This window comes from Neltuma alba, unplaced genomic scaffold (assembly GCF_004799145.2).
Source record: "Neltuma alba isolate B1F8T4 unplaced genomic scaffold, ASM479914v2 tig00011392_pilon, whole genome shotgun sequence".
NCBI lineage: Eukaryota > Viridiplantae > Streptophyta > Magnoliopsida > Fabales > Fabaceae > Neltuma > Neltuma alba.
In genome coordinates, this window is record NW_021636083.1 from 54,074 (window position 1) to 126,162 (window position 72,089).

A 72,089-nucleotide genomic window follows, 5' to 3' on the forward strand; every position below is an offset into this window, starting at 1 on the left:
TCATATACACACAAACATCCAAAATTTGAAGTTCAGCATTTATTTATCAATGGCCTGTGCATTGTGTGTGTGTATTTTCCCCCCTCAAAGTTTGTGCATTGTATATATGATTCACCGAAAACATTTCAGTAATTGTATCACTTTTCACTCTTTCTTTTGTTTTTATTCCTTTTTCTTTTTTCATAAATTTTTTCCTTTTTCTAATTTTTAGATTCATCCATACTCTTCTGGCCAGTTTTTCTTTGTTGACCTTCCACCAATCAGAAATTTAGAATTAAATTCATTTATACAAAAGAAATGCATATTAAGTGCATATATTTGACTAACACGTTACTACTCCGTCCCTTAATAAGTTCCTTTTAATTGAATTGCGTAGTTTTAAAAAAAATTAAAATTAGTTAAGAGTAATTAATATGTAGTAAATGTAATTTTTTTTCAAATACACCCTTATATCTAAATGGTAGATATGAGAGAGTAATAATGAGATAAATAAAGAAAGACAATGTATTAAACTAGGACTAATATAGGTAATAATGCATTAAATGTTCAAACAAATTAAAAAAAAATCTTATAAAAAGAAACAAACCTATTCAAAAAAATTAGATATTATAATAAGGGATGGAGGGAGTATATTGGATAGGATTCAAGCACTAAAATGTGTATTTATGACTCATAAATGGTGTGGTCAAAACTTTTGTATCTTTTCTAGAAGATTATACTCCTCCAATCCTAAATATAAGACCCTTATACACACTAGTATAAGGGTCTTATATTTAGGACTAGATGAGTATTTATTATTTTTATTTTCTATTTCAAATCGAAGTGATATTATTGTCTTAATCCTCCTTAACGAATAATGCACAAAAGCAATTAACATTGCTTTTAAGAAATGCCAACTTTTATAATACATTGCTTTTACTAATAACATTACTTTTGCAATGTACTAACAATTATTAACGATAGTTTAATTTATAATCTTTTTTATAAATAACTCGTAATCCAATGCTTACGACAATTAAAAAAATGCACATTCCCGCGACATTTTTTTGGAACATTAACCAGAACATAAGAAGGATAACGAATTAAGCAATAATAATGTAATAGTATATTCATTGAACCGCTAAATTCTCTATTTAACTAACAAATCACTTCACCATTCAAGCTAGTAATTCTAGAATGATTTTATAGCCTGTTTTTAATGCTAAAACATGTTTGATTTGAAAATTTAATTTAAAAATAAAAAAATACACTTTGAATAAAATAACAAAAAGTGAAAACCACACTAGAAAATAATGCAAAAGAAAATTTTAAAAGTAAATGAGAAAGAATGATAAGAAAATCAAACTATTTGCTTGAGAAAGTAATTAAGGGGAAAAAAACAATGGTAATTAGACTTGAAAAAATGGGCGTTTTGTAGTCTGACATCTAAGAACGCAATCCCTAATGCCAAGCCTAGTTTGGGTGAGATCATATAATTAAAAACTTGGCTTATAAATAGCCTGCCATTGCTATAGTATATAGTCATGCGCCCAAGACAACAGAAGGAATAAATCGAAGAAATTGAGGGAGAGAGATAGGCGCTGAAGTGAAGAGAGGGTTAATGAAATAAAGTGTTAGGTAAAGAGAGGCTCCTTGGTGATTTGTAGAGAGACAAAAGTTAGTGGGATTTGGAAAAATTTCCAACATCACTATCCATTTTGGGAGTTTTTCTTCTTTGCTGAGTCTCAATTTTTGTGCATGGTTATTTGATTGCTCATTGATTTTTATCAAACTTTTTCTATACCTGTCGTGATTTCTTCAAATTCGAAATCGGGCCGGGACAAATAGAGGGAAGATATGCAGAATTGTTGGGAATGCAAATGATGTGTTATCCTTTTCATGGATATTTTATTGAGGCTAGAAACCCTAAAATTCAATTATTTTGAAATTGATTTTATCATTTAATTGATATTTTTACGTGTTGGGTGTTTAACTCTCTGTTCATTTCTTAGATGTGTTTCTTGGGCCAATGTGAGAGATCTGATTTGAGGAGCTCTCTTTTTTAGTGTTACCTTTTGTCCTAATTATAAAATCTCATTTGTAAGCTATAAACGAGATCTTATAAGTAGGACTGGAGGTGGTATTCTATCACTGAATTTTTCACTCAATTCTATGTTGAATTATTGTGTGGTATAACATTGCCTCTAAACCATATTTTAAAGCATTATATCGAATGCATACAAACCTTTTTCTACAAATTCAAGTCAAACTAAGAGTCTAGTGAAAAATTCAAAATACACTTTGCTCTAAATTAAATTGAAAAATTCTAATTAACAACGATTCTGTGGAATTTCTTTTCTTTGATATGACCAAAAATTTGTGTTTGTATGATATAAGCAAAGCTATATTGATATTATTCAAATGACTGATTTCAATTAAGATAATTAAGATTGTTTTTTCCCCTTCTAAAACTGTATTAACGATCACAAGGTATTGTAGGGTCTGATCATGCTTCAAGCTTAATTTGATGTGAAAAACAGGTGTGCATTTATGATATTCATTCAATGATGGAGCACTCAAGAAACCAGTGCAACAGGAAAGAGGGAGAACCAATTATGTTGAATGATTCAAGTTTGCTTTCCCACCAACTTGGGAGGGACCTTTCAATCAATTGTTTGGTTCGATGCTCAAGATTTGATTATGCAACACTCGCCTTGTTGAATCGGGATTTTCACTCCCTTGTTAAGAGTGGACTATTATATCGTCTAAGGAGAAAGGAAAATATTGTAGATTATTGGGTTTACTACTCATGTAGCCGCCTTGAATGGGAGGCCTTTGACCCAAATGGTGGCCACTGGATGAAGTTGCCCAACATACCTTCAAATGATGAATGCTTTAATTTGAGAGTTTAGATAAGGAGTCATTGGCTGTTGGCATACAGCTTCTTGTTTTTGGAAGGGATGTAATGTCTCCTTTCATCTACAAGTACAACATTTTAACAAACATTTGGTCCTCAGGCATGTCAATGAATACTCCTAGGTGTCTCTTTGCCTCTGCCAGCCACCATGAAGTTGCTTTTATAGCCGGGGGCTGTGATCCACTTGGGAATATCTTAAGCTCAGCCGAGCTTTATAACTCAGAAACAGCAAAATTTGAGATTCTTCCAAGTATGAATAAAGCCAGGAAGTTGTGTTCTGGTTTTTTCATGGACTGGAAGCTTTATGTAATTGGTGGGATTGGTGAAGGCGACATGATGCAACATACCTGTGGGGAGGAGTTTGACCCAATCACAAAAACATGGAAGCTAATACCTGATATGCTGCCAAGGCGAATTGATGGAGTTGTGAATTTAACAGCCCCTCCTAACAAGGCACCTCCTTTAGTTGCTGTTGCAAACAACATATTATATGCTGCAGATTATGGAGAACAAGTGGTAAGAAGATATGAGAAAGAACAAAGGCTTTTCACGGCGGTTAATAGTGGCTTTTCACGGTGGTTTTGAAGGCGAAGTTGATAAAGGCGACGTTGAAGGTAAAGAAAACACGGCGGTTTGAAACTGCCATTGAAAGTTGATTTTCCACAGCGGTTTTCTATTTAACCGCCGTGGAAACTCCATTTTCCATGGCGGTTTTATATTTGACCGCCGTGGAAAATCCGTTTTCCACGGCAGTTAAAAAAAATCGACGTTGAAATTTGACTTTCAATGGCGGTTTTTTTATAAACCGCCGTGGAATATACTTTTAATGGCGGTTATATATATAACCGCCGTTAAAAATACATATTTTTTTTTTAAAATTCTGCTTGATTTTTATTTTTACCACCCTACAGTTTACAGTTCCAAATAAATGTAGGCAGTGCAGATCACGCAGAACAAGATCAATTAGCTAGTTAATATATATACAGCATTGAAATTTCTTTTACACAATTCGAAAATAGGGAAACTGGCCAATATAATAGAACTAAGTGGTTAATTAAGACCAAGAAACACGTATTGGCTAGGTCCAACAATTCTGAAATAGAAGTAATTACTTCTCTGTACAATGGAAATCATGAACATGTACATATAAGAGGGAACCAAGAGAAAACATCTAACAATGAATTTTTTGAGAAATAACCTATCTATTTGAAAGCTAAATTTCAATAGTTTCTACCAATGTTGTTGACAAAGTGTCCCTCATCAAGTTGATGTCATCCATGAGATATGGCGCAGTATTTTGAAATATCTGTTAATCAAAAATAACATAGTAAACTTAGTCAAAAATGTGAAATGAATTGAAGAACGTCATGCAACCTAACTCATCTTTACCTCGTCTGATTTCTCAGTCGTTCCTGTCTCAATTATGTCATTTATGTAGCAGATGACATAATATCCACACTCAACATGTCCTTGTTGACTACGGTACTAAAAAAATAAGATATAAAATTAAATATTAGACATTATTGATTATAAACATTAACTTTAATTCATCCAAAAATGTTTAAAAGTTAGTTCAAAATAACATATACCTTTGGAAGAATCCATGTTGGTGCTTGTCTATTTTGTTTAATCGCCACAACATTAAAAGTATAAAAAGCCCTATCAACATTATAAGAGAAAATGATATTAGAGCATGCTTGTATAAACTTCACAAGTAATAAATATATAAATAAAAACTAACGTGTCGATGACATCTTTGGTTTCTTCGGATGGACTTCCACAGAGTGAATCGAACCAGTAAACTTTGTTCTCAAAAGGGGCACAAACAATTAGAGTCCAATAATAACTACAAAAGGCAAACCATGTTAATTATAACCCGACACATACAACTTGTATATCTCAAATACAATAATACACTTACCCTTCCATGTAAGGTGCAAAATATATTAGCTTTCTGGTCTGAGTCATTGTGGTCATAATGTAGATTGACCTTGCTTCCACAGTATTAAATTCTTTCTGCACCCTTTGAGGACACATAAAGCCATATGTTCCTTCAAGTCCTCCGTTTCGACAGATTTGATTAAAGTGCCTGTTGTTCAAGTAAAAAACATTAGGACATGCATGAAGTATAATATGTAATAAGAAAATGATATTGTAACTTACAAAATAGCGAGCTGCATGAAGGCTATATCAAGCTCCTCAAAGTTGAGGAACTAAACGAGGTCCCTCTTGTCAATGGTGAAGTCGTATGTTATATCTGAACCCACAACCCCCAATGGCATCTTGAAAGTCATAGGCTTATCCATGTTTGGCACCATGGAATGAGGAACCTCCAAACTGGAATACATAAGCGCAACATCACCAGGAAGAGGCAAGAGTACAGGATCAGATGATGCGCTCGTTGTGCCCTTCTTGGCTGTCGCCTTCTTCACCATTGGCTTTGCAATAAGTCTCTTTGGCCACAAAATGAAATTTCCTTTAGCTTGGGCCAAGAGTCGAATCTCATCAGTAGGATTGGGCACTGGTGTACCCTCCTGACCACGAACAATCCTCTCCACTGTCACCCTTGCTTGATTGCTCAGAATTTTGTTGCCGTGAATCGTTGTGCCCATGAATGCTCGACCACTAGCAACATGAACAGGTGAATTTTCATAATCCACATAGAGAGAACACGGCATCCAATTGTCTTCGACAGGGTCAGGGCTAGGGTCAGGGTCAGACACTGTCAGTGGCTATGTCTGATTATTACTGTCATTTCCGCTTTTTATCACAGGTGAACCCTGAAACATAATATGAAATTAGTTAAGAAACATTAAATAAATTTAAATGGATCAAATGAATCTTTAAAAGATTTAAAAAGATGTGTGATTATTACCTGGGAAGGTTCAGATACTCGGGACATCTGGAATCCGCTCGTACCCATCATCATCAGAGTCTGTTGAAACTTGGCATCGAATTCGTCACGTATCTTTTGCATCTCTGCCATGTGTTGTTGACTTAGTTCACCTCGAACTCTCTCTGTTTCTTCCTGTAGTCGTTGGTCGAGCTCCTCTTTAGATACCATGTTAGCGGAGGATGATCTAGTGCTTCTTCGTGAAGCAGAGCCAAAAAATTCTTTAATACCAATCCCTTTAGGGGTCCCTCGGACTCTTCCGGGATGGTCAGCCTTTCCAATAGCAGTGGCCAAGATATCCATCCGTCCTTGAGGGATGAATGTACCTTGAGATAATTGCTCCTCAAGTGTATCCTATATCATTAAAGCAACAAATTCAATTTAAGATAATTGAAAAAAACAATTAATGAAGCATAATTCTTAAATATTACTTACAATCCTCTCAGCAACAGCAGCAGACTGTGGAGTAATGTATTGACCCTTTTTAATCCTCGCCGCCTTCCATTTTTCTTGGTGAGAAGGACGCTCAATAGGTGGTATGTAGCTAGTAGGATCTGAAGCAGCAGCCATCTGTGCATTCTTTAGCCGTTCCTCCATCATACTTCTTTCCAACCCACCATACCCTGCACGAGACATGGTATGTGGGTATACATTCTGCTCAGATATTTGTTTGTTCTTCTGACTCAATGCCTATGACAATGAAACCAAATCGACAAAATTAGTTTAGTTAAATAAAATATGACCTGATTAAAAATTAAGTTTGAAGAAACCAAACCTGAAATGCAGGGTCTTCACGTTGCTTCACAAAACTCTCCCATGCCTCTTCACTAATAAATGAATATCGTTCCTTAGGATGCTCACCCTTTCTTTTTTCATGAATATAATGTTTTGTAAGCATGGCCTTGAAATCCCTCCACCGTTCATCAAGATGCACCCCAGGTATAAAGGTGTCTCTGCATCACTATACAAAGTTTCAAAGGTGGAAGAGAACTGTATAGAGGATTCAGACCTTATATCACGAAACATATCCGAAATTCTATCACTAAAGTCTTCATTCACAACCTTCTCATTTACAGACAGTGTAGTCTTTCTAATTTCTCCATGCCATATCCAATTTGTATACCTTAAATTTATCCCATCACAGATAAGATGCTCTTTTATCTCAGAAATACTCCGTCGACTATTGTTTAAACATTTGACACAAGGACAATAAAACAATCCATCTCTTTTACTAGGGGCATTTCTCTGAGCAAACTCAAGAAACTTTTCAACCCCATCCTTATATTCCTTGCTAATTCTCTTAGCTTTCATCCAACTACGATCCATTGTTCTACAGGTTATTTAAACAACACTTTACTATCAATCAAAATTCATAACGAAGAAAAAAAACACAAAATAACAAACAGATTATTTATTATTAAATTCTTATATTTATTACAAAAAAATTACCAAAAATTCGAAATAAATATCAAAAAATTATAAAAAAATTTAAAAACTTCACAACTAATCAACTCCAAACATTTAAACATGTTTCTAATACAGTATATAAGAAGGAATTAAGGTTTTCTCACATCCAATGCCCACCAATCAACACCAATCAACGGTTCAACCACATAAAAAATACAAAATGAACAATACAAGCCAACCACAATGTAAAACTAACAAACCCATTTCATATATAACAGATTTTCATGGCCAAAACATTCAACAAACCAAGAAAAATTGAAAAGAATGAAAGAAGAGGATACTCACAGAGCAGAGAAGCTTCAAACGCGAAGTGAGGGCAGCGGCGGACGACGGCGGACGGCGGCAACGCACCACAAACTCAATGCAGAAGTTTCAACGGTCGGATAGTGGGGGGTATGACCGGTTTTCGGTGGTGGGACAGAGGGGACCACGGCTGAGCAAGAACGATGCGAAATGAGAGGCGTTCGAACCACGGCGGACGGTGGCAAGACACCACAAGCTCAATGGAGGAGTTTAAACGGTGGGATAGTGGCGGGAATGGCCAGTAATGGCAATTTTTTGGTGGTGGGGTAGAGGGGGACCACGGCGCACTGAACAAATGAGAAAGAAAGTGACCGAAATTGAAGCGGAGAAAGGTAAAGAGAACACACTTTCCACGGCGGTTTTTAAGAAAACCGCAGTGGAAAGTGTTTTTAACGGTGGTTATTTAAATAACCTCCGTTAAAAACTCTTTCCACGGTGGTTTTCTTAAAAACCGTCGTGGAAAATGTAGGCCCTCTTTAACTTATTTACAAAAATGCCACCGCATTTTTTTTCACGTCGTTTTTCTGCTTAACCGCCGTTATTTTGCGACGTTAAAAGTCTTTTTTCTAGTAGTGTGATTGATTATGGGACGAGTACAAGCATTTTGGGAGAATTCCATCCTAAAAGTTAGGTATTGGAATTGACAGGCCGAAGGCCTTATGAGGCCCTTTTTGAAGAAAACCCAACTAATGTGGGGACTCGTAACAAAATCATTATCATTCTGTGATATAATATTTTGCTCCAAGGCATCCAAAACTTATATGCAGGCAATATACCCTAGTTTTGATCCATCCATGTCTTTTATCAGCTTAACTCTTTTTGTTTGCATATTTATGAACTCATCATTACGACTAAGCTACTGTTCATCATTGTATCGAGACATTCATGGATGACGATTACTGAATATTGAACAACAATCAAACATTTTCAACTAAAAGAAGGATCTTTAACTATAAAAGGCCAATAAGAAAGAGTTTGAGATGAATACCAGTAATTGGATTTGATTTTAGTATGAATAATAATTAGTGCACTTAATAAGCATAGACTTGTATGCATACTTCGAAATGAGACGAGAAAAATTGTTCAAACGCATGTGTGTTTGCGACCGTAAAAAAGGGAAAATCGCATTGCGATATATTTGTCATGGAATTTCAGATAGATTTGTCATGGATTTTCGACACATTTAGGCCTTTGTGATTTGACTCTATGTAGATTGGTCTGTCACGAATGTTGTGGTTGCAAAGTAAAATCTGGCACGTTTTTATAATTAATTTTTGTCTATCACAGCTAATTTAATAGCAACACAGATGGTATAATGGGTTATAAATTTGGATCTTCATTCAATTCTCGTTACAGCGTGTGCTTATCCTGCGGTGAAATCTCAACAATCCAAAATTTGATCTAAATGGTATGAATTTAATTTTTAATTTGCAATTTGAGTGATAAAAGAAAGCAAATAAGTTGGGCCAGTTTGTTCAAAATTAAGAAAAAGGTGATTTTGATTGATTAAATAAGTGGGAGTACGTAGTTGAAAGTTGTCATTTGGCCCAAAAAAATTAATCTACTTCTGACTTATTTTAATTAACTAATCAACCAAAATTATTTTTTAACTTAAAAAGAAATTTTCGTAAGCTTAAAAATTAGAAATAATTAGTCAGCTTAATAAACATAGACTCGTATATATACATTGAAATGAGGAAAAAAATTTGAATACACAAAAATACATGTGGCTACATAATTTTATCCTAATATTTTTAGTGATACAATCTTATCCATAATTTTTTAAAAACAATTTTACCTCTTAGTAATAAAATTGTAACAAAAAATTAGGGATAAAATTGCACTTTTACTCATATATATATATATTGACTATAAAAAGAAAAAGAAAATTCGGGAAACATTCGCAATAGAATTTGAGACAGATTTTTTATGGATTTGTGAGGCATTGAGGCCTTCACAATAGAGTTTGCATGGATTGGTTTATCATGACGTTCTGGTCAAGGGAAAAAAAAAAACTTATCCTGACGTGGTTAAAATAAGGAAAACTTAATCTTCAGTGTCTTAAGTATAATTCAGTTCCAAAACTTTTGATTAGTTTAAAACTTAGTTCCTGAAATATAGATCGTTTATGTTTTTTTATCCTTTATATTAGTAACTCATTTCCAGTCAGCATTGAGTCATCCTAATTGGCCAAAAAATTATGACTCAGCATCCGCATCACATCATGAGTCAGCAGGAAAACAAAATCGAATGAGCTTCAATCGAATAAGTCATCCTAATTTGAGGCGGCTTGTTCCTCTCTGTTCTGCAATATGGTCGAGCAAAGCAGAGAAGGGAGAGAACATGGGAAAGAGAATGGCAGAGATGAAGGAACGAGGGGAGTCGGGAGTTAAAGAAAGAGACAACTTTTCGGATTTTAAACCAAGGATTTGGGGCTTCTTGTTTTCTCAAAATAACTCGTTAAATTGGATCACAATTCAGGTGTGGACTTGTTTGCTCACATAATATATGTTTAATATGGATCGATATGAGTCAGGAAGTCATGAAATTGCAGATCGAACAATTTTGATCGTAGATGGGGGGTATTGAAATCTATGCATTTTAGACCTTATTTCTTCTCAATAATCAATGCTTATTGCTATATTAGACCTTTAGAACACTGCGTAAATGACACTATTTTCACAGACCAAAGCTTCAAATTGTCTGAAGGGGGGGGGGGAAAGAACCATTGCTTCTGTGCATGTTTTGGGGCCAAATTCCTTTGATTGAATCATTAAATCAAACCATACCTAAAGGACTGTTTGGGAAAAAAATTTCGGCCCTCATATGGCCTTGAGATTGCATTTCACGAGCTTTTGGAAATCACCAATGGCGGATTCCATCCATTGTCTACGTGACCTCAAGAAGAAGCAAGCGACTACGATCCCGAACTGCTTCCCCTCCCCCGGGGGATGCTGAGTGATAATGTTTTTTGCCTACTAGGATGACTCAGTACGAACTTGGAAATGAATTATTGATGATAAAAGATGAAAATATAAATCATCAAAGTTCAGGACTGAGTTTGAAACGAATTGAAATTTGAATGATTAAATTTTAATTGAGTCAAAACTTTAAAAACTAAGTCATACTGAGTCATATTCAAGAGACTGAGCTTTCAATGAGTTAAAAGTAGAAGGATTGAAAAATTAATTTTTTTCTTAAAATAAATATAAATAGTCAACGGACTTGTAGTAATTTGTTTATGCTTGATGAAATAAATTCAGTACTTCCATAAGCTTACCAAATATACTTTAGAAATCGCTTCTACTTTCATTTCTATAAACAAACCTCTATACTACCAAATAGGGCATACGATACATCTCCATAAATACACCCAAAAAAAAAAAGGCAGAGTAAAAGCTATAAATGCTAATAAAATAAAAGCCATACAATCAGAATAAATATATACGATAAAATTAATGATAATCTTGCACAAATGAGCAGTTTGCTAACCTCACAGAACTAGGGTGGAAGTTAACATTTCCATACATTACACAGACACAAGCATGACTACAAAATAATTTATACATTACATGCAAATTTGCGCAGAAATTTCATTCTCAGGTATATTGCTGTTACTGGGAATTAAGAAGGGTATGTTGCTGTTACTGGGAATTAAGAAGTAATTATATGTTCTTCTAGTCCTAAATATAAGACCCATTTTGTAGCATAATTTATATTATAAAATGGGTCTTATATTTAGGATCGAAGGAGTAATACAAACAAATTGAAAGGGGGCCTATAATTGAAGTTAATGATCTATCTAACAGAAGACAAGTGAGCTAATGACCCCCACCATTAGTGTCACACATAGGCTTGACTGTAATATTTTACCAGCCTGAGACTCCAATCCTGCAATCAGCAAACAAACTCCAGTAATGATTATAATCCGTAGAAAATGATACGTCTTAAACAAACTAGTGTCGGTCCCATAATTACATGGAGGCAAAGGAATGAAATTTACTGTTCATAATTTATGAATAGTGTGCCCTATTAGAATTTTTATTTATAGTTAATACCATCTTTAGTCCCTGAAATTTAATCTCTTTTTTGTTTTGATCCTGAAATTTGAGATCAATGGTTTTGAGCTATGAAATTTGATCTTATATTGGTTCACTTAAAGATTTTAAGTTATTGGAACAGTGGTTTGAGTCCCTAAAACAAGGTTTCAAGGACTAAAACCATTTGTTTCAAATTTCAGGAAGTGAACCCTTTCATTTATATATAGATTTTGTCATCCATTCATTGCGGATAAAAAAAATTATTCTTAACAAATCTGAGTTTCATCCATATACATACTAAATGATCAGAGTTTCTTCAACATAATGATTCGATTTGAATTTAAAATAATTCGTCGGGCAGTATGGTCCATTCATTCATGTACTCTACCAACTAAATTCAGTGGGAAGAAATCAAACTGTCCAAATAATTTTTTAAAAAAAAAACGAAGTAATTGTTTTAAACTCTAGGCTTTCCAGTAATATGTGCCTAACCCAAATTGATCATATATGACCAGAATTTCTTCGGGAGCAGATTATGAAGTCTCACAAATCAATCACTTTAGGCTTCTCATTTTTTGATAAATTGCAACGCGTACATTTCTTAGAAAATGCTTCCTGATCTTTCCCAAGCAAGCAGAACGCTGGGCTTCTTCGAAAAGCCCACCTATAGTTTCTTCTTTCTTTTTCCCCTCAATAGTGCATTTGCCTTTAGAAGATTCAGAAACTCGAACTTCAAAACAAAAACTACGTTTGCAGAGGAAAAAAACAGATCTTAAGATGCTCTAAATAGAAGCAATCACTGACACCCGCTACTCTGTCTAGCACAGTTATATGACTACTCTAATATCAATCCAACTAGCATTGAACACCTTTAATTTTAGGAAGAGAAAATAATATGTAAAGGTTCAAAACTCAAACCAACACTAATTGAGGATACAATTCTTCTCAATGGCTGCGTTTGCTAAGGTTACCACTTGAGCTTCTTAAAGCTCCGGCCTGTCTTGATGTTACATATGTATTTTTCATCTAGAAGTAGTAATAAATTTAAACTATACATATAGGATTAAAGATACTCCCTCCGTTCCTTATTATAAGAGACATTTGATGCTTATGGCATGTTCCTATATATAAGAGACACTTAAAAGTTGTCTCTACTTTTTTGTATTGATTTCCTATTTTACCCCTATTTATTGTCTCCAACTCATATTCTCTCTCCCTCCCACTTCTCTTTCTTTTAATAATTTAATTGTTTTTCTCATACTCTCTCTCCATATTAATGAGGGCATTGTTGGAAAAAACATTATACTTTTTACACATTAATGTCCTCAACTAATTTTAACTGTATTTTTGATCAACGTAATTTGGTTATTGTCTCTTATAATAAGGAACGAGTAACGCTGTAACTTCATTGAATAAGAGTGATAATTTTAGAAGCACTAATGGAAACTTAATACTATGGTCCTCAAAAGAGATTTCGATTTTTGAGATTCTTAACCATCATTGATCCAAGTTATGGAAGTTTTAACTGTCATGTTCTCTCATGGAATACCATGGATGGAGCTATCTATCCATGATTGGAAGGGTAAATAAGCAGAGCACATGACTACTAATAGGAGGAAAGCAAACAGAGTCATATCCTTTCACAAATATGGTGTTTGCTTCCCCAAGGTTTGGTCCAAGGTGACAGAGGGAGACAGGCATGATGGAGCCAGATGGATCTGGATAAGTGCCGCATGCACTTCATGAGCTGATATGCATGCCGCATACCAGATTGATAAAATAAAAAGTGCATCAAATCCAGATCCCAGACAGATGAATCCATAGCTAAAATAACATACCCCAAGAAAACTTTCATATTGAAAACACCCCTGATATGCATGAAGCATGCAGGCCATATCGGATTTAAGAATTCATTTCAGAATATCTCATAAACAAAAAATGAAAAAATATTGAAAAACAATAGGACAAAACAGAAAATCAGCCCACCTTGGTTTGGTCATCATTAAAAGACAGACGTACTCATAACGGGAGTGTTATATTTATTTCACTCCCATGTCTCTCATGGTATTGAAAAACTGAGTACTATTTTCGTCAGTATGTCAGAGAAATACGTGATTCTTGTCTAAATTTGGAGATTAAATTCAACCAAGATCTACAACTAAATGGCATGTTTTTGACCGAATCTAAGAGCATACCTAAAATGAACTCTCGTCACACGTGTATACTATTTCTCAATGAATGCAACGAATAACTTCTTTTAGTTCTTAGCTATCCCACAGATTATATATTTGTCTATTCTTGGGTATTTTAGAAAGCAAAAAAATAGAAGGAAACTCTCTGAATTCTCATGATATTTTATGCATATGAAAGAAGGGATTAAATAGAAAAGTCATAAGACCTGTAAGAGATTAGACCTGTAATGATCAGATCTTCAGAAGAAAGTCATTACTAGGCATAAAGCCTTCAATGGAACTTAAGATCTTTGTTACCAAACTCCAACTATAAGAACAATTATTTCCCAAAACAAGGGACTGAGGCCAAGCAATCACGTAGAAAAGGAAATAAAAGAACATAAGCCAATTAATTTACTTACTTGAATATACTGGGATACTCTGCTGATTCCTGAAAAAGTTTTCTGGATCCACTGCTGTCTTAATCTTCACCAGCCTCTCAAAATTGTTATGGAAGTACTTGACCCCATAAACCTTCCCTTCTTCATAGCTATTCTTATCAAAATTGTTGATGCCAATATCAAGGTCCCTGTAATTAATGAATGCCCTCCTTGGATTCTTAGACACAAATGGTGTCATGTAACTATATAGTCGTCTAATCTGAGTTGTGTAATACTTTTCTGCTTCATCTCCAGGCTCATACCAGTTTATTGAATACTGAATTTTGTACAGATTCCCTACACGATGAGGAAAAGGCGTCGCATCAGATGAAATCTCATTCATTTTTCCTCCATAGGGATTGAAAACAAACCCTGTTTTTCCCAATTCAATCATCTTCTTCCATATATATTCCAACCCACCTCTGGGAATTGGGGTCTGCACATAATCAGATTTTCTTTTGAGGAACCATGCTGAGTCAGGATTTCTATCAAGCAGTTTATCCACTTTGGTGTCATTATCGAATCCAAACCACCATATCATTGAATCAGTCCAACTCATCTCAAGACAATCTTGCTTCTTCAAACCCAATACAGGAAATTCCTTCTCCAACAGCTTGACAAGTTCATCAGCCCTCCCAAGAAATGAAGCCAGAACTGAAGCTCTGATGGTTTTCGTTTTAGAAGAGTCAGATTTCACAGTCACAGGCTGCAAGAGCAATCTCATGAAAAGCCTATCATCCGTATGAGGAGCAACTTGCTGCCATTGAAAAACAAGACCAGTGGCATTCTCTTCCAAAGTCCTTTGAATCCTGAGAACCGTAACAATTTCTGACACCTGAACCAACTTAACTGTGTATGACAGAATAACTCCAAAACTTGCTCCTCCACTGCCTCTTATAGCCCAAAAAAGATCCTCCCCCATTGATTTTCTGTTAAGAATTCTACCACTAACATCAACAATTTGAGCATCAATAATATGATCAACAGAAAGCCCATATTTTCTCAGCATATTGCCGTACCCTCCTCCACTGAGATGACCACCAACACCTACAGTTGGACAAAGCCCAGAAGGAAACCCATGAACTTTACTTTTCTCCCAAATCTTATAGTACACTTCACCAAGCGTAGCACCAGCTTGAATCACCGCAATTTCATTCTGTATATCCACAGTGACACTTCGAAGATTGGAAAGGTCAATGAGGATGAAGGGTTCATCAGAGGTGTAAGAAATCCCTTCGAAGTCATGGCCACCACTCCTGATTCTGAGTCGAATCGAGTTGTTTTTGGCGCAAATTACTGCAGCCTGAACATGGGATTCTTGCGAAGGGTTCAAAATAATGGAGGGTTTAGGAGTAGAGGAGGCATTGAACCTAGCATTACGAATGTAGGCTCGAAGAAGAGAGGCGTAGGAGGGAGTGTTTTCGGTTTGAGCGAACAATATTTTTGATGATGCTTGGCCTTTAAATGGGGAATCACTGTGGTTCGTCAGGCAATGAACAAAAGCGTCATCAGTTGCGTCTTTTGATTCTTCCGAAGAGACTGCCAGTAATAAGCCATTGGGACTGAAACTGAGGCTGATAACAAGGAGAAGATGACCATAGGTGGTAAAATCAGGTTTTGCCATTGATTGTGTGGTTCATGTTTGAAAAATGCAATATTAAAATTGCATAAAATATATGGAATTTAAGAGAAGGAAGATGCGCAGCACAAGTCATTCTGGATTCCTTCCATCAGATAATAAATGATATGATAACAGAGTAGAAGATTCTGGTTTAAAGAAAAAAAAAAAAAAGTAGAAGATGGCTGAATTTTCTAGTGAGCCGTTGTTAATTAGCGGTGACGGAAACAAATTTTTTTAATCAGACTCTGTATAATGTGATTTATATTTGGATTAGACTTTGTAAAAAGGTCAGTTTGAGAAATTAAAACTTGTTTAAATGATAAATAAAAAATAAGTTTAGATGTAAAATAACTTAAAGGACATGAATTTTATTAAGTAATACATATATAATATTATATATATAATGTGACCATTTTAAAAGAAGTATTAAAAATAAAAAAGTTTAATTTATTATTAGAAAGAAATTAAAAATTATTAAAATACTCAATTAAATATATTTAATGGACGAATATATATATATATATATATTCAAAGCTAGGGAGATGTGGTCGCACACCTGTGTTCGATTTTGTCTCATTTTTTTAACCACAAATGAGAGAAAATACATGCAAGAGAGAGTCAGGATAGGTAATGCTCTAGCGGTATTGTTGAACACACTGCCAACTGAAGGAAAAAAAAAACACAACTCTAAAAAGCTTACTTGCAGAAGTCCATTTGAAGACCAAGAGTTACGTTCACAAAGCATGGGTACAAACACTTTTTCTCTCTCACACCCTTAGCTTTTCCAGTTAGGATGCATGATTGAGTCCCGAGCCGCATCCCAAAGACCCAAACACACCTTAAGACTCCACTTTTTCTTCTCCCGTTTTCTGTCCGAAGAAATCAATAATCAATAAAATTTTAAATCCTGTTCTAGGCCATTTACTTGCATCTCCGCACAGAAAAATCCTTAAGTGAACCAGGGGTGCCACGTAAATCATGGAATGATAAATACAAAAATAACAAGTACAGCACATGGGTCCCACTACTGTTCTCTTTTTTTTACCTCTGTGTCCTGCTCTCCATCCCTCTCCTCTTTTTGCTTTCTTCACTGTTGACAATCCTTCTTTCCCATTCTCTCCCCTCAACATATTTAATTTACATTCATCTAGTGCAATTTATTTTCTCTATACCTAAAAATAAGATTTTTATGAATACTAAAATCATATTATCATATATATAAGAGCTTTTTTAATTTTTAATTTGGTCTTAAAATAGACCTTAATTTATTTTATCTCTCATATTTATCTATTTTTAAGGTAGTTTTTATAATAGTTGCACATATTAAATCTTTCATCAAACAACACTTGATTAGTAAGGATATTTTTAAGAAGATAATATCTATTTATTATAAACAACTAATTTAACTAATTTTCTTAATATACTTAAATTAGTCAGCTAGTTCTTATATTAAGAATAAGATGTAGTAATAAATCTATATATAGTACAAAGGCATATGAATGGTGCAAATTTTAAAAATTACATATTTAATAAAATTTTATTATTCATAAAATTTTGTCTTTGGTTAATAATATTACCTCCGGTCCTAATTATAAGAGCCAGTTGATTAATTTGAGGAGATTAAGGAAGTAAGTTGATTTAGTTATTTATCCTAAATATACGTTGTCTTTCCTAAAATATCCTTACTAATCAAGTATATTGACTAAAACTATCATTATTAGAAGCACTACTTGAGGAAAAAAAAATTGTAAATATGAGAAGCAAAGTGGATTGAGGTCTTATATTTAGGACTAAAATAAAAGTCAAACAAGGTTTTATATCAAGGAGCGGAGGTAGTATAAGATATATGACTTTATTTTCTCATATGATCTCAATATTATTATACACAATATATTATCTAACATATATGAGAAATATATAGTATTCCTCCGATCCTAAATATAAGACCTTTATACACACTAGTATAAGGGTCTTATATTTAGGATCGGAGGAATATGTATTTACATGTGTCTTTAAAAAATAATTTGGCCTACCCCACAGAACGCGAACAATTGAAAAATAAAACAAGTATCTAAATAGTTTATTTTGATTATGCTTTTCTCATATGAGCAGGTCATTTTTCGGCGGAGGGAAAAATTGAAGATGTATGCAAGCGGGGAGCGACGGGGAAAGAGGAATGCATGACGCGTGAGGAAAGCTGAAGGGAGAGGGAGTTGGGCGAGGAGAAGAGAGCGGAGCGCATGGAAAAAAGGAAGAGAGCAATAGTGGGACCCCTGGGTTGTAACTTGTCATTTTTATATTGGTCCTACCATACGTTACGTGGCACTCCAACTTCACCTAAGAATTGCTCCTCCATGCTTGTTGGCGCGAAAAAAATTCATCTCTACCCTTATTTTAGTGTTCATGGCCGAGCGTAGAATCCTATAAAAAAAATTTTAAATTACTAAATGATAAGAAATTTTTACAAAAATATATTTTTATTCACAAGTTAAGTGTTGTTAAAACTTGTTAAAGTGTAAGAACTGATTTGGATCCAGTAATTTCAATTTTTTTTAATTCTCCCTTTTTCCTTTCTAATGGGCACGTTTTATATTGTTTTTTCACAATAGAATTTTATAGTAAAAAATTACATACAAATAATTATATATTTAATAATAATTCTTATCATTTATTTAAAATAGAAAAATAAAGTTAAAACTAAAAATTGGCTAAAGTATACATTTATTCTCTTAATTTTATACAATGTTTCAATTTAATTCCTTAACTTTAAAAATCATATATTAACCCTAAAATTATTAGGCTTAGATTATGATTTTTTATAACAATCAAAATTGTTTTAAAAATTAAATTTCATATATTAGCTTTTGAGAATATTTTATCAACATTTAAGATCTTAATGTCATCATTTTTTTTAAACAATTTTAGGATTAAAGGTTTAAAAGTATGCTTTTTAAAGTTAAAGACCAAATTAAAGCTCTATAAAATTAAAGAACTAAATATATACTTTAGCTATAAAAATTTCCCAAGAGTATAATAAATAATAAAGTGTATCATCTTTTAAACAAAACTTCTAAGAATAGTGATTAATTTAAAAAATAATCTTTAATGAGAAGTCTAAAGCCACATATCCTTGCTCCAATCGTATTGAGTGGAGCAATTAGCCAGTCATGACGCTGGACAATAATATGGGGTTGATGATGGCTTGCACGCAGCCAAGTAATATAATTATTGTTTATATATTAACTATTAATTATGAAATATAATTATATTTCCTCAATTTTGAACAAATAACTTGAATAAAATAAGAATAAAATTGTTTATGGAAAAATTTCTCCTCTCAGAACAAACAAAGTAACATTGAAATTCCTTTGTTCTATTAAAATCTTTCCCCTCTTCTCTTTTTTTCTTCCCTCCATTAAAATATCTTCATTTCCCTCCCTCCTTAAACCAAACAAACCCAATATATACTTTGCCGTACCACTATATTTGGATGTTCACTTTCCCCCCTTTTCTTTGCCATTCAGCATCAATATATCTTTTTTTTAATTAAAAGACAATTTTATTCATGATAAGTAAAAAGATTACATATAAAAAGTCGGCTAATCATGCATAATTAATTTGAGCAAATTAAAGTTCAAATAAACCATAAGAAAAGGCGAGGCCACCACTAAAACTAAGACAATAAATCGCAAAGGAAACTGAAAAATAAAGGAACTTAATAAACAAAAAAAAAAAAAAAAAGAGCATGCAACATAGGATTCTACCAATCGAGACCCAGGCTTGTGCAAAGTTGAATCAGGTAAGGAATTAATGAACTCCTCGCTCTTATCGAACAAACCAGAAACAATTCCTCCGTGCAAGCTTCCGTATAGGAGTTAAACGTCAAAGGCAGAGAAGCAGGTCTTCAAGAAGAAGATAGTCGCAACAATCCCAGTCGCAAGAGAAAGCAGTTTGAAATAGCAGCCAAAGACAAAGTGTTGCTGAAGAACCAAGGTTGACAACATGCAATCAATAACTAAACTCTAACGAGAACAGTTTCGGTACTCATAATTTTGATGAACATTCTAAACTCATCAAATTTAGACTATCTATGTTTGATTTAAATAGTCTAAATTTAAAATCTTTAATTGATTATTTTTAAATAGAATTTTTTTTTAAAACAATGATAGTTAAGAGATTATCCTTATTTTAAATTCTATACATATTAAAACAATTATTTTAAATAAATAAAAATAAAAAAATTAAATTTGGACCATCCAAATAAGATATGAAATATTCAGATCTGATGAGTATAAAATATTCATCAAAGTGATGAGTACCGAAACTGAGTCCCACTCTAACGCTTCTCTAGAGCATGAATGTTGCAAAAGGAGGGAACAACCCAAGCATGAAGGAAGGCAATCGACCACATGCAAGGCTAGCAAAATTGTAATTTGAAAGACCATTTAGGCCCTCAAACTCCCGAACGAGAAAAAGTTTGCTATTGAGAGAAGAACTCAAAAGCAAAGAAAATAAACTAACACTAAGGTCAGAATTTGCTCAGGCATAACGCTGCCCATTTTACGCTTGCATGAGCCCCATGAAATCATACCTCTATGAGGCAAATCTTTTGACAGAAGATTCGCAAAAACCCAGCAATTCAAGATCCTCACTAGTACCTTCGTATCCCGAGTTGCAAGAATGGCGCCTCAACGACGTTTACCACACCCCTTCCTCATCTCACAGGACCATCAGAAAAAGGCCGAGATGAGCACATATAACGATTTAGACTTTCAAATGCATCATTAAGGGCCAAAACTTCATCTCCAGTCATGGTACTATATATGTTTCATGTCCCTGAATGCAAGTGATTTGGTGATAAGGAGCAACTGCCATCTCCACTTATATTTATATACTTCTTGACTAATAAGCATGAAACGAGGTCCAAGGAGTCGTGCTTCATAATGGCCTTTTGCTCCCCATTGTATATTGTGAAAAAGTAAATGCAATTCCGGTAAGTAGAAAACTCGTCATGGCGAGAAGATCAGGCTTTATCAGACTGAGAATAGCAATTAGAGAAGCTATGTGAGCGCCAATTTAGACCCTCATATTTGGCGCACTTCAAACAATGAACAGTAGGCTCTATTACAAAACATTGTGTTTCACCGTTGTCCTCATTTCGATCGACCAAAGAACCAGTAACTGCATTGAGAGATGACTTGGGGTTCACAGATCCTGTCACTGGCATAATAGCTAAAGGATTGGATTTCGCATATGGGCTTGAAGAAAAATTTTCAACCCAAATAAGAAGCCCTAAGCCCTTTGATAAATCCACCTACTGTTAGCATACGTGATGTGACTTGATTTAGGGCCCACACTTTCAAAATGGAAGATTTGATGATGGAACGGGTTCCAATGCCTATCACCTTGATGAGTATCTTAAACTTATCAAATTTGGATCGTTTATATTTGATTTAAATGGTTCAAATTTAAAATTTTTAATTAATTATTTGTAAATAAAAAAATATTTTTTGAAAGAATGATAGTTAAGAGATTATCTCTACTCTATATATATTAAAATAATTATCTTGAATAAATAAAAATAAAATAATCAAATATGAACTATCCAAATAAGATATGAATGATTCAGATCTGATAAATTTAGAGTACTCATCAAAGTATAAGCAGTAAAACTGGTTCTATTTGATCATGCATTGACTTACCAGTAGTGTCCCCTCCATACCCCAATCACATCACAGCCTTTGCATGTCCTGAAAAATAAAAACAGACAAGGGAAGCAATTCACCTGATCACAGCTGCAAATTGAGGAGAGGAGGAAAGAAAAATCAATTAGAATGGAAGCTTTAATTCTTAATCCGCCATAAGAGAACGTTGACAGATATCATCAAACTCTTAAAAAAACACCAAACAAGCAAGAAATCTCCTTTGCCAACGCCATCGTGTAGAAGTCAATAGGAAGGCCTAAAATCTGTATCCAAACATGCATATAAGAAAAAGATAATCTGGTAACAGGCATGTCAAGCTTCCATTCATAAATATATTTTATATATATATATTATATTTTATTATAAGTAATTTATTTTCTAATTTACCAACAATAGTTGTTCATGGTTCAGCGGCAAAATAGTGTTCTTTAATTCTAAGGGCCTTTGGCTCGATGGCTTGATTCCCCTGTTCTTGAAACCAAACGATTTTTTTCTCAAATTTTAGATAAAACATTACAATTTTAATTTTTAAATGCTAAAACCCAAAGTAACCCCCCCTTTTTCACTTGACAGAAAAATAATTGTTAGAATTTGGAAATCCTCAAACAAGAATTTCCCTTTTAGTCTCACATGACAAAATGGGTATTCTATAATCAGAGGGAATGGTCATATTGTCCTTTTGAATTTTTTTTAAGAAGAACCTGAAGCCCCCCTCACTGCCTGACCAATCGCTGGAAATTCAACAGGGATCGTTGGTAGTCGTTGGTGCCCAAGCTCCAATGGCCGGCCGGTCGACCGATGAGCAAACTTAGGATTTTTTTTTTAAAAAAAAAATTATAAGAACAATATGATTATTCGATCAAATTATAGTATTCCCATTTGGTTATATATGTGACTAAATGAGAATTTCTCTTATTCATGTCACTATTTGGAGATTTCCAAATTCAATAATAATTTTTCTCTCATTTTCCATTTTTTTTTTACATGAAGTAATTTTAATAATTATTCTTCTTAATTTCTCTCCCGATTTGGCCATTAAAAATTTTTTTGAAGCTCTAACTCTTACGATAACTTTTTTGGCCCTCATAAAGACTTATTAACCTATTTTTCCATCGCCTTAGAATTGGGATGTTACACTGGATCTACATTAATTGGAAGGTGTTTCGCCAACTGCTCCCACTATTTTATTTTATTTTAGTTTTATAACTTACTCATACGTAGGCTTTAGTCAGGCGTTCTGATGATATAACATTATAAAGTCAAAACTGAGGGCAAAAAAACTTGTAAATAGATAAGCGTTGCATTCATTTAATCTTTTATGTACAAAACGACTCGATCGCCACTTCGGCCATGGAACCATTGCCAACAAAATATCGAATCATTTCAATGTTCGAGCTCTACGCTTTCCACAAGATGCGTCATAATTCTATATTGAGGTCGGTGATTCGCTAATGTGACAGTCTCAATTTAATAATCGTTCTTGAATTTGACGTGTGAGTTCTTTATGTCCGACATTGTTTGGAGTTTACGAAAATCAAATCAAATTTACTAGTGGAATTGAGATATCAAAGAGTTATGAAAAATATATATGTAAAAAACAATATCACTCTGGCATCGTCTGCAAAAATTAGGTGAGTTAGGTGGAGAAAATTTTTAAATTTTCTTGGAGTTCCCTACAAAGCGTATTACACACACATACATCATGCACATATTATCCCTTATCCTAATTATAAAAGCTAGTTGATTAATTTGAGGAGATTAAGGACATAAGTTAAGTTAGTTATTTGTAATAAATATGTGTTATCTTTTCTAAAATTCTTTGCTAATCAAGTGTGTTGGCTAAGACTACTATTATTAGAAGGATTACATTAGAAAAAAGTGCATAAATATTAGAGACAAAGTGGATCAAAGTCTTATATTTAGGATCAAAATAAAAGTGAAACGAGATCTTATATTAAGGACAGGAGGTAGTATTAATTAATATTCATCCAAGTCTGTTAAGTGACTTTAATTTAGTGTAAAAAAACTTTGTGATTACAGTGTAAGGAAGTCCATCCAATATTTTCTTTGTAAATTTAGGCTAAATTGTATGTAACTCTATACTGTATCAAATCAATTTTAGTTTAATTAAGGGGACTAGGTCATATAAATAATGTAAGGTAATATTGAAATTGCAACTATGTATATCATATCATAAAGGTAAAGTAGTGCCAGCACCTTGATCATGTTTCTCAAAGTGCATCCAACAGCTTGATCAATTTTTTATGGTGCATCCAGTATCCTAATTTTTTTTCCCAGAGTCCAACACTCTAATCATATTTTAGTGCATCTTAAACACTAAAGATTAAAGCACTGAATGTAATTGAAAAAATAATCAGGGTGCTATTTGAATTAGAAAAATAAGATTAGGATGCTAAATACACATGTAAAATAAGATTAAGGTGATAAATGCATCTTGACCTTATCATAAAAAGTACTATTGTATGTACCCCGAAAGGAAGCTGATCGAATATGCACCCTCCTCAAATTCCAAAGAACTTACCAACTGGGGAAATATCTTGGTGTCCCCTTACCGACAGGGTTTCTAAAGACACCTGTCAATACCTTGTTAACAAGATCCAGCGAAAGCTAGCAGCTTGGAAAACAAAGACCTTATCTCTGGCTGGACGAATCACTCTTGCCCAGTCAGTTCTGTGTGCAATACCCTTTTACACCATGGAAACTACTCTCCTTACTGCTAGCTCCTGCAATGCAATCGAGAAAACGATACGAAGCTTCGTATGGGGGTCAGATGAATCCCATCGAAAGCTAAGCCTGGTCAAATGGGATGATATGTGTCGGCCAACGAAATATGGTGGCAGTGGAATCCAACCCATTTCATGAATAAAATGTGACCAATTAACCAACCAACAAAACTACTTGTTAGAAATAAAAATTGGTTGTTGCATCAAAACATATAAATGTTGACTAATCTGACTAACATTGAACTTGGTAAAATGAAAAGGTTCAATAACTGAAAAATAAGATTATTCAGGAATATCCTTTGAATGCTAAAATTACGCATTGAATTTTGATTAGTGGATCCATAATTCAAAAGGTGTTTGTGATTATTGCAGAAGAAATGAAATAAAAGATAGGGTAGAGCTATGACAGTTATTGTATGAAGTCTACCCAATGCTAGATGCAAAGGCGCATAATAAATTGATATGAACATCATGAGGCAAAATCATGCTTTCCTATCCAAACTGGCTTTCCACCTCATTAGTTAGCCTAATAAGCTTTGGGTCCAAGTTCTTAAAGCTAAGTACAATTGGGGCCCAGGCAGAACTATGTTTTTAAGACAAAAATTGCTTCGCATGTCTGGCGGAGCATAGCTACCGTTTGGCCCAACACTGAATTAAATGTCACTTGGACTGTTGGAAATGGTAGAACTGTCACTACAAAAAAACAGACTTTAGGCGACGACTTTCGGCGGCGACACCAAAAAGTTGCCGCTGAAACTAAGACTTTCAACGGTGACGAAAATGTCGCTGCTGAAAGTGGACCTTCAACGGCGACTTTTTTTGTCGCCGCCGAAAGTGGACCTTCAGTGGCGACTTTTTTTGTCGCCGCCGAAAGTGGACCTTCAGCGACGACTTTTTTAGTCGCCGCTGAAAGTTCGCCATTGAAACCAAGACTTTCAGCGGCGACACTTTTGTCGCCGCTGAAAGTGGACCTTCAGCGGCGACTTTTTTAGTCGCCGCTGAAAGTTCGCCATTGAAACCAAGACTTTCGCCGAAAGTGGACCTTCAGCGGCGACTTTTTTTGTCACCGCTGAAAGTATAATATAATAATATATATTTTATTTTACAATATTAATAAACAAATTCAATCTGGCTCAGCGGCAAGAAGGTTGGACACGAAAGGAGGCGGTCACGAGTTTGAACCTGGAAGAAGACACATTTAAGGTGAAAATATTTAGACGATGACGTGGCGAGGAGGAGTGATATGGCAATGATGTGGAGGTGGCTAGTGATGATGTGGCGGTCGGCGGTGATGACGTGGCCGCCGATGGCGATGACATGGAGGTCGACGGTGATGACGTGGCGGCCGGAGACGATGACGTGGCACCGGCGGTGATGACGTGGCATTGGTAAAGCCAATTCTTCTTAGGCATTACTTTCAGCAGCGACAAAAAAGTCGCCGCAGAAAACACTTTCGGCGGCAACAAGAGTGTCGCCGCCGAAAGTGTTTTCTGCGGCGACTTTTTTGTCGCCGCTGAAAGTATAATGTCGCCGCCGAAACTTCTAAAAGTCATCGCTGAAAGTATCTTTTAGCGGCGACCTTTTTAGTCGCCACTGAAAGTTTTCAGCCACGGCTGCTACGGCAATGACTTAGTCGCCGCAAAAAACTTTCGGCGGTGACTTTTGTACTTCCAGCGGCGACTTTTGTCACCGCTGAAAGTCAATTTTTTTGTAGTGTGTTAGATTTTGGCTTGACCATTGGGCTGGTGATATAGGACCCCTCAAACATCTTAGCTATTCCGATGTGCCAGATTCAGACATAAACAAGACAATCAGCGATTACATCAATAGTGAAGGGGAATGGGATTGGATCACATTCCAACATCTACTTCCACCGGATCTGAACCTACAAATTGCCGTGAAAGGCCCTCCACAAGAGCTAAATGTAGAAGACTCATGCTATTGGAATCTCGCAACTAACGGCGCCTTCACGGTCAGCTCAGCCTACCAAGCTAACCAACAGCTGGAATGGGAAACTCCTGATAAATGTCGGCCGTGGATATGGAAATGGCCTGGCATCCAGAGGATACGCACCTTCCTGTGGCTAACAAAAAAAAAAGATTGCTCTCCAACGCAGAAAGAATGAGACGAGGCCTAACCATGGAAGGCACCTGCAAACTATGCCACACAGCTATTGAAGATCTTGACCACATACTTCGCTTTTGCCCTACAGCGCACGCATGCTGGCTGCAATTACTATCTCATAGTAGGACGCAGGAATTCTTCTCCAAACCTTTTGATGACTGGCTGTTCTGGAATCTCAATCCTCGCTGTATGGGTACTCATTGGAGACTCCCCTTTGGCACGCTATGTTGGAAGTTATAGGATAACAGAAATAAGCGCATCTTCGCAGACAATCCTCTATCCCCAGAGAGCATTGTCATCTTCGTCCAGACTTTTGTTAATCACACCTCCAATGCGAGGCCCCTTTTAGATACTATTGCTAGCACTAACTAATTGGCTATTTTTGTAACTGACGCTCTGTACATTTTTCAGTAATACATTCTTATTTTCCACTATAAAAAAAAAGTACTATTGTAACTTAGGAAGCAAAACTATGATTAGAAAATTTGAGTTCAAACCACAGTATCATATGTAGTCTGCATATGAAAGATACCCAGTGCACCAAATTTGAAAAATGCCATAGTGAGTGATGAAAGGTGAACCTTGCGGAATCTTTACTAAATCAAAGGAGTCAAATAAGCCACTCCTACACTTTAATTTATTGATCCAATGTCAGGCCAGAAGGATGAGTCTCTTACGTGGGAACACTAAGCATGTGACGGCAATTCCAATAGTCTTTTGGCTCATACGTCTCTCCACGTGCATGGCGATTGTGAATTTGTTATGGATTCCCTAAAACTCAACGAACTTGACGACAAAGATTTGCTATAAATAATGGAAGCTTATGACCTATGATCACCAGCGTTCCAATGGCTGAAACTTCCCTCACAAAAAGCCACTCAAATGTTGAGTTCAACGACATGGTTTACGATGAAGAGTATGAAAATCTTGGCCAAGAATATAAGGAACTGGTTCTCTCTCTTCCCAGAGAGAAAGGTTGGGTTTCTTCATACATTTATCTCTACCAAGAACTTTGGTACGGAGCAACTCAAATTCAAGCCATAAGCTTATTTCAAAAGCAGTTCCAAGCCAAAGATAGTGATATTATTACAGCATCTACACCAAAATCAGGAACTACTTGGTTAAAAGCCCTTGTTTTTGCTATTGTGAATCGCAATCGTTTCTCTCCCTCTCAAAATAACCATCCTTTGCTCATTTCCAATCCTCACGAACTTGTTCCTTCCTTTGAGTTTTACGTTTGTGAAAATAACCAGATACCTGACCTCTCCGACTTGCCTGAGCCAAGACTTTTTGGTACCCATGTTCCATTTCATTCGTTGCCCGATTCAATTACCAAGTCCAAATGCAAGATAATATATATTTGTCGCAACCCATTTGACAATTTTGTGTCTTTTTGGTTTTTCTACAACAAAATTGTACCACCACCATTACGCAAATTATCACGTGAGGAAGCCTTTGAGAGGTATATCAAAGGGAACATGGAATTTGGTCCATTTTGGACAAACATTTTGGGTTATTGGAGGCAAAGCAAAGAGACACCAACTGGGATTCTGTTTTTAAAGTATAATGACTTGAAAAGAGATATCAAGTATCACTTGAAAACAGTGGCTGACTTCTTGGGTTTTGCATTTAGCATGGAGGAGGAAAGTAATGGTGTCATTGAAAGCATCAGTGAGTTGTGTAGCTTTGAGAAAATGAAGGGATTGGAGGCAAATAAGACAGGAAAAGTTTTTCAAAGGTATGAAACAGAGAACTTTTTTAGGAAAGGTGAGGTAGGAGACTGGGTGAATCATTTTTCTCCTTGGATGGAAGAGAGATTGTCCAGAGTGATAGAAGAGAAGTTGCGCGGATCTGGTCTGTCCTTTTAATTGTTGCCTTCTTCCACCTTTTAAACCAGATAAGCCTATGATAATATCTTCTTGCAGAGAATATACTCTGTATAATGTACCCATGAGCCAATGTTAGACAATTGAATGTTTGGCTTTCTACAATATGTGGACCAGGTGATTTTTATTTTTATTTATATTTATTTTTCATGTATTATTAAAATTTTCCCTTTGCAATAAATTTGAGTGTAGTTTTACCAAAAAGCGCATAGCTAAACTAAACAGAGGGCTATTCCTTTTTTTTTTTTTTAAATACAAAAGAGTGCTGTTCAAATTTGGCTTGTTTTTCCAAGTTTGAATCCTAAGTATGTAATTGCATTAAATACTCGTTTAAAACAATGATATTTCTGATAAAGTTTTTTTTTTCTTTGTTTAGGAATCTTAATTAACTCCTACTCTCATCCTATTTATAGGGCGGAGAGAAAAGAATTTTATGCAAACATACAATCTTATCTTTCATTTATTATTATGTTAATTTTGTTTTCTAAGGGTATAATGTATATTAAATAAGGATAAAGTTAAAAAGTTGTTAAATTCTAAAAGAGAATTAGTAAAATTTAACGTTTTTCTTAATCCATGTTTAACATTTTAAAAATGACTTATAAATATAGGACCACACATGCACACTCATATGTACCCCTCTGGTCCTTTTTAATTGTCACTTGTAATAGTTTCTCATATACCGAAGAGATCATTAAATACATAAAATCTTTCACTTTTACCCTTATTAAATTCTAATATATTTTTTCTCACCTATTCCCCCTCTCTTCACATTTACATTTGTCTCCCTTAATTAATAGGGTTGGAAATGAAACATTAAAAAAGATACAAGTGACAAATAAAACTACCAAAATCTCCTCCTACAAGTGACAATTAAAAAGGACCAGGATGGTATAAATGTTGTTAGACAGGAAATCACTCAGGAAGGGGTGAATTAGGTGACAATAAAAATCTTAACTTTAAATAAAAATTAAACTTAAATAACAAAGATAGAGTTAACAAGATATCACCAAAGGATTTGAGAGTGAGAAGAGATGCAACATACAGCGATTGATACTAGTTTGGTCCTACCACGTCGGTGTGTTTGGATTGGTAGTGACAAAATTGACTTTTATTCTAACTAACTTTTATAAACTGAAGTTACAGTAAAATCAGTTAGTGTAATGCATTTATGTTTCGATTGGTATTTATAAAAAGTCAGTTGAAAAAGCTAAAACTTGTTTGGATGATTAATAAAAAAGTGAGTGTAGTTGTAAAATGACTGAAAGGGCATGGATTTTATTAAATAGTAGTGTTTGATATTATATGTTTTTAATGTGATAATAGTTAAAAAAATACCTAAAGTTATTATGGTAAAATAACAATAGTTTATTTGTGAAATTATAAAATAAAAATATTTGTTACTGAAAAAAATTTAAAAACACATTGTAGATAATTATTATGATAAATAAAAGAGGACCTCAGATTTATTTAAAAAAACAAAAAAAGAAGAGTAAAACGGGGTGTTTTCATTTAGGGCATGGGGATGTCATCATTACCATCTTCTCACGAAGCTGGAGGGAGCAGAACGGCGGAAGGATGAGGATTACTCACCATCTACCAACGCACGCCACACCCTGCAACCATCACCACCTTTTCCCTCCTTCATCGTCTTCGACAGCAAGTGGTAGAGCAGGACACGAGACCATCATTCCCTTCCACCGTCACCATCGCCATTCATCGCCATTCTCAACCTTCTTCATCATCTTCAACGCGGAGAGGACTGAGGCAGAGAGACGGTGGGAGTAGCGCTTGAGCAAGATTGACCGTCAATCATTCACCCTCATCCCCACCGAGCACCTTCATCATCGACACAAAAACAGGGGAGGCAGCAAGTAGCGACCTTCACTGTCTGAGTAATTGCCAGCGAGTCTGTAGCATCATCGGCGCGAGTGAGGGAGGGAGAAGAGCGGCAGGGGGAGTGATTCTGAGGGAGGAAGCAACGAGAACACTGAAGGAGAAGAGGGTGAAGACTAAGGGGAAAATTTGAGGGGCATATTTGATAGGTAACATTTGCAATGCTCATTTAATACTTTCTCACAGTAGATTACATTTTAAAACGCTGAGAAGTCAGAAAATTGAGCGTTGGAACGCACTGTCATTTTGCCCCATAATTTGGCCCATAAGTCAGTTAGCATAAAAGCCCAGCCAAGCAATCAATTATACCCAAATAAACCACAATCCTTAGTTTCACACTTTTCCACGTGCTTTTACCATTACAAGCAGCAATCTAAACACCGCCTTAATCTATATTCAGTCCTCGAGTTTCACCTGAGAGTTTTACTATATTTCCAAAATTCAATGGCTCTTGGTGCCTGAATACAATCCTTCGAGTTTTACCCAGGTATTTGAAAAGCTTCACAATCTCTCAAGTTTCACATAGGTAACTGAAAACCTTTACAACCACTTCTGATAGCTCTGCAAGTATACAGAATCGATGTAATAATAAATCTGGGGATTTTGGGGTCATCCTTAGGGAGGTAGTTATGTTTTTACTAATTCTAATAATTAATAATTAAAGAAGCTGCAATAAAATAAATTATTTAAAAAATAAATTGAAAAAAAAGCAACAAATAATTAATTATAAGAAGAAGCTAATCGCTCAAAGTGTTGGGGTTCAAGATTTACTCTATAGGCGGCTAGTTTCTACCATCTAAATTGAATACTCACTTATACTAACAATTATTCTTAGAGTATCTTAATATTCTCCCAAATTATTAAAAGGACAATTATATTGACATATTTGTCCCGAAAAGTTTTTGTTTAAGAGTGCTGGGCACCTAGAAGTTCTATTGGATGTAAATTTACCTTAAAAATTTAAAATCATAGCAATTTTGCCCTATATTGTTAAAAGTATTAACAGTCAATATTACTATTTTAATGGTCAACATTAATTTTTTAGCGATAAGGGGAAAAATTACTATAATTTTAAACTTTTAGAAGCAAATTTGCATATAAAAATTTTTGGACACCAAGCATTCCTGAATAGAAACTTTTAGCAGTTAATTTGCAACTCAACCCTTTATTTTATTGTATATTATCTGCAAAATAGAAAATATACGAAGACATTTTCTGAAAAAATTTCTTTTTGTCCTGAAAGTTAGATTTGGAAGAAAAATATATAAAATAAATTGAATAGGTATAAAATATCTATATATTTAATCTAACATCTTCTAAAATTTACGCCATAAAATCTCCAAAATTTATTACTTATCAATTAACCTCAAGTTTTCTACGAGTTTTTGGAAACCGCTCTCCTTGCAACCTATAAGGTAACAACTCCCTCAACAAAGGGCTATTAATACAATGAAGAATTCCATATGATGAACATAGACACACACATGTACCTATGTTGCGGCCTATATACGTAGCAATATTGTTCCCACACGCAAACAAATGAGTCTCCGCCCGTCATTTATACCATAATCCCATGCAGTACACTTCATTTACGATACATATAACATAATCTTGGTCTTCCGACCGTCCAGAATTTCGCACTAACTCCATGTATCACTGTCCCATTCGTCCCATGTTATTTTTTGGCCACGAACATGTTGTATAACACGTGATCTGACCTATAATCCCCTATGATTCGCAATTCAGCTTTATATATACATATAAGAGCTAGCTGTACATATAAGAGCTAGCTGTAAATTCAATTTGTTCATAAATATAAAAACTCAATTTATTTTGTCTACCATATTTATCCATTTTTGTTACAAGTAAATTCTATGGTGATTGTACATGTTAAGGGATTCCCATTAAAAAGTAGTTATTAACACATGATCAATAAAGATATTTTAGAAAGGACAACACATATTTATTAGAAATAACTAACTTAATATATTTTCTTAATATTAGTAAATTAGTTACCTAGTTCTTATATTAAAGGCTCAAAGTAGTACATAGAATATAATATGTCATCAAATATCGTAAATTAAAACAAAAATTAATTTATTGCTATTAAATATTGTTTCAGCAATTATCTCTCATACTTATCATTAACTGCATTTAATTTTTTGTAGAATTAATTAATAAGCTTAATAAGAACCGTTTAAACGCATATAATTATACACACTTTATACACACTATCAAATACATGTCCATGGAGATGTGGGGTATCAATCCCCATACCTCTCACATGCTAAGACAGCGCTCTACTATCTGAGCTACATCCCCTTGTAATATTTAAATTAGCTCTGGTTTCACCAATTACAATATTGCAGAAAACAACTTTCACAATGGTTAAAAAGGGTTTTTCACTGCGGTTTTTGAGGCACAGTAAATTCTTTCAGTGTTACAAGCAAAGCATTTTACAGCAGTTATAAACTGTCGTGAAAAATCAACTTTTCATGGTAATTTTATACAAATAATCACCATGAAAAGTCCTCAATAAATAATGTTATTTGAGGACTTTTTATGGCAGTTACTTGTATAACCACCGTTAAAACAATTTTTTCATGATGGTTGAATAAGTAACTGTCGAGAAATTTTTTTTTTTGGGAAAACAAATTGTCTCAGTTTTCTATACATTCTCCCTGCAATGCCAAACCAATTAAGTACAGACCAATTCCAGCCAACATAATAGAAGAATGCAAAACTATTTCAAGGCATGAACTCAAACCTAACACTGACATAACTAATGTTTCCAATTCTTATTCAATCAACTACACCTAATAATCAATAATTTAACCTATTAGTATGTCAAATAAATGTAATAGATAATTGACAACAGTGCTACCAAAATAAAAAAATTAAATTAAATCTCTAACTTTGATTATCTAAAAAATTTATAAACATTAACTCTGATTATCAAAAACAAAAAATTTATAAAAATATACTTATCTCAAAATAACATACTTGTGAGAGAATCTATATTGGTGGTGGGTTATTTGTCTGCTTGACAACTACATTGAAACTATAAAAAGCCCTATCAACAATTAGAAAAAACAATACTATAACATAATAAGTCTATAAACATAAACTCATGTGTGATTGACATCCTTGGTTTCGTTTTGTGATGCTCCACAAGAATGGAACCAGTAGACATCATTATTAATAAGGGCAAAAACAATGAGGGTACAATGATAACTATAAAATACAAATTATGCTAGTTACAATTGTGTATATAATTTGTATGTCTCAAATACAATAATATACTTACCCTTCAATGTAAGGTGCAAAATGTAATTTCTTCTTCATTTGGGTCATTATGGTCATTATTTAGATCGACCTCACCTCCACGGTGTCTATGACTTGCTACACTTTGTGAGGACATATAAAGTTATATGTACCCGAAAGTCTTTTCTCCCTTCAAACGCGAATAAATTGTTTGTTGTTCAAATAAGAAAAGGTAGGAGTACATAAGTATAACATAAAATAAGAAAATGATATTATAATTTGCAAAATGGCCAGCTACATGAAGAGTATATCTATCTTCTCAAAGTTAAGGAACTGAAGAAGGTTTTTTTGTCAATAGTAAAGTCATATGTTAAATCTGAACCCATAACCCCTGGTGGCATTTTGAAAGTAAGTGGCTGCTCCGTTTGTTGCATCATGGAATGAAGAATCGCAAAACTTCCATATAGAACCTCAACACCTTCATCAAGGGCCTTGAGGATAGGAGCTTGGTTCTTTGTCACCTTCACCATTGTCGCTTTCTTTGTTATTAGTATTGGCTTTTCAATAAGTCTTCTTGGCCACAAAATGAAATTTTCTTTCACCGGGGCCAGTAGTCGAACCTTATTAGTAGGGTGGGCATTGATGTACCACCTTGACCATTACGAACTTTATCCACTGTCACCCTTGCTTGATCTTTTGAAATTTTTTTGCTATGGATTGCAATGCATGGGAATGCTTGACCATTAGCGACGTGGCAATGTGAACCTTCAGAGTCCACATAGAGAGCACACGGTAGTCCATTATCTTAGGTATGGTTAGGGCTAGGGTCAGGATTAGATGGTGTCAGTTGTTGCGTCTAATTATTACTACCTTTTATGCTCTTATAGGTGAACCTCAAAACATAGAAATAAATTAATTAAGACACATTAAATAAACTTAAATGGCTTAAATGAACCTTGAGAAGATGTAATTATTACCTGTGATGATTAAGACACTTGAGACATCTAGAATCTAATTGTGCCAATCATTATCATAGCTTGTTGAAACTTGGCATCGAACTCCTCACACATCTTTTACATCTCTATCTTATGTTCTTGGCTAAGTTGAGCTCAAATTTTCTCTATTTTTTCTTATAATCCCTAGTCAAGCTCCTCTTTAGACACCATGTCAACAGAGGATGAACCAATGCTTCTTCATGAACCAGGGCCAAAGAACTATTTAATACCAATCCTTTTAGGGGCCCATCTAATACTATCAAGATGGTCGGCCTTCCTAATCACAGTTGCCAATATATCTATCCATCCATGAGGAGCAAATAAACCTTAGGATGCTTACTCCTCAAGTGTATCCTATAACATAAAAGTAACAAATTCAATTTTAGATAGCCAAAAAAGCACTTAATAAAGCATAATATTTGATATTACTTACGATCCTCTCAATAATAGCAGTAGCCTCTAGAGTGATATACTAGCCCTTCTTAACCCTCGCCGCCTTCTATTTTTCTTAGCGAGAAGGACTCTGGATAGGTGGAATGACTCCAATTAGGTCTGAAGTAGCAGCCATTTATGCAGCCTACAACTGCCCCTCCATCATAACCCTTTGACCCACCACGAGACATGGTATGTAGTACACATTTAGCTCAGATATTTATTTATTTTTCCTACTCAGTGCCTATGACAAGAAAACAAATTCAATAAAGCTAGTTTGGTTAAATAAAATGTAAATTCATTATTAACTAAGTTGGAAAAATGAAACCTGAAATGCAGGGTTTCTCTTTGCTTGACAAACTTTTCCTATGCCTTGTCACTAATGAAGGAGAATCAATCCTTGAAATACTCGCCCTTTCTTTTCTCACGAAGATACTCCCTATCAAGCATAAATTTAAAATCTCTCCACTATTCATCAACTTGCTTTAATCTACAATGTTTCATCTCCTCTGTTGCAGGAATACCAAATGTGAGCTGTGATAAAATACAATAAAGTTAGAAGTAAATAATTAATTACAATTGAAATAAATAAAGGAAAGATAGAATTCATAATGTATCAAAACATCCTCTCAAAGTTTTTCCTTCATAATTTCGTCTGTTAGTCTCCAATTAGGATATCCAAACCCAATCTTATTCCATGCTAGATAACCCACGTAACTGTTCAACTGAGCCACTTCAAGACCCATTCCCTTCAAATCATTATTGAATTGTACTGTTATTCTGGTGGGCTGAGTGGCATCATCATGCAAAGCTAACTTCCTCATATGAGTTTGCACTTTACCTCTTTTCTTGCTAGTAGACAAACTACTTTAGCCAGAACCCTATTAACTAGAACTTACTGACCGGATCGGTCCATTTCCTATTCAAAAAACAACTAACAAATGTAAAACTAAGAAACATCAAGTGATGAATAAATAATTAAAAGATAATAAGTAATAAATATAAAATAAATTTAATGAATCAAACTATTAATTTATTTAGGCCTTACAATGATTATCCTCCCAAATTCCTTCACAATGATCATCCCTAATAGTATAATCATCATCTACCAAATCTAATTCAACTGTTTTAGGTCGAGTAACTGTGAAAGGCTGGGTTTCATCAAGGTTGAACTTTGAGTTACTGACATCTCCACCAACCGCTTGCCTCTTACCTTGAAGCATGATAGATAATTTTTTCTTTGCTAGATCAGTGACATAAAACACTTGCTTTGCTTGACTTACTAAAATAAATAGCTCATTTCTATATTTAATCCTCTCAAGATCGACAAAAACAAATCCAAAATTTTCATCTACTTGCACAGTATTACTATTAACTCACTTACATTTGAAGACGAGAACTTTAAACCTGGTATAGCTAACCTCCTATATCTCTTTTATTACTCCATAATGGTACATGGATGTCAATATTGAATTTTTATCTTTTGAACTAGCAAAATGCATAGCTTCAGCTACTATTATCACCCTACTATTTTGCATAATATTCTTATCATCTTAGGCTTTTGTGTAAAATAAAAAACTATTTATATCATATCCTCCCAACACATAATCTCAAAATGAAGATAGAATTTGTATTGTCTCAAAAGGATTATCATCCTTTAACACTTCTTACTTGGAACACTTTGCAAATGACTTGCCATGCTCATTTGCTAATTGTGTATCATTCTTTCTTGGATTCATGTTCTTTAACATATTCCTATGAACATCTAAGTAAGGCAAAACTTTATTCGTATTGTTTAAAATATATAGATGTGCTTTTATTACCATTTTATGAGACATGGACCTCACTATGGCACTCTGTGTTCTATTGCTTCTCTCTTAATCATGCCAAAGGGAAGTCCAACTACCTTTACCCTATAAATACATGCGCTACAAAACTCAAGGGCCTTCTTAGCTATATATCTCTCAACAATTAATGTCTCGAGCTGATAAGAATTCTTAGAGTACCTTTTTAGGATTTTTATATATCTCTCAAACGGGTACATCTACCTTAAATACACAGAGAGTTTTATCTTTTACACAAGGTGAGCTATCAAATGTACCATAATGTCAAAAAATAATAGAAGAAAGTGCATTTAAAATTAGGAGAGGACAACATAACCTTAATTTTCTAATTTATCTAACTCAGTAAGATCAATCAATTTGCTACAAATAGTATTGAATTAACATACAAAGTTTCATAATAGTGCTTCTCATATCATTTTTCATAATATTTTGAATAGCAACTGGAAGTAATTGTTGCATCAACACATGATAATCATGAGACTTTATCCTTGTTATCATTAAATCTGGCATTGAAAATTTTTTTCTCAAATTAAAAGAATAATCTTGTGGCACCTTAAAACCATTCACACAACCATAAAAACTCGTTTTCTCCTCCTTTGACAATGTGTGCACAACTAGATGTAAATAAACCCTCTTACCCTCTCTTTCTTGTAGATGTGGGAGTTTTCTTATTCCAACTAAATCTTGTCTCATATTGATTTTATCCTTAATCTTTCCACTAATATGTAAAAGTATACCAACAATGTTCACACTCATGTTTTTCTCCATATGCATGGCATCTAGACTATGTCTCACTTCAAGACTCTGTCAATATGAAAAATCAAAGAAAGATCTTTTCTTCCATATATTCCTCTTACCTGTAGTCTTGTTCTTTTTACCAAAGATCACATTAACTCCCTCCACCTGTTAATAAACCTCTTCTTCAATTAATGGTATTGGAGCCATTTGATATTCTTGTGAGCCGTCAAATGCCTTCTTTAAATTACAATAAGGGTGGTGTCAACTAAAAAATCTTCTGTGACCAACATAGACCATCTTCCTTTCATGTTGTTACATATAGTAGGTGCCATCTCTGCATATCGAACATGCCTTATGCCCTTTAACACTGTATCCTAACAAATTTTTATATACCTAAAAGTCATTTATCATGGTGAAGATCATAACATATAAATTGAAGGTCTCTTGTTTATATACATCGAACACATCAACCCCATTCTCCCATAATTTCTTTAAGTCCTCAATCAAAGGTGCCAAATACACATCAATATCCTTTTTTGGTTGTTTTGGCCTAGAGATAATCAAAGACAATATACTGAGATTACCACATGAATTGATTTTTTTTCTTACAGAGCCCAAGTAGAATGTTTATTAGCTCACTACCAAATTGAAATTTTTTTTGATCTATTGCTTTCCATTAAGGAGAATCTGCTAGATAACAAAGTTTTTCATTAATATTTTCTCATCGGAATGCTATCTCAAGTTTTTTGCTTCTGTGGTATTAACAAATAAATGCTTAAACTGTAGTATTATTAGAAGACATCACAACACCTTCAAAGGAGGACCTTTGGTCATTTTGTCACAATCACCACCATCTTTCTTTGCTTTGTATCTGGAAGTGCCACATTTATGGCACTTATTCAACTCTTCATACTCATTTATGAATAATATGTAGTATTAAGGTACGTATGTATCTTCTCATATTTCAAACTCATCGGACACAAAATTTTTTGTGCCTCATAAATTCTTTTTGGAAGTGAATTTCCTTTAGGAAGAATATCACTCAACAACTTGAGCAATTTTGTGAAACTGGCATCGGTCTAACTATTTCTCACCTTCAAGTTCATCAACTTTAACACAGTTGTCAACCTTGTGTAATCATCTTTACATCATTGGTACAAAGATGTCTCTGCATCACTTCACAAGCTTTCACATGTGGGAGAAAACTATGCAAAAGGACTCTGACCTTATATCATGGAACATATCTAAAATTCTATTACTAAAATCATCATTCACAACTTTCACCTTTCCAGGCAAAGTAGTCTTTCTAATTTTGCCATGCCATATCCAATTTGTGTACCTCAAATTTATCCCATCACAAGTAAGATGCTTTCTTATCTCAGGAATACTCTGCTAATTGTTGTTTGAGCATTTGATACAAGGACAACAATACAAGTCATCTCTTTTGTTACGGGCATTTCTCTAAGCAAACTCAAGAAGCCTTTTAACCTCATCTTCATATTCTTTGCTAATTATCCTAGCTTTCATCCGAGTACAATCTATTATTCTACAAAGCCAACGAGCATAGTTGCTAAGTTCAATTCGAGCTCCTTAATTCAAATATTCAAATAAATCAAATAATTAAGTTTTGGTCAATAAATAGACTAAAACTGACCAACTCTCAATTACAAATTAAAGGGAATGCCTTTTCATTTTATAAAAATTTTGACAAAGTTTCCCCTTAAAAATAAGAAATCCCAAATAATTTAAATAATGGACAAATCAACCAATCAACTAACCAACAATATAAGGAACAAATACAGGACAAATTTGAACAATCATAACCAACAAAACAAAATCAATAATCTCAAACCAATGAATAAAGATTATTAAAGCTAAAACTTCTAAATCCAAAATGGGAACACAAATAATATTCGTTTGCTATGAAATTTTAAATAACACTTTATTCTCAATTAAAGTTCATAATAGGAAAAAAAAAGTTGGCCCAAACACTTAACAGATTATTTATTGGTAAATATCAAAGCCTATAACAAAAATTTGAAAAAAAATTGAAATAAATATAAAAAATTATAAACTTAAAAATTAATTAACTTTGAAAATTTAAACATGTTACTAATGCTATGTATAGAAAGTAATTACAGTTTTCAATTTCAAATGTCACAAACCAACCTTCCAAGCATGTAAGATACTCAAAATAAACAAAGTAAAATGTCCAAAATGTAAAATAAATCAACTCAATTGATATATAACAAATTTATATCATTAAACATCCAAAACAATTAGAAAAAAGGAAGAGAATGAATGAAGAGGAAACTCACGGTGTGGGGGACAAGTAAAATGCGAGAAGAGGCGAGGATGAATGATGGAACATGGCAGCAACAGCAAATGCGACAAACGAACAACCCAAAATGACAATATATGGTGGAATTTTGTTGGAAAATGCTGTTTGGGTGGGGGGACAGAAGACAAGACCACAACATGACAGTGAAAAGTCTGAAACTTATCGTGCAATAGGGTTTATTCAAAAGTTACAGTGAACACTTTTCACAGCGATTATAGTAGTAACCTCGGTTAAAACAACTTTTAACAGCCGTAACCACCATTAAAAGTAGTTTTAACAACTGTTACATTAACAACCGCCATCAAAAGTCTACACTGCTTTTTTTGTTTACAGCGGTTTTCTTTTTAACTGCCATAAAATGACATTAAATGTATTTTTTTTGTAGCAGTGTTATCTCTCATGCTTATCGTTAACTGCATTTAATTCTTGTAGAATTAATTAGTAAGCTTAATAAAAATTGTTTAAACGCATATAATTATACACACATCGATGGGGAAGAGGGGTGCCGATTCCTAAACCTCTCGCATGCTAAGCAAGCGCTCTAGCTACCATTTGAGCTGCATCCGCTTTTACATTTAGATTAGCTCTGGTTATTATAAGAATTATAAGCTATTAAAAATGATAGGGACGCGGGGGATTGATCCGCTTGCCTCTGGCATGCTAAGCGAGCGCTCCCCTATTTGAGCTACATCTCCATGTACATTTTTGCTCTGGTTATTATAAACCAGTTTTCTGTTTGAGCATGCTTAGAATGATTTTTTTTATAAAAAAAAAACCATGTTCTGCGGACAATTAATTGGGTCATTCTTCAATTGTATCATACTTGCATATTATATTAATCCTAAAAGCTTCTATGCTTACCATTTTAATAATTAAAGAATCTGAAGTAAGATGGAATAAACTCGGAATTGCATTGGAGTCCAAAAAATTAAAGTACCATTATCTAACAATTAATTATATTCCAATACTCAATCTTAAATATAAAAGCAATCTAATAAACTTAGAGACACAAGTAATTTCATCGACTTCAACACGATTAAAAACATATTTTACTGTACGAAATGTAAGAGGATGAAAATGAAGAGAAAATAAATTACAGAACCCCAAAAAATAGATGAATTCAAAAATACAAAAAAAAAGCAAATAAATGACCAGTTTGCGTTGATTAAATATAAGAGTATAAGACCGTGGTTGGGAGTTGTTGGAATAAATGGGGGCTTGTGTTGTAAACAAGGAACAAAAAACCAGACTGGATACTAAACCGGTTGAGATAGTGGGTCAAGGGTTAGTGGGTCAAGGGTTAATGGGTCAGATCGGAGTTAGACCGGTAATAATTAAAATACTATAATTTGATTACAAAATATTTATGTATATAATTTTTTCTTATTTATATTTTCTCTCTCTTTTCTTTCTTTTCTTTTTCACATGACCCAATGCAATCTTTTTTCCTTATTATTTTATATTTTTATCTCTTTCTTCTCTCTCTCCCTCACATAAACGTCATAGCACATATCACAAGGCCACCTTTTTCTCCTTTTCTCCTGGTTGAATAGCAGATTAATTTTGCATTGTTCTCTTTCTCATTCAAATTTTGAAATTTGGTCCTCCCTCTTCATTTCTCTTTCTTTCTGAAATAGAAACGATAAGCAGTGATCTCTTTTTCTCTCTGGTCATCCATTCTACCGACTACTCTATTGCTTATCTTCCTTCTTGCCTTTCACTCTTCCACAGCATGGGTTCAAAGCGCACACAATAGATTTCCAAATGGGTATTTCTTTCTATGATTTCTTCTTCTTCTACCACTTCTCTCAACCATGTATGTCTCCTCTGGTGAACGATGAGATGGTAAGAGTAAAAAAAAAAAAAAAAGGAGGAAAAAAAACCTGTGACCCATCCAACCCACCAGTTTTTCTGATTTTCACCAGTTTTTTCTGGCTTGATTTGAAGTCGGTTTATTCTTCAAACCAGACCGGACTAGAGACCGGTTCACCAGTTTGCTGGTGAAACTGGCCGGTCCGGTCCAATTTTTTTTCAATTGGTTGTAAATAATGTATTTCTAAATTAGCTAATAAATCAAAATTACTTCTTTGGTTCTATTTATAGGATAGAGAGAGAAGATATTTTTTGGTCCTATTTATGAGGCACTGAGAGAAATTTTTAGAAATACAGATGTACAATTTTATTCTTCATTTATTATTATGTTAACTTTATTTACATGAGGTATAATGTACATTAAATAGGAATAAAATTAAAAAGCTATTGAATTTTAAATGAGAGTTAATAAAATTTAAAATTTTTCTTAGTCTGTGTGAAATATGTTAGAAGTAACTTATAAATAAGACTAGAGGAGTATATTTTTATAGTCTTGAACAAATAAGCTGGAAAACAAACTCTTTTAAATGTAGATCTGAAAAATCCTCACTCATATTTGGTGTTTACTGTGTATATATCCGGAAATTGTTGTAAGAATTTATCCCCTAATGGCCTGTTCACTGAATTGTATATGCCCTTCACTTAAAACGTGAGCCTTTAAGAAATTATATTATCTATTTTTCTTTCATTTTTTATCTTTTTCTAGTTTTCAATTTCATCCATTCATTTGCTTTGCTGACTTCTGTAAAGAGAGAAAACAAAACCAACAAGTGGGGAAAAACAAGAGGCAAATTAGAAGATTTAATTTGGAAATGCATGATTCTTTGGAGCCACAAAAATGGTATACCCTTTTTCTTAAAGATAACAAGTGGCAAACATATAGAGAACATAAGGCAAAGAGAAACCACCTTGATCACTGTGCATGGACTAAGCATAGATAGCACCAAGCACTAGGCTTGAATACATTTAAACAAAATATTGCATTTAACGAATCTAGTGCCTGCAATTCTTTTCACAAGATTTTTGTAACTAAATCACACAGTTTTAAGAAAATAATTAAAATTAGTTTAAAACAATAAATATGTAAAAATTAAACTATTTTTTAAGTATGTCCTTATTTAATGAGGGGATAAATAAGAGAAAGAAATACTAGTAATGCATGAAATAATAAAGGATGAGAGATAATGTAATATGAGAAAATGATAAGAAGAGAGAATAGAAAATTAATTAGAGAAAAAAATGGGTAAACAATGCATCTAGTATTTAGACACAGTAAGATCTTATAAAAAGAACTAAAGCAATTCAAATTTTGGGATATTATAACAAGGACCGGAGGGAGTATCATTTAAAGATGAGCTAGCAATTTCTTCCAAGTACTCTCTAATCTTGCCACCTCCAACCAAGACGACATTACTGTCATCTCTTCCCCAGTTGGATTCAAAAGTTTCAAGAAAAGCAGAAGCCCTACTGTGCAAAGGATATGGTGTGATAAGCTCACTTGATATGAATCAACATTTTAGGATTGGCACATACAAAAAGCATATGGTGTTTGTGTAATTTAGGTAAAAAATTAAGGCTATTTTTACACCTTTATCATTTTTATTTTTTAAATTAGTGTGGATCCTACCATAACAAGTAACTAACATTATGTTATTTTAAATGTGGTATTATTTTGTTCTAATCTTGCGCTTTCATTTGTGCTTTTATATCTCCAAAAAAGCATGTAATGTTTGCTGTTGGGAAAAATTTTATGAGCATTTTTGTACTTTTATCCTATAAATAATAGGTAGTGTTGGAGTTACTCAATTTATAATATATAGTATATGTTTTCGCATTTAAAGATTATATTTGTTATATATATTAACATCATTTAGTGATAGTCCTATCATATTTAAATCATAATTCATGTGATATAATATGCATAATGCATGTGACATCCAATAATATGTATATATAATAATCTAATTTAGAATATTTTAAAAATGTTAGTATTAATAATTAAAAAAACTCGTATATATATAGGCATACACACACATGAGGGATAAATGCTCGTCTTAAATCTGGCAAAAAAAAAAAAAGAATAGTAAACACACACACGCACAACGTATATACATGAAATAAACAAATCACTCAATATTATGGAGGATGCCAAAATGTGGGATATATGCTTCGGTCAGCGAATGATTCGTTTAAGTGGAAATGCTTGGGAAATAAGAAAAGAAAAGATAAGGAAGCAACAATAAATAAGTAGGATCAATTCGATGAATACGAATTGCGTTGGATATGCCTTGCTTGGAAAGAAGAATGAAAAAAAAACAAGAAGAAGAAGTATTAATTTAAGTCATGGAAGTCGAACCTTTTTTTATTTTCAATAAAAAGTCAATTTTATTTTTTAATAAAAACTCAATTTTATTCAACATAAGTAAAATGATTACATAAAAATACTGGCCAGTCACATTTGATCAATTTGAGCTAAGCACAAATAAACCAAAGAAGGCCAGCCCAGAACATTCAAAACAAGAAAAGAGCAGACAAAACAACAATCAACAAGACAAAAAGCTAACAGTAGAAACTAGAAAACTTTAAACTTGTTTATTATTATCTCTGCATATTTTCTGGTATAATTTTCATTAGGTGCCATAAAAAATATTTTCCGCTTGATAAGCAGCTGGGCATTATTAATTTATTTTTATAAATTTGTATTGCTCGTGTTTTGCGTAATGGCGGTTACGGAGATTGATAATAAAGATTGAGCGGATGAGGGTACGATCATTCCATCCAACATATCAACATTCTCGCAACCACGCCGGTTGACATGCCCCCACAGGTCCAAATCTGCCTTCGCCAAGCCCACCTCATTTTCCCTACCACTCGTATTTTGTTCCTTGAAGATTTTTGTTACGTTCCGCCGCATGGTGATAATCTCTTTTTATCCTTTTTTTTTTTTTTTTGAGCTGAATAGTCCATATTATTAAGAAGCACGAAACAGTACACATACTAACTGGCAAAAAGCCAAACAGAAGCGGCAAAAGAAGGAACCGAAAGACAGAAAAACCGAAACAGAAAGGAAAAGAAGCCAACAAACAAACTGAAAGCAATTAACCAACTCCAGACCTACCCTCCTCCTCATCCAATCTGTGCACTAAATGTAACTGTAACAAAGGTTCCAGAGAAGGTGGTGGTTCATTGAACCATCCTTGCGGTACCACTCTTCTCAAAACTCCAGCCGCCAAATGATCAGCAGCCTTATTCCCTTTCCTTGCAACTAAAGACAGACCCCAATTATACCTATCCTCAAGCAAGACGAGACACTTCTGCAGAATATCCTCACAGCCCCACTCACATCCTATTATCTCCTTTTTCTGAAGCTTGTCAAATAGTATTTGACAGTCGGTCTCCACCACTACTCTCCCACTGCTAAATTTATCAAAGCATTCTAAAGCCCCAAGCAGAGCCATACTTTCGGCCATGAACGCAGAATCTGCTACTACCACCTTTCCAAAACCACCAACAAAGCTACCTTCATCATTTCTTGCAACCATGCCTACAGAGGCTTTTCCTCTCTCTACACTAAAAGCTGCATCAATATTCAATTTAATAGTATTCTTCTCAGGCAATATCCAGTTCAGCTTCCTTGCCACAACCTCACCTGATACACACCTCTTTTTCCTCTTAGCATCAGCCTTCCAGAAGTCACGTACCAATCTCATTGCTCTGCCCACACATTCATAAGCATCCGTGTCCTTCTTTTCAAAAACACATTGGCACCTAGACTTCCATATTTCCCAGCAAATTGTGGCAAAAAGAGCTAAACCATAGGCATCTGGTTTTTCCTTGCAATCCAACCAGTCACCTAACCATTTATCCAATCTAAACATTCGTCTCTCCTCAAACCTCAAACTCAATGGAGAGCCAAACCAAACCTGTTTTGCCCAAGGACATAAAAACAATAAATGTTCAACTGATTCAACTTGACACTTACAGATGTCACAGCATGGTGAGTTCGAGCATTTTCTTCTAAAAAGAGCTTCTCTAGTTGCCAAAGCCCCACTTATAGCTCTCCACAAAAAATGAACAATTTTAGGAGGTACCTTCAAATTCCACACCTCATTCCATAGTTTTTTTGGAGTCTGATAAGAACTACTAGGCCCTTTTGTACCCTTGCCACTCTCCTTCTCCTTCGCCGTTCTGTACCCCATCTTGACACTATACATGCCATCTCTACTTTTCAACCATAGAATCTTATCAGGCATCTTTATCACAGGGATCTTAACTCCCTTAATCAGACTTATATCAGCATCACTCAACCAATTTCTGACATTATCAAAAAACCAGTCTTCATTTCTGATTAGGCTACTTACAGATAGCTTCTTCATTTCTTCACTAAGGCTTCGATTAGACAACACATATCCAGCAGCACCCGGTAGCCATTTATCAGAAAAAACTTTTGTCTTCTCTCCATCTCCAACTCTCCAACATAAATCATCATTTAATAATTCTCTGCCTTCCAGTATACTTGTCCACCCCCAAGAAGATTTATTACCTTGTTTAGCTTTCAAAAAATCATCATGTGGGAAATAAATCCCTTTCAGAATCCTACACCATAGTTCATTAGGATTTTGTAGCATCCTCCATGCAGTCTTAGCTAAAAGGGCCTTATTGAAAAGCTCAAGATCTCTAAACCCCATTCCACCTTCGTTTTTCAACTTACCAAGAGATCTCCAAGCTTTCCAATGAATTCTTCCTTCATGCTCCTTCTGTCCCCACCAAAATTTAGCCATCATAGCATCTAAATCCATGCAAACCTTTTTACGAAACTTAAAGCAAGACATTGGAAATACAGGAATCGCTGTAGCTATTGCCTTCAGCAAAATTTCTCTCCCAGCAAAGGTTAGTAGTCTCTGTTTCCAACCTTGTAGTTTCAGGTTCACCTTATTCTTCACAAAATTCAATGCCTCAACTTTAGATTTACCCCACAGCATAGGTAAACCTAAGTATTTTCCAGGACTATCACTTGCTTTAATTCCCAACACTTTGAAGACCTCATTCCTCACTGCTTCAGTTGTATTCTTTGAGAAAAAAACACAAGATTTGTCAAAGTTTATTGCCTGTCCGGATGCATCACAGTAACAATCCAGTATCTCTTTTAACACTTTACAATTCTGTCTTTTTGCATTAACAAAAAATAATGCATCATCTGCAAAAAAACAATGAGAGAGAATAGGACACTCTCTTGCAAGTTTCACACCTTTTGATCTGTCATTCTCAACATGCCACTGAATCATTGATGATAAAACATCTGCTGCTATTAAAAATAGATAAGGAGATAAAGGATCTCCTTGTCTAATGCCTCTTTCCATATTTACATCAGCAATTCTCTTTCCAGAAACTACCAAACTCAAACTTACAGATCTAACACAATCCATTACCCATCCAATCCATTTTTCTCCGAACCCTATTTCCTCATTACCTCTTCAATAAAATTCCACTCTAGCCTGTCATAAGCTTTATTCATATCAATCTTTACTGCCATCTCCATTTTCTTCCCTTTTTTCTTGTTTTTCAGGTAATGAAAAGCTTCATAGGAAACCAAGATATTGTCTTGGATTAGTCTACCAGTCACAAAAGCTCTTTGATTCTCAGAAATCACCTTTTTCATCAGATTTTTCAACCTGTTTGCCAAAATCTTTGATACTATCTTATAGGCAAAATTGCACAGACCAATTGGTCTAAAATGTCCCACATTTTCAGCATGCTCTACTTTAGGAATAAGAACCACATTAGTTCTATTTAGATTTTCCAAACTCACTTTACCTTCAAAAAAATCAAACACCATTTCTACCACTTCCTTACTTACTATGTTCCATGAAGATTGATAAAACATACCAGAGTAACCATCTAGACCTGGGGCCTTTGCACCATTCAGTTGAAATGCTGCCTTCTTGATCTCTTCGAGTGATACTCTTCCTTCCAGCCTCTCATTATCCTCAGCCAACACAGAATTTTTGACAAAGAATAAAGCCACCTGCATATTTTTACAGCCAGTAGAGGAAAACAGGGAAGAATAGAATTTCAGGAAAGCGTCATTCATAGAATTTCAGGAAAGCGTCATTCACCTCATTTTCTTCCTCTAGCCATCTACCATCATCACTTTTCAACTTTGTGACTTTATTCTTTATCCTTCTTTGAATGGTGCTTGAATGAAAGAACTTCGTATTTTTGTCTCCATCTTGTAACCAATTCACTCTAGATCTCTGCCACCAATACTTCTCTTCCCTATCCCAAGCTTCTTCAATTTGCTGAATTAAACTTTCAGCTTCTGCTCTACTTTGCTCATTCAAACTGCCCGATGTGCACTCTTTCAATTTTTGTGTCAGCTGTTCAACTTGTTTCCTTGCATTAGGAAAGGTTACCCTACTCCATTTCAAAAGAACCTTTCTGCATTCATCAAGTCTATCAATTAAAACATCCACCTTATTACCGTTTCCTCCAGTCTGTTTCCAACCTTGTCTAACCACATTCAGAAAATCAATATGTTCAGCCCAAAAAGCTTCAAATCTAAACATTTTGGGTACCCTTGAATGCTGAAAATCACAGTCCATCAGCAACATATGATGATCCGATCCCACAGGTTCTATATGGATTACAGTAGCATTGTGAAAATCCTCTCTAAACTCAACATTAGCTACTGCACGATCCAATCTTTCTTTCACATGTGCAGCCCCAAGCCTTTTGTTACACCAAGTGTATCTAGCACCTTTAAAACCCAAGTCTATTAAATGACAATCTGCCAACATACATTGAAAGTTTATTGCCCTTCCTATGTCAATTGGTAGATTGCCCCACTTCTCTTCTTCTGAAATCACATCGTTAAAATCCCCTAAGCACAGCCAAGACCCTCTAACTCCACTTCCCAATCTTCTCATTTCATTCCATACCAACATCTTCTCATCATTACCAGGTGCCCCATACACAAAGGTCACGTACTTTGGTACAGTAAAAGAATCAGATTCTAAGGAAACATGGATCAAGTTTCTCGAATTAAACCATATATTCACTGTCACATCTTCTTTCCACCATAACGCCAGGCCACCTCCCCTTCCCCTTGGATCAACATAAAATTCCTCTTGCATCGGACACAACCTTCTAATTTTGTTTACTTTCTCCCCTTTCATTTTTGTTTCCATTAGGAAGATTATAGAGGGTTTGTTCTTTAGACACTCCTCCCTCAACTTCTTGACTGTCAAGGTTCTTCCCAGACCTTGACAGTTCCAAGCAATCATCTTCATGGCTCCTTGGTGGCTGTTTGAGGCCAGCCACCAATACCTTCAGTCATCAAATCCATCTGGTCAACCGAAGCCAAATTTACCTCATTACAATCTGCATTCCCTTTCCCTACCAACCTACCTCTACCAGCTCCCCTTCTTATGTGTTTCTTTAGATTCTGAACACTCCTGCGGCTTCCTCTCCTCAGTGGTGTCTTTTTCTCCTTTTCACTATTTACCTCAGGTTCTTCAAAAAATAACTTCCTTCTTTTAGAGCTCACACATTCTTCCACCTCTTCCAAATTTCTCTTCAATCTTACCTTTTTTAGACCCGCAGTAACTTCACTCATAGGTGAAATCGTACCATACACCACAATTGCTTTAGATAAATCTTCTCTTTTTTCTGGAGAAATAATATTCTCCATTTTCCTTGCACCTTCCGATTCAGTCCCTTTACCACTAGTCTTCTCTGCCCTGCTCTTTATAATTTCCCCAACCATATCTTGCCTCCTACAGATAGCTTGAGGCTTATTACCTTTACTACTGTTATTCTCATTAACAGCAACATCAACTTTTACAGGAAGATTAGCATTCATATTCTCTTTATTTTCATCAAGCTTTGAACTACCATTCCCTTCCTTATCCTCCACATTCTTCAAACGTACTACATTCTTGGACTGGGATAGATTAACCCTGTCCTTCATCACGAATTCCTCCCATCCTTCCTCCCAACACTTAACAACATCATCAATCATCCTTGCTGCTTGCACTCCCAACCATCCTCCATATCCTCTATCCCCATCCTCCTCCCGATCTCTATCCACCAAACAGCTCCTCTGGTCATGACCAATTCTGCCACAATTATAGCAATAATTCTGTAATCTTTCATATCTAGCTTTAATCCATATAGGATTATTATCAGGTCGAGGAGTCCACATTCCAGTTATCAAAGGCTTTTGCAAATCAACCAGAACTCTTACTCGTAAAAAACTTCTAATCAACAAATCATTATGTCTCGGATCTTCTACCATCATTACCTTCCCAATCATAGATCCTAGTGTCACCGCATTTTCTATATCCATTCCTGCTGAGGGTAGATCGTGAAATTGAATCCAAAATGGACAGTAATTAAAATCAACCTCCTTAAAGGCCATATACTCCTGCCATGGTTGTATATTCAGCAAGACACCTTGAATTGACCAAGGCCTACCTCTCAAGATTCTCAATTGATCCTCGCTTCTTCGTAATTCAAAGATGAAAGCATTTCATTCCACCTCAATCACCTCCAGATCTTCTTTCCTCTCTAGATTCCATCCTTTCTTAATCATCTGAATCGTAATTTGACGATTTAACGATTTCGTAGTGATTAGTTTACCGACTAGCGCGCCTCCATTCAACTTACGTTGTTCTTGCTTTTTCCAAACTAGATTCGCCGTCATGTCACCGGCCTTCCGATCTGCATTCCTTTCGCCAGAACTTCTCCTCGAACTTCCAACCTCCATTCCACCTAACTCCAGAAACAGGATAGACCTCACAATCCCCGTCGATGCAAAGAGCAAGGACGAGGAGGCACTCTTTTACCTTCGTCGCAGTGGGCGGCGAAGGGAAGCACTCAGGCAACAACGACGAGAAGAAACCGTCGTAACTAACTCCCACTTCAGGAGAGAGAGAAAACTCTCACAAGGGAGAGAAAGATGTAAAGCTGAAGATGCAATTTGTTAATCACTCTTTTTATCCTATTTATAACTCATTTTTAATATGTTTTACACATATCAAGAAAAGTATTAAACATTGTTAACTCTTATTTAAAATTCAACTGCATTTCAACTTTATTCCTATTTAATATACATTATATCTCATCTAAACAAAATAAAAAACAATAATAAATAAATGGTAAAATTATATATTTATATAAAAAAAATTTTTCAGTACCTTATAAATAAGATTAGAGGAGTACTGTAATAACTTTCATTATTATTGCGATTGCTTTTTGATATATCTATACCATAAGAAAAGCATACTTAAGGGGGGACGTACCGCTATTGCTGCCACTATTATCCATCTACGTCGGGCTCAGCCATGGGGCCATAAGGGACTGCCAAATCACCTGGTGGCAGAACATAATAAAAATCTTCAGGAACAAAATAATTCGGAAAAAAATGGTGAGTTTGTCCGGCGGAGGCGGATTTTGGAATCCTGTAGCGGCGTTTCAGCCGGCGTATCTGGTGAGAATGTTGATATGTTGGATGACCTGTCAGTCTCCTGCCCTCTCCCACTTTAATCTTGTTGTTATCGTCACATCTAGGGGTGTTGGGCAAACTTTAGAAAAATATTTTTAGACTCCAAATGATGATTTGACTTGAAAACCATCAAAACACCACATATTTCAAGTAAATTATGGCCGCTTTTTCATGACTATTGGGATAAAGTAGAAAGAGAAAATGTGGCCAGTATGTACAGTGCTATGCTTTTCCTAACAGCAAGATTCTAACGTCCATGAAGAAAAAGAAAGGCAAGGTTCAATGTCAGGTTCCTCATTTTATTTATAACACTCAGTGCTTATAATTTTGATATAAAATTATTAATTTTCTAAAAATATATTTAATCTTCTATTTTATACACACACTAATTATTCAATAATTGTATAACTAATAAATTGCACTTACATATGTTTATTGAATTTTTTAAAAAATATTATGAGATTTCATGTTTAAAATCTTTAAGGTAAAATAATCATTTTTCTAAAAACGTATGTAATTTTATATTTTATAAATATATACAGGTATTAATTATCAATTAATTATATTTTTCATAGATGATTTATTATGTTGGCAAAAAATATATTATTTACAAATTTATTATTTCAGACAAAAATATAAATTAAAATATATCTTCTAAGTAATTATTAGATTAACTTATTTCCTTTTTAGTAATTTGTACATATGCTTCCAATAACAACTATCTGAATACTTTCACTTTATTAAAATCACTTTTTTTTTCACAAAATCTATTTTCAAAATAATTTTTTTCAAAAATTATCTAAATACCCCTATAATTAGATAAAAAATGTGAGTCATCAAAAAAATAAATAAATATTTCATAAGTCAACTCATACTATTTGCCTGCAGGGTGTATCATTTAGGAAGAGAAAACTCTTACTTTTTTTCCTTCCTACTCTTACTTTGTTCAGTGAGGATACAAATCCCTTTTTCTTACTTTTTTTTCTATTTATTTCTAAACATTCCCACCAAAAATATATAAGCCTTCAAAAAACTTCCACAAAAAAATCACCCTTTTTAATTAAAAAAAAACATAACATGTCTATCTTCTTCATTCCCCAGATTTGTATCTCCATTGTAACTTGCTTGGAGGCGAGTTTTTCCGGGGAAGAAATGATGGAAATAGTAAAAAGACAGGAAAAAAGGATTGAATATTCTATAATATTTGAAGATTATCAAGGAGATTTTAAAATTGATGCTGCGATTTGAAAATTAAATGCGGAGACAGTGAACTATCATGTTTTATGCTGTTATTTTATTTTAAGGGTTAATTAATCCGCAAGTCCTTATAGTTTCAACCAATTTTGAATCAAATCCTTATAGTTTTTTTTCTTTTTATTAAGTTCTTATCCTTTTACGTGTTTTTAATTAGGTCCTTGCATTTATTTCTCTTTTTATTAAGTCCTTATAATTTCACTAAATTTTTAATAATGTCCATGTAGTTTTAATTTTTATTTATTAATTAAATATAAACTTAATTAAATAGATTAATACTGAAATATAAAATATTAATAATTAAATTAAATTAATAATTATATAATAAAAATAAGTAATATAAATAATTAATTCAGGAAAATTTTTTGGAACAATTAATTTTTTTGTTAAAAAAATAAAATTATTATAATAATTCATTATTTCTAGAATATTATTGTTTATAAACTAATATTAAATAATATATACTATTTTATGTTTATAGAATAGTACTATTAGAATTTATAAAATAAAGAATAAAAAATTCAGGGACTTAATTAAAAATAAGGTAAACTTATAAGGATTTAATAAAAAGAAAAATAAATATAAGGACCTAATTAAAAATAGGCAAAAATGTAAGGATTTGATAAAAAAGGAAAAAAATTATAAGGACCTGATTCAAAATTGGTTGAAATTATAAGGACTTGTAGATTAATTAACCCTTATTTTAATTATGAATCTTTATCATTTATGGTAATTACATGCTAGAATGTTCTGTCTTCAATTTCTAGGATTAAAATTAAGGTTATAAATAGCCCTAACGCATTTCATTTTGTACGCCTTTGATTATAAATTAAATAATATTGATTTTCTTTTTCTTCCTTTATTCATCTTGTTTCCTCATCTTTTTTAACTATCCGTCTTCCTCTAGGCTCTCTCTTTTCATTCTCTCTCTCCTTTTCTCTTTCCCTTCGCCCTCCGGCATCACCAAGCACTATAAATAAAAGCTGCCGTAAGTGACAAAAATTCTCAATATCTATCTAATTTTTGAATTTTTGTCCCTTTTCAAAGCCTGATTTTATACTGTTTTTTGATAACACATTGGTTTTTATTGAGAATTTTTTGTCCTGGTTGTGATTGATCCAACATCGAGATGAATTCGAGGGACGCTATACGTGGGATTGTTGAAAACGCAGATGATGCGTGATTTTTTTAGGCCTATTTTCTTGGGGCTACGAAAACCTAAAGTTCTATGATTTTGAAATTAATTAATTTGACCATTTAATTGATATTTTTGCTTGTTCATTTCTAATCTCCATTCCTCAGCTTGTTTTGGTTGATAGGAACATTTAAATCTGTTCATATTGATCATTTAGGCACAAGAGAAAATTATTGTAGCTACTAGCTGTTCGTTTGTAAATATTGTGCTGCAAATACCTTTTTCTTGGAAAAAGAAAAGAGGCAAATACCTTTTTCATTACTTTATTTAATGGAAGCAATGAAGATCATAATTGATTGTCCTTGACATAATCAAAAGCTTCTATGGATTTTTTTGATATTGGTTTTCAATAGCAAAGTTATATAATTGATTTTCCTTAATTGCATTATGCATCTGAGTTACACCCTTTGTCTAATGTTGGCAATTCTGTTTTCTTTCATACAATAAACAGAATGATTCAAAGTGAAAGATTTTAGTTGAATATACAACTGTCAAAAGGGCGTAGTGGATATTTAGTCAGATGATTTTTAACAAAATCATGTAGAAAGAATTAATAAACAAATGTAATGTTGGCCAAAAAAAAAAGTTATGGTTATTATTATTATTTTTTCCCCTTGGTCTCCTTCTTGCAAAAAATTCAAATAGGCGTTGCATGTTATGAGAACCATGAAGAAAGGGATGTAAATCTCTTACCTTTATTAATATGTGATTGATAATTAATTCCAAGTTAAATCTTTAAATTATATTATATTAATTTATTTTTTTTAAATTCATAATAATTATTTAAAAAGTTATTGTAAAATTTTTACATTATATCTTCAGCTCTTTTAAATGAGATCTTTATAAGAATATATATGTTTATATTTTAAGCTATTGTCAAAACAATGTAGTATTTTGTTAATCTTCTCTCTTGAATTATTACTTTGTGTTGTTAATTTACATTGCGTTATTAGTCTTAATTAGTATGATGTCCATCACTACATCCAGTAGGATCATTCGAGGATTCACTCCTCCAATGTATCTTTGGGTTGTGCTCATCGTGATCTTCTATCAAATTATGCTGTTGGAACAATGACATGAATCATATTTTAATAATGTACATAACGTTACTGAAATACCTATTGCTTACGTCTTACATAAATTCCTTTTTTATAAAAACATCAAATGTATTAATTAAAAGATAATTAAAAGTTTACATAATAGCAGTTACATGTGGTCAAAGGTGAAAAACCTCAAAAGTCTATTCTAGAAAACTTGTTTAACAAAAGCACGATGTCCTTCCACACTATTGATGAATGTGATGACCGTGCATAACTAGAGGAAAGAAACTTGGCCCTCATGCTATATACACACCAATGGGCAAATGTCTTTTATGCAGATTGGTGTGCACAATGCATACTAACCAAGCTCTTACACATGAAAAAAACAGTGCTGGTTTAGAACAATTTTTGATCCAGTAGAACTTCTGAATTGGCTGACCATTAAGAAGTATGACTTCTTTGCAAGTTACTCTTATGTTCCTTCGAGTCTTTGAAAAAAAAAAAAAGAATGTCCAACTATTGCGTAGATTGCAAAGATCCATTTCAAAATCTCTTGAAATCTGTGGCTTTGGAGGACTTTCAGTGCACTTGAAGAAGGCCATATCAAAATATTGAAGCTTATCTCTTAGTTCCTTAATGACAGCCTGCGGATGACTTGTCCTTCCTTCATGCAGAGCCAAGTTTCTTCTAGCTCAATTAAACCACCCTCATTCAAATCAGCAATGTTCGCTTTAGCCAAAGATAGAAGTCAGAAAAGGATGAATAATTAATTCAGATATCTAAGCCACCAAACCACAAAGTCCTAGCATGTGCACATAAGAAGAAAACATGCTCTAATCATTGCAAAATAATAATAATAATAATAATAATAATTTGTAACAGTTAAAATGTGTGATTTATAGTGATTTTAGCCACTACCAATGCCAATTGTAGCAGTTATACGAACCGCTACAAAAACCACTGATGCAAACAGTTTTGTAGCGGTTTATTAGAACCGCTGTGCAAGATAGTAAACCGCTACAGATGTTTGTTGTGGTTATATGACCGCTAGTAATGATGCAATGAATGAAATAACTTTGAGACAATTTGTAACGGTTAAAAAACTGCTACAAATGCATTTGCAAAGGTGGGAAATGAAATTTGAAAATTTTGTTGTGGTTTAGAAAACTGTTACTAATTATGGGCACAAAATTTTTGTCTGGTAGGAAAAAAAATTCAATTTGGTACCAAAATTTGTAGTAGTTAAAAAACCACCACAAATGGGAAAATTTTCAAAAGAATGGCACTAGCCAATTGAAATTTGTGGCGGTTAACAACTACTATAAATGAAAAAATATGAGGAAAGCAGTGGCAGTTTGTCCTTTGTAGCGGTCTAAGAACCACTACAAATGTTACGTTGCAATTAAAAATAAATAAATTTATTATCAGATTTGCAATTAAATTTTGAAGATAAAATATAATAAATTAAATATGATTTACATATATAATTGTGAATGACATTTTATTAAATTTTATGTTATAAGATAAATTTTACTAACATTTTAAATATTAAATAAAAATACTTATTAGAAGATCTACAATTTCATAATTATAAAAGTTAAAAAAGTTTTTGAAATGTTATTTATGAATGTAAGAAATAAATTACAAAGAGTAGAAGATAAAGGTAAATATGTCCTGCATAAAAAAATTAAAAAAAATATTAACAAATATAAATTAAATAATGTGAGAAAATAAAAATCAATTGACCACTGAAAAAACTGACAGTTTGATAAAATTGTAACAAGGAGAGAAGGAAAGGAGGAGAAGTGAGGAAAAAAAAATGAGAGGGAGGGTAGGGGTGTTTACAGAGGGCGGGTGAAATTTGTAGTGGTTTTAATTCAATTTGTAGTGGTTATTACCTTTGTAGTGATTTTTGTATTGTAGCGGTTTTTTAATATTGAAATTAAAAAAAAACTTACTAATTTTAAAAACATGATTTGGAATTAACTGTTAGAAATTTAGTCTTTGTCACCTTATCTGAAAGGAGATACTTCTCCGATCCTTAATATAGGACCCAATTGTTGAGTTGGATTTGGTCCTAAATATAAAACCCATTTATCATATTTATTAATTTTCTCTAAATAACCCCTATGGATACTCCCTCAATTATAATCAAGTAGAAAAGGGAGAGGAGGTATTAAGAAAGATGATTATGGTGTTTTAGGAAAAACATGTCACATTTCTTATAATTAACTAACTTACCTAACTTTCTTAATCTAATTAAATTAGTTAAATGGGTCTTATATTAAAGACTGGAGGAGTATATAAAGTCAAATAATTAGAAATAATTATAACACACATATATATATTAAAATAAAAATATTTACTGTTAATTAATGTAACAAAAATGAACCAAAATTATATGTAAAAAAGAAATGCCTAACAATTGATAAATTGTTATCTCCTTTGGAGAAGTAATCTTCCTCACTGATCATGGGCCCCTCATCCTCCTCTGGCTTCTCAGACAGCCCAGGCTAGTCAAGATGCTGGGGGGTCTTATAGGTTCAACAGGATCTCTACCGTGTCGACGAGCCATACTATTTAAACAATAAATAATTAATTAAATAATACAAAATACAAAATTATTTAAATATGACTTTAATAAAATCTAAGCATTTTATCACTCCTAATGTAATTAAAATAATTACAAAATGTAATTAAAATAACATCACTCTTAATGTCTAATAAAATTAATTACTAAATAAACAAATTTTATCATTAAACAATTAAAAATAACATGCAAACTAAAAAAATTTGAAGACAATAAGATATATAATCATCATAATTAACTAATTAAACAATCTAAATCACATATAACTGATTAAACAAAATACAAAATATAAAATTGTTTAAATATGAATTTAATAAATTCTAAACATTTTATAATTATTTGTCAAACCATAATTAATACTTAAAAAAACCACCAAATTCAAGTTTATCAAATTAAATAAAATACTAAAAATTGTAATTAAAATAATATCACTCCTAATGTCTAATAAAATTAATTACTAAATAAACAAATTTTATCATTAAAAAATTAAAAATAACATGCAAGCTAAAAAAAATTAAAGACAATAAGATATATAATCACCACAATTAACTAATTGAACAATTTAAATCACTTATAACTAATTAAACAAAATAAAAAATACAAAATTGTTTAAATATGGATTTAATAAATTCTAAAAATTTTATAATTATTTTTCAAACCATAATTAATAATTAAAAAAACCACCAAATTCAAGTCTCACGAATTAAATAAAATACAAAACAATGTAATTAAAATAATATCACTCCTAATGTCTAATTAAATTAATTACTAAATAAGTATATATTATTATTAAATAATTAAAACTAACATGCAAGTTACAAAAATTAAAAACAATACAATATATAATCATGAAGTCAAACAATATCAATGTCAATTAAGTCAGCAAACCAAAATAGTTTTTAAGTTACTACAACACTAATTAAATATTTAAATGCTGCAACTATTAAACAAATTAACTAATAAATGAATTCACATTTGCACATGAACAATTGGAACTAGATTTGGAGATAGATCTAGAGTTATAGTGGAATTCTATAGAAATTTCATCAGAACCTCCCTACATACACGCACCAAAAGTGGAAAAATTTGTAGCGCCTTGTGACAAACCACTACAAAATGAAAACACATGTCATGTTTGCATTGAATAACGTAACACTTTCTTGCGGTTGTTTAAAGAACCGCTACAAATTGCGTGACAATTCTAGCAGTTCGTCAACAACTGCGACAAATTTATGCACTTTGTTGCAGCTAAATATCAACCACTACAAATATTACAAACGATCCACCTTCTACATTTTGACGAACCACTACAAAGGAACAGCTACAAATAATTTGTAGTGGTTATTATTGCCGAACCGCAACTACCAAACTGTTACAATTGTGGCGCCAATCTCCTACCAATTGGTGCGACCATGGTGCCAATTAATGTTAGTCAACCGGCTTAGACCAAAATGAAATTAAAATTTAAAGGTAAAGTTACAATATTACCCCTTCTTTTTATTTTTTAAAAGATAAATATTAATGATCATCGGAGCTCTAGCCATTGGAGGTTAGAGGTCTGGCCATCGGCACTTAGGTGGCTAGCATCGAAGGTTGGAGCTTCGGTGGCAGGAGGATTTTTTTTTTTAAAAAAAAAGGTGGCTAGGGGGGGTTTGAACCCATGATTCCTTGGCACACAAAAAATAATGTGATCACCAACCCACCAAGCCATTTAGTTATATAATGCAAAGAAAAATATATATAACAAAACAAATGCAAGTGTCCAAATGTCAATGAACAAGTGAAGTTCAATAATTTGCAAGTGAAATTTAACAATTCACAACAAAACTTTGATGATTTACAAGTAACATAATGAAATTCACAACCCCCAGTGCAAGTGTTTATACATGAATAAGCAAGTGAAATTCAAAGATTGACAACAAAAATTCATGGATTTATAACCCAAATTTTGCGATTCACAAGAAATATAAGGGAATTTACAACACTAAATATAAGTGTTTGAGTGTGAACGAACAAGTAAAATTCAGCGATTTGCAGCTCAAATTCAAAGATTCACAGGAAATATAAATATTACAAAATTTATAAGAAAATTAACAACTTTAAAAGTTTTGCTAATTAAGGCACCGAAACTTATATTTAGGGACGCTTCATTTGGGTTGTGAATTTTATTATGCTCCTTCGATGCATTGTGCATTAATTTAAATTATGCTTCAAATATCTCGGTTTATTTCTTTTTAACTTGTGAATTTATTCATTATGATCTGTTAAATATATATAGAAGTTCTGAGTTAATTATCAAAGGCTTCGATATATGTGTGTGTGCGTTGAGCTAGAAGAAATGAAGACAGTACGTGAAGAATTGTATTATTAACAATATGTCATCCACATAACAGTTATTTATATTGCAGACCATATTTTAATATCTTATTCGTTGTGGAAAATTATAATATAATTGCATTACAATGTATCTGATGAACACAAAATAGGTAAAAGAGCTAGCTTGAGATTATTAGCATTATGAAGAAACAAAAATTAAATACATGCAATATGTAATTGATTCTAATACAATTACATACACTTTTTTATTCGACCGAGCCTTAATTAGCAAAACGAAGAAGATGCTGATCTTCATTTAATGTCACATGAAGTAATGAAGCCTCCCTGAACAGAAGCGTCGGCGTCTTGATTAGGGGTGGAAACAGGTCAAGCGGCCTGTCAGGGGCCTATGGCCTGGCCTGTTTCTCAAAAAAGACAGGCTCAGGCCTGTTTGAAGACTTGTTTAGTTAAACAGGCCAGCTTTAGGCTTTTTAAAAAGCCTGTTAAGCCTGTTACACCGGCTTAGCCCTGTTAAGAATTTATAATTATAATATATGAAAAAAATTAATTAATGCTATTATTGTTAATGTGCTCTTTTAATTTATTTTTTAATTTTAATATATAGTTAATAGCTTAATCTTTTCTTAGATTTTGAAGTTTAGATGACAAGTGAAGATAAAAATATAATTTAAAATAATAATATCAATAAATAATATGATTTTTAAATATTAAAAATATAAAGAAAATAGGAAAGAAAAATTTTGTTCCAAGAATGATAAATTAACTAACTTACATATTATGTTAATTTAAGTATGATACCCTCTTTATTCATTATAAAATTAGTATTTTTTTTCTCTTTATTTAGTTGTCTTAATTTTAATTTTTTGTGTGTACTTAAACGTAGCCTTATTCCAAATTTTAACATATAATTACAACTAGTTTTCAATAATATTCTTATAAATTATAATTAAGATTTAAAATAGTACTTATGATACTAAAATTTAAATAAAAAACAAGACTACAAATTTAATTATTATGTACTTTTTTTTAAATCTTAGCTTTTTTTAAAAAATAATAATAATTTAAATTTTTTAAAAATATAAGCCTTTTAACAGGTTTTAGGCCAGGCCAGGCCTTTATACAGGCCAGACTCAGGCTGAAAAATATGCATATAACAGGCCACAGGCCAGGCTCAGGCCAATAGGCTCCAAAACAGGCCTGGCATGTTAAGAGCAAGGCCTGGCCTGGCTTGTTTCCACCCTTAGTCTTGATTAGCAAAACTTTTGAAGTTGTAAATTCTCTTTTAAGTTTTGTAATACTTATGTTTTCTGTGAATATATGAATTTTGAGTTGTAAATCATTGAATTTTTATTGTAAATTGTTAAATTTTACTTGTTCATTCACATTCAAATATTTATATATGTGGTTGCTAAGTCCCTTATGTTTCTCATAAATAGTCAAATTTGGGTTATAAATCTAAAAATTTTTGTTATAAATTTTTGAATTTTACTTGCTCATTCACACCTAAACACTTGTATTTGGGGTTGTGAATTCTATTATATTACTTGTAAATCACCAAATTTTTGTTATAAATTACTGAATTTCACTTATTTATTTACACTTAGACACTTGCATTTGTTTTGTTAATATATATATATTATTTGCATTATATGATTAAATGGTTTGATTGACTTGATGGTCATATTATTTTTGATGTGTCAAGGTGTTATGGGTTCAAACCCCCATTGGCCACCTTATTTTCTTTTTTTTTTAAAAAAAATCTTCTTGCCACCAGAGCTCCAACCTCCAGCGCAGGTGGCCAGAACTTTGACGACCATTAATATTTATGTTTTAAAAAAATAAAAAGAAGGGGTAGTATTGTAATTTTATCTTTAAATTTTAATTTCATTTTGGTCCAAGGGGTTGACTGAAATTTTTCAAATGTTTTGGGGTTAATTAACATTAATTGGCTACAGAGGTCCTTAAATGAAATTTTCCCAGCTAGATATGTAATATATCTCTTCACGGATATAAATATAAATATATTATTTTTACATCATACAAACACATACATTAATAAATATATATAATTTAATATATTATTACATATTCCAGTTAAAATTTTCATTTTATTAATATATTTATTTATGATTAATATTTCTTTCTTATAATATAATATATTTGTTAAAATTATATTTATATTATATATTTTATTTGCAATCATAATATTTGTATTATATATATTATGTTACAATTTCGATTATAAATAAGATATAATGATTTCACTATATTTATAAAAAAAATCTAATTATCAAAAAATTAATTATTATCAAATTAATTATTCTATATATCAAAATCAAATGACTTGAAGAGATTATAATAAAATCTAATTTTCCTACATCCTTATTTATTTGCTTATGTTTGTATAAGTTCATAACATGATCCAATTGATTGTTTAGAATCACACCGCAAAATTTCAGCACAATAGGACCACAACTTAATGTATGATTGTCTATTTGATCAAGATTGCTCAAAATAAACTGTAGCAAACTTAAATAGTTGTGCGTGAAAATTCCAAGAGAATTTAAGAACTCCAACGGCTAATGAGACCGTCCAAAAATAAAGATCATTATTTCTACAACCTTCATGAAAGTTTTAGCAAGATCAAATAAGCAATTGCTTTCTGATCATTACTTTGTTCCAAGGATATGGTATTGCATCTCGAGGGAGGCAATCAAATTCAGGTTTCAGGTTTCTATCTTGTTTTGCATCTTTCATTAGATGGTATCGATAAATAAAATTATATCATTATTATATTAATTTTCATAGAAAATTTGTTAATATTCTTCTCTTATGTGTTTAACTGTTATTAAGCTACTACATCAATTGATTTTAAGAAAGCATAAATGAATATTGTGAGAATTCATCTTTAATGAGTGTTTAATTTATGATGGCACCAACCTCGCAGACATATAAATTTATTTCACAATTGAATATATATAAATAATTGTATTCTTATATATTACATAAATTATTATAGGATTAATCTAAATAATAAATTTAAAAAATTTGACATTAGCAACAGAGTTACAACAGAATTTAGTGACAGAAAAAACTCGTCACTAATTTTTTTTTTACAATAGAATTTAGTGATAAAAAAATTTCGTCTCCAAATTCCATCACTAATTTTTTACAAAGGAATTAGCAACATAATATACTGACAGAAAAATTTTGTCACTATTTTTTTGCAACGGAATTGGTAGCGGAATTTTTTTGTTGGTAATTCTTTTTGTGACAAAATTAACCAATTAGTGATGAAATTTTTTCATCACTAAAAGAATTAACGACAAATTAGTGTTGAAAATTAGCGAGGAATGGGTACTTAACTACTCAAAAATTTGGTAAAAAAATCCTAAGACCAATTCATAAGTTAATATACAAAGTAGCCTACTCCATATCAAAAGATCATATAAAAAGAAGGTGACCTGCATATATTATTTATAATATAAGTTCAAGTAAGTAAGATAATTCATATCTTACTCCAAAAATTCAGCAAAATATTCCATGTCTAAAACAAAATGTTCACGAAAGGAATTCATCAAAATATCCAAGTACGATCGCACAAATATCAAAATATTCATCAACATATTCATAAAGATATTTGACAAATCACATCAGCTTCCCCCTCTTGAGGCATGGCATAAAGTCCTTTTTTTTTTTTTTTTACCAGCAAGGCATGGCATAAAATCTAATCAATATGCTTTCATCAAAAATAATTTTGACATAAGCTGCAAGACATTCTTGGTGTGAAAATCCTTCGACCTTCATAAGATCACCATAGAGAGACTTTTTCATGTCATCCAAACGCTTCTCATGTTTAGCCATGTCTATATGCATTCCTAGATAGTCACTTGCCTCCTTCAATCCTTCAGATAATGAATGAGCAAGCGTCTCAGGACTTTTGAGTATGATGTCATCACATTCAGTTCTGTTTGCTTTCAGTTTTTTACCTTGAACTTGCATCAGATGGAAGATGCTCAATTTGAGTATTTTATAGTAGTGTTGTTAGGATGTGAAGTATTGACATGTGATATATTCATGCTAGCATCAGGGCTAGCCTCAAATACTGAGTTGTCCAAATCAGTTTGACCTTGAATCTCTTCAAGAACATCTTTACATGCTTGAGCATGCCGGTCTTCTTTACCAAAGATATCATAAATCTCATCGTGAAAAGGGAAAGGCTTATTTCGGAACTTAATAGCCTGCTTGTGTGCTTGCAAACATAAGTTACATAAATTTATGTATAGAAAAGTAGACAATGAAAAAAGAAAAGAAAAGAACTCAGCCTATAGCCATCAAGCTTCAAATTCAAATAAAGAGACAAGTTAAACCACAACTTTATGGATGTGAAGACGCAACTTTGACGCAGAAAGACCCACTTTCAAGATCATAAACCAAAATAGGTGTTTGCCATGACATTAAAATACAGGATGTAACAACAGAACTTCTAAACCCTTAGACTAAATAATAGTTTAAAAATCTTAACCATGGTAGAGAAGAAACTTTGTAAAACATTTAAAAATGGTACCATGATTATAAAAGAACCTTGAATCACAAGGAAAGTCAACCATGCATGATAGAAAAAAAATTAAACCCATCCATGAAGATATCTATCATAGTTAAAATAGATTTTCTAAATCTCCTGCATGCAAATCAATATTCACAAATATTTCACAATAATTGGGCTTTAGGCATTTTGAAACCTAGAATGTTACATTTAATCACAAGCCTATAACACAACATTATTGAATAATACCTTTCATAACTTTCTAAAACCAAAAGTCATCAAGTATCTCAAAAGTCATGGTGGATCCACAATTCGCAATCACATGTAAATACCTAGAGGTTCCTAACCTTCTACTAGCACATAATCTAGTAATAGTTAATCAAAAGTGCAAAGTCAATACAACTAGCCTCTAAACAAATCAGAGTATGCAGAATATGCCCTAGTATAGCAATGTACACCTATCCAACACAAATCACAAGAGAGGAAGCACTACAATTTGTTATAGTAGCTCAAACTTTTGGAGCCTTTCCTGATAGATCCGCATAGAAACTATCACTTAGAAAAGTGTTAAATCAATGAGGTGAGATAAACGTCTCTGTAACTGTAATGTCTCTCCTTTTAACCATATAAGTTATCAAATAGAAGTAAAAGGAAACATATTTCATGGTTTCAAGATTAGAAAATTAAGTAAAAGGAAACATATTTCATGGTTTCAAGATTAGAAAATTAAGTTTTTAAAAATTCTCTTCCCAGGTTACTATTCACAAAGTAACTTAAAACTTGTGATCAATTTTAAAAATTCATAACTAATTTTTTTAAAAAAAATCAAAATGAAGTGGTTCTAATTTCTATTTGAAGCTTTTCAATTCTACACAGAAAAAAATATAAATCTAGATTTAATCCGTCTCAACTAGTACAGTTAATTCACTTAAATTTATTTATTTGTCAAAACTACACTTTGCATATTTCTATTATAACTTCAAAAATTCATAACTTTTCATACATAACTCTAAATTAGGTGATTTGTTGCTCTATTTAAAGCTTAGGATGAGCATTCTTATCCTGTCAAATCTCAAAGCTAGATTCATTCACTTGCTAAAAAAGTCAGGCTCACCATATTATGGCATTTCAAGTTAATTTTACTATCCCTTTTAATGACATTTCTTAGATATTTTGAGCCATAAGCAAATCATGTAGCCTTATTCATCATATATATCCATCCATATCATAATAGGGAAATAAGTTACATTTAGTAAGGTTACTATCATATATTCGTCCATAATTATTTCAAACACACATAAACTAAGGTAAAGGTTCACAACTTTATAGCATAGCATAAATTTCTTCATGATATCTCAATTTCTTTGCCTTTGCTTCTTGGTGAGCCATCCCCTAAGTTCTGTCATTTTAAATATGGAAGGAGTGAGATAATAGAAATCTCAGTAGCAATGAACCACTACGAAAATACTAGCAATGCAATATTATGTCATCCTATAGATATATCAATCATCATTCTCATGCATATTCTTATCCATTATCATTTTCATCATTATGCCATGAAAAGGGAGTATATTATCATATCATTTTATAATTCAACTATGCATATTGCCAAGGCATCAAATGCAAGAAGTTCAATGTATCACATCTTATCTAGCTCAACCACCTCATAGTATACATACATATAGCAAACCAACAAACAATGCAAGTTAACATTAAAATTGTAAGTTCTTGCTATCTCTTTCAAGCTTGACTCTTGCTTCCTTTTCGTTGTCCTTGGGGTTTTTCTTACCAAGGAACAATGCCTATCAAATATACAATAGGGGCATTCTAAGTTTTAGCACAAGTTTCCAACCTTTTTTTATCCTTTAATCCCTAAAGCACCCTTCAATCATTCATATCAAGTTACATGGCATTTTAAGTAGTAAGATTTAATAGGGTTTTTAGCTATTTTTTCCATCCAAATTAAATTCAAATCAATCAGTAATCAAGGCAATTAAACCCTCAAAAGAGTTCTTAAGTTACCTTATATTTTACCTTGAAGTTGGCTTGGTTTCCTTCAGAACAAAACCTTCCCTCCCTATGTCTCCTGATGTTGGCCAAATTATGCATGTGCATGGGGTATTTATATGCAAATTTTTGCCCTTAATTTTTCTTGTTTCGCCCTAAGAAAATATGAGAATTCCAATAGTCATTTGTCCCCTTCATCAAGCCACCTTTTACATGATCATGCCAAGTGTTATGGGAGAATAAGATGACTAGCCATGTGTCCCTTTGCATCATCTTCCTTACATCATTTCTCTTATGTCATCAGGTTATGTGGCACAATCTTGGAAAAAGAAGGAAGAAGGGAAAACCAAATTGAAAAAGTGAACTCATGAACAACTTTTTTTCTTGCCAAATATCTTTAGCATATTTAACATGTGATGGAAGAAAATTAACTTAATTCTTTTTCCAATTATCTCCCTTAGCAAATGGCATAATTTCATCTATGCCCCCCTCATTATTTTTGTTGCCATATATAGCAAAAAATTTGGGAGAAAAATTGTTTCACCAACCTTTAGGTTATTTCACTATATAATCTCCTTGTATTGGTTAAATTTTTTCTGGATCTTGTCCAATCCAATAGCTTTAAAAATTTATTTCTCTACGCCAATAATTCCCTTTTATTGAGAAGAAGTTCACCAATTTTTCTTAGGTCAAAATTCGACCTGTAACTCCTATTCAATTTTTTTCTGAAATCGGCCTTTTACTAACATAATTCAACTTGAAATATTTTTAAAGCCAACCTTCTCACTTTCAAGAGTTGGAAATAATTTTACAATCTGTAATAAATTCCTAACTAACTTTTTTTCATTTCTATCTAAAAAATTGAGGTCTCTATACATTCAAAATAATTCATTTTAGCTAATTTTTCCTGTATAGTCAAAACTACCCATAATTATGAAAAATTCTCTTATAAATAATTCTCATTTTTTCCTACCTTTGAGGCCTCAAATACTTTTCTATACTCTCTACTTTATTTTTCATGAATTTTTAGGAATGTTTAGGAATTTCGAGCATAATTTTCAATACTGCATTTCCTTGATCAAAACTTTTCAAAATAACAGTTCGGTCCTTGCCTCGATTTCACTTTAAAAGTTGTTCTGTCCCTATTTGTACTATTTTATTTGCCCCATAGTCAATTCTAAATTCCTGATCTCCTAGATTAAAATTTACAGGATGTGATAGTAACCAACAATCCTACTTATCAAGCGTACAAGTAAGAGCTTGTGAACTGTCAAGTGGGACAATTGCAAATTCATAGTATTCAAACAATTTTCAAATTGTTAGAGCATATAACAAAGTAAAATAAATAATCCTTTCAGCTCCCTTATATCCGCCCGTCTTATGTCCTCTGATTGAACTGATGGGCTAAATTCTAATCCATGTGACTGGTGATTAACAAGCTTACCAATCAAGTGATATGAACCAGGAAAAATTCATAAAGCACAAGATTTGACCATGGGTTTCTCCTCTAGTCCATTAATGGGGTGATAATGCCCTAAATGAGTAATTGGGCCAAAGCACCAACTACTGTATACTTAATGGCTCTACCACCTTATATCCTCAAATCTACATGATTTATACCCTTATATTTTTTAAGTATATTTTTCCTCATCAACTTTCACCACCCCTCTCATATCCATACTCAAAATATTATATTTATAATAAATCCTCAACATGCCAAAATCAATTCAAAAGTTACAAAGATTGAACTTCCAATTCCAATCATCCATAAATCCATGAGGTAATCATACAAATCATTCTTCAATAAAAACAAGTCCCACATGACAAATTCAATAACAATAAAGTTTAACAGTTCATATCATAGTCCAATAGCATTCCGTAAAGTTCACATAATTTAAAATCATTTACAAACAACATGCAACCATACATAATAAGTGGAAAGTGTAAAACCCTTAACCTCATAACATTATTATCTCGTCATAAAATCACTACTATGGTAGAAAAGGAAAGCTGTTAAAATGAACTATCATAGTAGAAAGAAATTTGCAAAATTTTAGAAATTGACTTTCAAACTCGGGTCAAACCCAAACTCCGTTGCATGCAACTAAAATCATTCATTCATGTCCATTGGGCCTCCGAGTCTCCGGCCCGGGTAACAACATACATCAAAATCAGCCCATCCAATTAGTTTTCAACCATGTAACAAAGTTTTATAAAACAATAGAAATGGCCTCCGGCCAACTAAAACAAAGAGATAACATATTCTCCAATTTATAATAAGATCAACAATCAAAATATCTCAAAAGATCCTAAATGTGGCAATATATATACTAGCCATACATATACAAAGGCTAGAGGCCTAAAGCTAACCAAGCTCAAGCCTCTGCGTCTCTTCCCGAAGGTGCACGCCTAGAACTTTCGCCTGAAAACATTGTAAACCACGGGGTGAGACAAAGTCCCAGTAACCAACCATTCCAATTTAAGGTACTAATAAATAGGTGCTCGTGAGGTGTCAAGTGGGGCATTTCACAAGTAATATAATAAATGATAGCCACAACAATTCATGCAAGTGCAATGATGCAATTCCCATCAACCATATCCCTCACTTTGGGGGATTTTCAAGAGCCGAACCCGGCCTATCCCTCATTGTGGGGGACGTAAGGAGCCATAAAAGGCCTATCCCTCACTCTGGGAGACGTAGGGAGCCAAAAAGGCCTATCCCTCACTATGGGGGACGTAAAGAGCCAACCATCATGTATTAATGGAGGCCTTACCACGTGGTAGTAACTATCAAAAACTCTCACCAATTCCCAATGCATGCATCATGCTCAACCCATAATCAAATAGTAATTGAACATTTCATAATTAATTTCTTTCAGTGGCATATCTTTCACAGTTTCAAGATTTATTCATTATCAATCGAAACCCCACAAGACGGTTTTCCTTTTTATATATACAACATACAATTTGAATATAATTGTTACTCAGAGTACAAAACATAAATCTACTCACAATACCACAGAAGCAAGTACTAAGGATTGGAAAGTGGTTACCTCCCGCCTAAGCAAGGAATAACAAACCGACAATACGGCCCCGTGCACCAACAAGGCTCACAACTGGTCTACACAAGCACACAAACACACAACCACCATGTATTAGCTTTCAACTAATAATGTGGCCAAAAACACAATTGGGGACACAAAATTCCTATCTCCTATCAAAACTCTACCCAACTCAAAGGGGTATAACTACTAAAACAACACTCCAAGGTCATAAGAGTCTATTAAAACATCAATTCCCCTTTTTAAGCATCAATTAGAGTTCAAACCTCAAGGACCCACTATAGGAATTCAACCTCGAAACATCCCATTTGAACAATTGAAGTCTTAACAACAATCTAAACCGATTAAACATCCAATTTAACCCTCCTTAACATAACCCAATTCACAAAACTCAAAATCAACCTCTACATTATCATCCTCAATCACAAACCTCCCATTTCCATAAACCCTAGCTTCAAAAACTCCAAGTTCTTTAAATCCAAGAAAACTACACCGATTAAATACTTAGACTAACCCAAAGCATTCAATTAAACTCAAAACAATAGGTCAAAAACCCCAATTCCATAACAACCTAGAAAACTCTAGGGTTTCACCATAAATCCTTATAAATTCCAAGAAAGAAGATAGATTAGAGGTTAAAATCACTTACTTGAGGTAATGGATCCTTAGAAATGTCTTTCCCAAGCCTCAACACCGAAACCCTAGCGGAGCTCCTCTCTCCTCCTTCAGATTTTCTAATTTTCGCACAACTGAACCCTCCAGCGTCTATATAGATTTGACAACTTTCGCCGCAGTGAACCCATATCTTCACCGCGGCGAACTAATCCCGAGAGGGATTACTCGCCTGAAAACCCGACTTCGCCGCGGCGAACCCCAATCTTAGCTGCGGCGAAAGCTTCCCGAGAGGAAACTCTCGCTCGCCAAGAAAATCTTCGCCGCGGCGAAACCTTCCCGAGAGGGAAACCTTGCTCACCTGAACAACTTTGCCGCGACGTCCCTATAACTTCACCGTGGCGAACATACCCTGAGAGGGATATGTTCACCTATTCCTCCAACATACCTCAAATCCAACCCAAACACTAAGATCAACATTAAATTGCTAATCTATCCTCAAAATCAACCAAAAGAGGTTATTAAAACCCGATAAAACTCAGGATGTTATAGAAAGTGGTTACCTCTTGCCCAAGTTAGGAAAAAGAATTACCATAAGGTTAACTTCATGCTCAAACCAATAATTCAATAATTAATCTAAGAATCAATATATTCACATATCAATGCATATGCGTTTTATATTAGTTAATTGAGCACATATATATATTAGTTAAAGTTTCTATTTCTATGCTAAAATCCCAATTCTCTTATAACCATCGGTCAAGGTTTTTAGCACTTATTTATAACTTTCTAAAAACCTAAATTACTCATTTAAATCTTTTGAATTATTTACTTTGATAAAAAAAATGGGAGAATCCCAATTAAATCCAGCCGAAATACCTAAATTCAGATTTAGGCCTACACTTTTAGGAAATTCCTAATTAGGCCATGAGATCTAATTAGGGATTTTTGAATGTTGTTAAATCACCAAAATGCCCCTCTTCAATTAAAAAGAAAACTTGATTGATATACCTCTCCCAAGTAATTCCTTATCTCTTATGATTTTTTTTAGACCAAAAAATATATAAGTAATTTTACAATGTTTGAAATTTGTATATATAACTTATACTATTAAAAATATTTTAATAAAACATGTTAAATTACAAATATAAGTAAAATTATAAATATTTTTTATTTTCAGTTTTTGTAATTTACGTTAGTTTTATTTATTTAAACAATGTTGGATCGACCTGAAAACGTAAATGATTACGATTTAATATTAAATTTTTATTATAATTAAAATATTTTAAAATTTTAAAATAAATATTTACAACCTGAAAAGAAAAAAATATTAAAAATATTTATTTAAAGATTACATATATTATAATTTGAAATGTTTTATGAAAATATTTTGAAGATTTTAGTTATATTACAAAATTTCAAACACTAAAAAATTATTTATATTTTTTTGTCTAAATATTAATAATAAGAGATGATGAACCACTTTAGAGGGATAAAATAATCAATTTTCATTTTTAACTAAAGAGGGGCATTATAGTTACTTAACAATATTCAACAATTCCTAATTAGGTCTTATGTCCTAATAAAGAATTTGTTAAAAGTGTAGGCCTCAATTTAATTTTAAGTATTTCAGTAGGATTTAATTAGGATTTTTCCTCAAAAAATTTCCCAAATTTTCAAATCTGAAATCATTATATTTAAAATTTAAAAACCTCATTTCAAGTTTAAACCTAAAAACTAAACTATTAAAAACTCAAATACACTTAAATAAATAATTTAATCAAAAGTTCTATGGTAGAAATATTATATTTCCCACAAATAAATATTTTATTAACTAAAGTAATTATTTTAAAAATCTTAGGTCAACTGATAAATAAAATTAAACTGATAAAAATGATCTACTAAAATAATTTTACAATACCATGTTTATTTATTGTTAAAACTTAATACTTGCTTCAAATGCTAGACCAAATTTTTTTTTAAAACTGCACAAAATCATTACTATTAGGTAAAATTAAATAAATAGAATAAATTTTATGAAGAGAGTTTAATAAAAAGAAGTTATTTTACTTATCAAAATGATCTACAAATTTAAAACTTTACATTGAAAATTTCAGACTGTGGCACTGAAGAAAGAAATTTCATGGCGTGGCGTGAAGAATAAGAAGAACTTAGTGGCTCTCTCTCTCTCTCTAATTGCAACAATAAAAAAGAAAAGTATTGGGGTAAATTGAAGTTAAAGCCCCACATTAAAATAAGTGAAAATTAC

The 72,089-nt window shown here is 33.0% G+C and overlaps 2 protein-coding genes and 1 pseudogene across 2 annotated transcripts; 2 read left to right on the forward strand and 1 right to left on the reverse strand.

Moving 5' to 3' along the window:
• The first annotated feature begins 2,546 nt into the window (after positions 1-2,546).
• On the forward strand, positions 2,547-11,108 carry LOC114712684 (F-box/kelch-repeat protein At1g74510-like; annotated as a pseudogene).
• A 253-nt stretch (positions 11,109-11,361) lies between these two features.
• On the reverse strand, positions 11,362-15,834 carry LOC114712685 (berberine bridge enzyme-like 21). The gene is made up of 2 exons (XM_028897230.1): positions 14,193-15,834; positions 11,362-11,450 (listed from the first exon to the last, which is right to left on the reverse strand). Exons 1-2 carry the CDS (start codon positions 15,832-15,834, stop codon positions 11,362-11,364), a joined length of 1,731 nt encoding a protein of 576 aa, XP_028753063.1.
• An 11,418-nt stretch (positions 15,835-27,252) lies between these two features.
• Positions 27,253-28,272, forward strand: LOC114712686 (cytosolic sulfotransferase 15-like). The gene has a single exon (XM_028897231.1). The coding sequence runs from the start codon at positions 27,253-27,255 to the stop codon at positions 28,270-28,272; it is 1,020 nt and encodes a 339-aa protein (XP_028753064.1).
• The last annotated feature ends 43,817 nt before the right edge of the window (positions 28,273-72,089 follow it).

Bases quoted from the DNA above. Each gene is read 5' to 3' on its own strand.
- LOC114712685 (XM_028897230.1), bottom strand. From the start codon at position 15,834: ATGGCAAAACCTGATTTTACCACCTATGGTCATCTTCTCCTTGTTATC. The intron at 11,451-14,192 runs GTAAGTAAATTA...TGCTGATTGCAG, and splicing joins GAGTATCCCAGTATATTCAA to GATTGGAGTCTCAGGCTGGT.
- LOC114712686 (XM_028897231.1), top strand. From the start codon at position 27,253: ATGGCTGAAACTTCCCTCACAAAAAGCCACTCAAATGTTGAGTTCAAC.